We start from the raw sequence: 72089 nt of genomic DNA, 5'->3' as shown, positions 1-72089 counted from the left end.
CTGAGCTCTCACTATAAATGTGGATGAACGCATCGCGTGGCAGCCATGTCGCAGTTTGGATACAATGCTCTCATGAAACGCCCCCTAATTAATAAGCTAGTCTAGCTTGTCTACTGCTTTTCAGTTCAGCATCACTAGGGTTTTCAGCACATGGACAACATGTAGGCAGATTTTTGTTTGTTTGTTTGGTCAGAGGGTTACATACACAAATGACAACTAGTCAAATTCTTGATTGGGACTTTGTTATTGTCTGAAGCCTCCAGAGCATGCTCTAGTTCTATCTATCTATTTTCTTTCTTTCTTTCTTTCTTTCGTTCTTTCTTTCTTTATTGGTCTGTGTAATATGTGTGGCATGCATGAATACTTGTGTGTATGGGGATACACATGAGTGTTTAGGTTCATGTGCACATGTGTGTGTGTGTGTGTGTGTGTGTGTGTGTGTGTGTGTGTGTGTGCATGTGGAAACCTGAGGCAGATGTCAAGTGTCTTTCTTGATCATTCTCTACCTTTACTGTCAGTGTTTCTATCAGCATCTTGCTTTTCATCTTCTCGCCATGATCCCCAACCAAGTTCTGATTACCACCATCTAGGCATTCTCCTAGCTGTCACTACATCCTCCTCCTCTTCCTCCTCCTCCTTCTCTTCCTCTTCCTTCTCCTCCTCCTTCTTCTTCATCACAATCTCATTTTGTGGCCTAGACTCACCTTGAGCTTGCAATTAGTTTGTCTCAGTCACCCTAATGCTGGAATTACAAGCATTTGGTTCATTTTCTTATTCTTGACTCTAGTTCAATTTAAAAGAAATAAAAGCCTTTTGTCTACACTTTCCCAGCCACCATAGAATAATAGCACCAACTTGAATTATATTCTTTCTTCATCTTAAATTGAATCTCTGCCAGTCTGGCTCTTAAATGGCCCACAGTGACCAGATGTACCTCCTGATATTCACATCCAATTGAGTTAGTCTGGTTGGCTTCATTCTAGTGGTTAGACAATGGCAGAAGTGGTAGGATGCCACTTTCAGATTAGTATATATGATTGGCTTTGCTCCTCCATAGCCTCTCTAGGTAAGCCTGCTGTAGCTTGCAGAGAGGGCTCTGTGGTTCAGTACTGAGGTTGTGACCATGCAGGCTAGCCAGGCCACCACTCTGACCAAGAGTTCCACTGTATCTTCACAGACAGCCAAGGGCCAGCGGATCCTGCCGGGTCTTGGCTTGATTTCTGGCTCATAGAAATGAAAGGATAACAAGTGTCTGTTTGCTCAGTGTTGAACAACTGGTTCTGCATCAATGATTAGTGTTCTGTTACTCGCCAGCCATGTGTCACTGTGATGGAATAGCTGGCCCCGACTGATGGCAAAGCAAAGTGAATATGTTTCAGGCCACGGTTCTGGAGTTTCAAGTTCAAGACTAGGTAATTCTGGTGAAGACTGTATGTCTAAACCACACACCAAGATGATCTCTCTGTGCCAGTCAGTCAATCGACACAACCTAAGATCATTCGAGAAGAGAGTTTAATGAGGAATTATCTCAATCAGGCTTGCCTCTGGGGGATTGTCTTGATGTCTAATTGATTTAAGAAGAACCAGCCCTTAGCTGGGTGATTGTGGCTCATGCCTATAATCCCAGCACTTGGCAGGCAGAGGCAGGCAGATCTCTGTGAGTTTGAGGTTAGCCTGGTCTACAAAAAGAGATCTAGGACAGCCAGGGCTGATTCATAGAGAAATCCTGTTTCAAAAAACAAAGAAACAAACAAGCAAAGACCCAGCCCACTGTGAGTTGGACCAATCCCTAAACAGTGGAGGCTAGAACAGCGTAAGAGAGAAGAAAGCCAACTGAGAGCAAGCAAGCATCCGTACACGCATTTATTCTCTCTCTGCTCTTGACCACGGACATTAAGCTTTGTATTCTTGTCTTTAATTTCCCCCCAATAGTGGATATATGTATCAAATAACCTTTTTCTTTCCTAAATTGCTTTTGTCACAGTGTTTTATCATAGTAACAGATATCATCAAACCAGGGCACTCTCTATTCCATTATCCTCAGTTACACTTGCGAAGTCCCTTTAGCACATGGACCAGTGCATTCCTTGAATTCAGGATTAGCATGTGGACATCCCTGAGAACCATCATTATGCCTATTCCAGGGCAGATTCTTGGAACTCAGCACCATAAGCCATGGGTCTTATGGGTGGCTTCCCCGCTGATCATGTTGCGACCCTGACTCACACTGAACACCAGTTAGGCTCTAATTTTCATCTATAAAATAGAGAAGGCCTGAAAATGACCCTGCTTTTCCTCCCTCAGGTTGAAATGTCATGATAAAATGTCTGTGGAAGCTCTGTTAGGTAAAGTTCCCCCCTAAATGTAAATAAGTAATGTAGGGCAGGGCAGTAGATAACTGCTGTGAATTCCCACTGTGTAGAAGTGACCCCACTATTAGAATGAGATAGGTCAAGGGACCCGAAGTGGTTTCTGGAAGCCAGAGCTTGGCAACAGGTTGGAGGAAGCACAGGGCTCTGTTGATGTCCTAGGGTGTTGTGAATAAATCTGTTTGTCTCAGATGGAGTATCAATGCCAGACCAAAGAAATGATTGTGCCCAAGCTTGGTGTAGTGAACCAGTGAGTTTATTGGGGTTACTTATAGGAGCTCAGCTGACTCAAAGGCATCATCAAAAAGCCCACCCATTAAAACACACATGAAAGCTGCAACCCTGAAGCTTCCCATCCAATTAGCTTGGAGAGTCTCTTCTCAGAAGTTGTCACTCTTCATATAATCCAGTGGGCAGGGCCTGGGAATTTACTTAAGGAGTCTTAAGGAGTTGCACTAAGGGAAGTAATCTTTCAATTCAGAGGAGAGTGCGATGCCACATGCAGCCTCTGAGACTGCCTTTCTACTGTCTGGTTATTCCCTGACATCTGTGAATGGGAGCTGAGGAAGGCAGAGGAAAGAGGATGCTTCTATTAAGACAGAGTGACAACATGCAGTCTTTTACTTCCATGTTCCTGTAGAAATAGCTCTCATGTCTAACTGAACTCATCATTTTATCCTTGATGAAGACATGGACCTAACTCGGCCATAGAAGAGATCATAACCTTTTGCAAACAATCTGCTCAAGTGCAGCCTCTGCTTGTCTTCTGGGGGTGCTCTGAATTTCTCTCCGCTTATTCCTGTCAATCTTCCAAGAAGAGCCATTCCAAGAGGATGCTTTGGTTGAGCAGCTTTCCATTTCGACTGAAACCACAGCCCGGCAATCAAGTCTTACGCAACTGGGCGAGGCAGAAGGCAAATAAAGATGGCCGCCATATCTCAACCTCTGGAACCTAGAAATGCGCTCCTAACTTCACACGGTTAAGGGCCTTTGCAGCTGTGCCTGAACAGAGAACCTTGGGATGAGGAGGTGATCTTGGATTAGCAGGGAGGCTGGGCCCGAATGCCAAAGTCCACGGCAAAGGAAAACATTCCTAGTGGAGATCAGAGGGAGACTGGGCCATGAAGAATGGTCAGTGAGATGTGAGCTTGCTGAGTTTGTGGACAACACGAGAGGCCTTGGCTGAAAGCACTGTCAGCAGCCTCTAGAATGTGAGGAACCGATAATGAAATGGAGTCTTCCCTGAGCCATTCCAGACACACCTCCGGATCCTGGATTTTAGTCCAGAGATACTTTGTTGGATGTTAAACCTACAATGTTGTTAGACAGTTAAGTGCTAGTCATTTTAACTCCAGGCTGAATTCAGCTTTACTCTCAGCATTCAGTAATCCTGTTTCTACTTTTCAAATTCATAATTGACACAAAATAATTGTGTACATTTATGAGGTATGAAGAAAAGTTTTAACTCTTCCATATGATGTTTGATAATCAAACCAAGATATTAACATATTCATCACTGAAAGTACTTATTTCTTTGTGGTGATCAGCTCAAGATCCTCTTGAAATACATGCTTATGAGGTGGGCAGCCTACTATGAACTAGAACACCTAACTTAGTGCTCTCCTCTCACGGTGACTTTGAACTTGCCATCCAACCTCTCACATCTTCTCTTTGCCCTGATCTCAGCAGATTCTTGTAACCAGTACCAACTCCTCACAGGAACGGCACTGTTTCTTTAGCTTCTACAAATGAGTGACAGCCTGTACCATTTGTCCTCTGAGGCTTAGCTTGCCAACTGACTGTAACATCCCTTGGGTCGGTCCATGTTGTTGCTGGCGACAAGAATACCTTGGTCTTCTCCAGCCAAACAGCTGTCCCTTCTATGCAGATAGCACATTTCCTTGCTCCCTCATCCACTGTGGACTCCAGGTTTACTTTTCCTCTTACCTACTGTGTCATGATGATGCGACATGTATGGCTCTGTGATGAGATTGCTTCATGTTTCTGCCGCTGCCCACCCCAATTCTTTTTCTGTGTTCTCTGTACTAAATGTATTCTCCGTCTCTCTGCCATCTAGAGTTTGTCTAACACATGGACACTAAAATTATAAGGCATATGTGGCAGTGTGGGGCTAGATGGGGTTTCTGCTCCAACACAAATGAGGACAAGACCTCATGGGATAGATCTTGTGTGTAGGCAAAAATCATTTAGACTAGCATACGTAGACACAGATGCCAGAGAACGCAACCAGAGCAATAGCCGCATGCTGCTCTGAATTGGTGGGTGGGTGGTAGTGCTTCCTTGCTTGAGGGTGACTCCAAGGAAGGTTTTGTTCATCTACAAGCCCCTGTTGCCAGCTCCAGGCTGTCTCCTGTGGCCACATGCAGGTTTCCAGGCCACCGGTGACAACCATTGTCATTACGTACAATCTCCTGCAGCCAAATGAGGTGCCCCTCCATGGTCCCACCTCTTATGTGTTCCTCTGTGTGGTTTTCAGCCATTTCTCCTAGTTCTTGACACACAGTCAGGATCTCACAGTCTCATCCTGGGTTTCTAACCCTTGGACAATTTCAGTTCACATCTATGTCCTTTCTACTCTTTCCTGAAAACCATAAGTGTGATTCAAAGTTTCAACTTTCATCCTTCTTGCTTTAAGCTACACTGTCTTCTGAGGCTGAGTTGAACTATTTCTGAATCCATAATTACCTGTAGAGGAATTGGAGTCTTAGATACACCAGACAAGGTTATCTTCATGCAGATCTGGGAGCCATATGCGTGTCTGGTGACTGTAGAGGCTAGAATTGATCATCCATCCTCTGGAACTGGAGTTATAGGCAACTGAGAACTGCTATGTGGATGCTGAGAACCAAACCTATGTTCTCTGAAAGAGTAGCCAGTGCTTTTAGTGTCTGAGCCATCTCTCCAGCCCCATTTTCATTATTTTTAGTTGTGTGTGTGGTTGGGTAGGATGGGCTATGTGAATGTAGGTGCAGTGCCTGCAGAGGCCAGAAGAGGGTGCTGGATGCTCTGGGGCTTTAGTTGCAGGCAATTGTGAGGCACCTGACACAGTTGCTATGAATAGAAATCAGGTCCTCTCCAAGGGCATTACTCAACCCTCACCCCTAAGCCATCTCTGTAGCCTCTTAGCTGAGATCTTATAGTGAGAAACACACAACCCTGGGGCAGCCGGGGAAAAGCAGAAACTCTCTTAGCTCGTAGCTCGTCATCCTCCATCATTCCTCTGACAAGGTAATGAAGTAGTAGTTGCAACTAAATAAAATAAAGCTGAAAGTCTCGTGAGAAGCCTCTGCAAGAAAGAATGATCCGAGATATTACTCATGTCAAATCATAAAATGACCGAATTATTTTTTAAATTGAATATAAGCTACAAGATATGACAACCTTTTGCTAGAGACAAATAGACACCCAGAACCTACCTAGTGATGGCTCAGTGCCCGGGAGAAGGGGCTTTATTACTGTTCTATCTAGTTTGTTGCTTGACGGGTGTGCTGGTCTCAATTGTTCTATGTCAGCCTATGTAGAGTTGTGGTCTCATAACTAAAAAAGCAAATGACAGCTAATACCTTTAACAGACACATGTGACTTCCAACAGGCAGCTCAACAACCTGGATAAAATTGTCGGCAATTATTGTTTCAGGGCACGAATTTGTGTTGCTGAAGAATGGAAAAGCAAGCATGAGATTTCTATGGAAACTATACGTTCTCAAACTGTGTCAGATTTCCTATTAGAATTTAGCCCTGATTACTTCCTTGGAGAAAAAAAAAAAACTAAAATCAATTCACTTGGCTTCAACGATGAAATGGGATGAAGGAGGGAGTTCATGCTGAAAAGAGAAAGCTGGGTGTTTTGATTGGAGTTACTGTGAGAGATGGATGGCCCAGTGGCTGTGAGCACTTGCTGCTTTTGCAGAGGACACATTCCAGTTCCCAGCAATTACATGGCTGCTCACAAACAGCCAGAACTCCAGTTCCAGGGAATTTGGCACCCTTTCTTGACCTCCATGAGCACTGAGTTAGGCATGCACATGGTGTACATAAATACATGAAAGAAAAAGCACTTGTGCACACAAAATAAACTAATCGAAAAGAACAATAGAAAGATTTAGATCTCTGGGGCCCTGGTTTTCCCCTCTAAAAGTAAGAAAATGTTTAACTTGTTTTTTTATTTTACAGGAGTCCACAGTTAAAAGACTTTAAACTTTCGAAGAGATTTTGGAGTTTTACAAAGACTTTGGATTTTAGAAGAAAGTTTGGCTATTTTAAAGAGACTTTGAACCTTTGAATTTTTAAAGACTGGAACTTTAAAAATTTGGACTCTTTATATTGTGTTGTTCATATTAATGTGAGGTCTTGGGGATGAATAAGAGAAGAAAATGTGTCTTGATAGTGCTGTGCTCCTGTGTCTAGCTGACAAAGGGTCGGTTGTTCTAGTTACTTTTATGTCAATTTGACATAAGCTAGAGTCACTGGAGAGGAGGGAGGCTCAACTGAGAAGATGCCTATACAAGACCGAGGCACAGGCAAGCCTGTGGGGCGTTTTCTCTATTAGTGACTGATGTGGATGGGTAGACCTGAGTTCTATAAGAAAGCAGACTGAGCAAACCAGGATGAGCAAGCCAGTCAGCAGCACCCCTCCATGGCCTCTGCATCAGGTCCTGCCTCCAGGATCCTGTCCTGACTTACTTTGATGTGGAAGCATAAGCCAAATAAACCCTTTCCTCCCCAAGTTGCTTTGGTCATGGCGTTTCATCACAGTGATAGTAATCCTAAGTAGGTCCTATGCTCACCCTACTAGGCCTGAGTTTTTAAGTGGGTTCTGGGAACTGAACTCAGGTCTTCATGCTTTCAAGGAAAATGCTTTACCCAGCAATCCATCTTCACAGCGCCTCCCTTTGCTCCAGATACTTTTTGTCCTTAAATAAGCACAGAGGTAAGTGAAGTGTCCCTCTTACATCCATTACTTCTCCTGGAATCAGCTGCCTACTAAAGGACCCTTTCCTGTCACTTCTTATTGCTACCTCTTTGCCGCCTGCCCCTTCACCTAGAGAAGAAAACCATTCTCTGTCTGATGCTGAGCTGTGGCACATTTCTGGGACTGGTGTGCTCTCCCTCTCACAGCCTTTCTTCCTGGTTGAAACCCTCCTCGGAGAAGCCCAGCTTGCTTTTCCTTGATACTTCTGACAAGTTTGAAAAGTTTTCTGTTACTATTTCATCTAGTATTGCATCTCCATACCTTTCTTTCTTCTTTAGTCTTGGAACCCCCATTCATATTAAGCATTTTTGTATCACACCAAAGGTACCCTGAGATGTGTTCAACTCTCTTTTGTAGCATTTTCCCTTCTTTTGCACTGGTCAGAAATGTCATAGTGTCCACATTGCCTGACTCCTCCTATCTCCCCTCTACTGCTGTAGAGGTCATCCCATGGAGGGAGGAGCGAGATAGTCTGGGAATTTCTTTCTGTTGCTTCTTGAGATTCCTTTCCTTGTGATTTTTTTTTTTAGCTTTCTGTTCCTCTCAGAAGTGTCTTTTCTTCTGTTTCCTAGTGGTTTCTTCTGAGTTGAAAGGTCTCTTCTGCGTGGAGGGAGAAGCTTGAGAGATCCAGGTCTGGGACAGCTGGAATTTACAATGTTTACCAGGGCTCCCCAAGATTATCCAGGTAGCCAGTAAGCGGCTAGGGAGGAGACTCAGACCAGTTGAGGCCCTGAGAGGAGATGATCAGACCTATGGAGTGGAGTGGCCTGTACATTGTGCAGAGAGCCAGGCTGTCAGCCTTTGAGTCATCCCTGTTCCTGTAAAAGACCCCTCACTCATATGTTAGTAAGTGATCCCAGTCAACTCTGTGGTTCACCACATTAGCCCTTTCTTGGATCTGTCATGGGTTTACTATGTGGGGTGAGTAGACATGTATGTGTGTTATGTTCATGGATGTGTGTCATAGTGTCATACTTTCTCTCTCTCTCTCTTTTTGTTTTTGTTTCTGTTTTTTTGTTTGTTTTGTTTTTCGAAACAGGGTTTCTTTGTGTAGCCTTGGCTGTCCTAGACTCACTTTGTAGACCAGGCTGGCCTTGAACTCACAGCGATCATACGTTCTCTTAGAGTGTGACTGTAACAGTTGCCTTAGACTTCACCTTCAGGTATTCATAGGGCTCTCTGCTAAGTCCCCTCCCCCCCTTTCTCTCTCTCTCTCATTGTCACCTGCACCTGATGCTGCATCCCACCACGCAGCTCATTCTTCGGACTCCGGCAAGACCACGACCCCATATACATAGCATGAGGCCTGTATCTTCATGCCCCTTCTCTGTGACTCCCCAACACTTTCCTGTTCCCCATAGGCTTTCTTCCTCTGCCTTTCCCCAGAGGGTCACCCCTCTCTCTCTTCTTTTTTTACACAGTCGCTGTGCCTGTCTGCCTGTCAGGCTAAGGTAAGAGGAAACTCTGGAGAGAGTAAAAAGAGCCACTAGGTTTGGCCCACACCCTTGGGTTTGCAATGCTCTCCTTATGGGGAAAATTATCTTCCCTATAGAGGTCTAAGAAGATCCTGCCTGCCATCGCTGGGCTGGGCAGCCAGAGCCATGGTGCTACCTGGTGCTTGGGCTGGAGAGACATGATAGGGAGAGCACTGGAGATGTCTCCCTTCACCATTGCTTGTCCCTTCTCTTGGTTCTTAGACTTAAAGCTCCAGCCCAAGCTGGAGCTCCTCCCAGAGACCATCCACTCATAGCCAGGATGCAGCCACAGCGGCCTTACAGTCATATTCAAGTGACTCCATCACAGAAGGAGGCTATAGGCTCACCTGGTGATGCTTAAGCCTCCTCCATGCCCTCTGCGACCTGCTCACACTTTCCTCTGGGGGTTTGAGAGCCACCCTGTGTGTTCTCTTTGTCCAGAATTAATTAATTGTTGAGCTTGGCCGGACAAACAGGACAAAGCAACCCCTCTGTCTTCACTAGAACTGACTGCCAGATTTCATTCTTGAGGAAGTATCTGGTCTAGTCTTTGCATGTATTTCCAGTGGCTATGGCTCAATCCTTTTTTTAGTCGCTTGAGAACTGCTCCATAATTACACCGCCCACCTCTAGCTCCAGATTTAACCATGTACATTAACTTTTCATTCTCCCCTGAATTCATAGTTTTTCAAACAGATTGACATCAAAGAGTGTTCTTCCCTGCTTTTAGTAGAAATTCTCTCAATGCTCTCTTAAACGCAAAAGAGAAAATTAGCTATCCTTTAATACTGAAATGGAAAAGCAAGAATTTCCTTAGGATGCTTGAAATAAGGGCACCAGGATGCGCAGCTGGCATGTTCTTACACTTAGGCACTGTCTCTGAGTTGCTTTGTGTATGTGTCCAGGAGCACTGTTTGTGCAGGTGAGTGTGCATGTATGATCATGTGTGTATGAAGGCCAGGTGTCTATCATGGATGTTATTTCTCATGTACTGCCCATCTCCTTTTTTCAGCAGAGTCTCTCCTTAGCCTAGAACTCACTGATTCTATGTTGACTGGCCAGTGAACCCTAGGCATCTGCCTATCTTCACATCCCTCGCAATGGGGTTGTAAGCACACACCACCCCCTTAGCTTTTTGAATGTGCATTCTATGGGACTGAACTCGGGTCCTCATGGATGCAAGAAAAATATATTATAGATTGGATCGTTACCTCAACAATCATAATGTAAATGTGGATCTTTTGATTCAGAGAAGTCTTGTGTGCTTGTATCAAACTAAAGGGTATTTAAAAACATTGTGAAATCAAAGATTAACATCCCCACATGCTTTTGTAGCCTTAGGCAGATACCTAGGCTAATGGGGAGAGCTGCCTTTTCAAGATAGCTTGAAAAACCTCACCTAGGAGAGGCCTGACCTTCAGCTGGACCACAGCGTAAACTACAGAGTCTATATGGGTTCTTACCTCCATTTTTGGCATTTAATAATGAGTTCATCTGTTATTCTTGGGTTGTTTTAGACATATTGACAAATGGACACATTGCTTATCCGCAATCTTCTCTGGCAGACTCAGTGACAGCTTTCCTATACTATTGTTCCAGGGAAATGATTCAGAAATTGATGCAGCTTCTTTATTTTCTTACTTGAAGGACAGTAGGACATTAAAAGTATCATTTTCATTTGAGTAAAAAAGTCATGAAAAACTTTTTTATCCTCAGAATTGCTAGGGCTCGAGTTTGTTAACTGTGAATCTATCCGGATATTAAACAGGTTGCCAGGGGTGTTTGTAATATCCAGTGTTCCTATGTATAAATACATACTCCTTATAGCCATAATGATGACATAATTACAGTTCATTAATGGTGGTGATGTCAATACTAGGCTAGATACTTAAAAGTATTTTAATCCAAGACACAACTGTGAACGCTTTCCTTCCTAATCTGCTTAACGTGGACATAGCAATTATGGTGGATGATAGAATTCTCCACCTGGCAGTCATGGTTGCCATGGTGATGGCCATGTGGGCCAGAAGACCTATGAGTCACTGCGTTTTTCTCTGCTTGACTTCATTGTCTCCAAAGGGGAGAAATGTGCATCTGGCCGTGCACTGCCTCTCCGGCCCTGCTGTTATCTTCTGAGCTGCCAAGGAGGAGGGAGACATGGAGAAGGCCCAGCTGCCTTATTAAAATCCGTCTCTCCACATGAAAGGGTGGGTAATCTGTTTTTCGGAATCACACTCTGCAGCAAAACAAGGACAATCTGATTTTGTGTCGTGGACATGATGCTGTGGTTAGTGAGGTACAGCTCCTGGGGCATAATTAATACCCTGTTTTCGATGATAAAATCAAACCCAATGTGCACGACTTGGCTTCTGGGCCGTGTGTCAACCATGACAGTAATTGCAAAGTGAGAGAAAAATAACATGTTTTTGATCAATTTTCTGACCACCGTGCGTGATTCTCTAGCTGTGAGTTATAGATACTTAAAACATCGTTATCAGTTCAGAGAAGAGGTGGGGATAATTTGGAGGATTCACATCAGGAGCCAGGAGGAAGCTTGACCCCTCCGTCTGCCGGCACTCGGGTCTTCAGACTGTTGCTTAGTTGTAATGTTGCTCTGTGTTGTGTGGGGAGAGAACTGTGCAATGGTAAGACTGGGATGAGGCATGGCCCCGAAAACATGCTTACGTGGACTGATCTGCCTCCCTAGAGTCACACCTGTAGTGGGTGGTCACACCCAACAGGAATTCCAAATGCGCTTACAAACCTGTGATAGAACTCAGTAAGTCAAAGTTAGAAAGGAGACTCCGTGCATAAAGCTGAGATGTAACAACTGCAATGCCACACTGTAATAAGGATGGGCTAAAGCCTGTAACTTATTTCTGAAGCATTCTTCCTTTTTTCTTTTTCCTTTTCTTTTTTTTTTTTTTTTTTTTTGGAGACAGGGTTTTATTGTTTTTAAATTACATGTATTATCTGTAGGCCCGGCTAGTGATCAATTAAGACATAGACACTTGCTATATTTTAAAATAGCCTTAGTTAACCTGAGGCAGGGCAGATATCAAGTCTTTAAACTGCCTCCCATAGTGGGGGAGGCATGGGATCCCCGTCTCAAGCCCATGCCATCTGCTTCTAATAACTTCTACCAAGCTACCTCCCATCCATAATCCCAAACACTTGCTAATGTTCTTCATCTGGGCCTGATTCTCCATCCACGCCGGCCATGTGTTTCTCCTCCATCTAACCCATGGCAGCCTACCTCTCTTTACTTCAGGTCCCTCTCTTTTTTCCTCATGGTGGTCCTTTCTTTTATCTACAATTCCTCTCTCTCCTAGTCCTATCTATCTCTTTTGCCCTGCCCAGGTAGGATGGCTTTTTATTAAATAGAAGGTAAGTCACAGAGACAGTAAACAGTAATTAATATCAAAATACATCAGACCATCCCTCAACAGGGTTTCTCTATGTAACAGAGCTCTGGCTGTCCTGGACTAACTGTGTATACCTGGCTGGTCTGGTACTCACTGAGATCCATGTGCCTGTGTCTCCTGAGTTCTGGGATTAAAGGGGTGTGCCACCACGCCTGGCTTGAAACTTTCAATTTAATATTTTTGGACTCTAGTTTACCAGAGTAGCTGGAAGTTTTGAGAACAGTAGCATATGTGGTGTGTGTGTGTGTGTGTGTGTGTGTGTGTGTGTGTGTGTGTGTGTGTGCTTGTGGGTACCTGTGCCTGTCCAGATGTGTATATTTGCCTTAATTGTCTTCTTTGGTTGTCTCTTCACCTTATGTTTTGACATCTGATGCTTTGTACAATCTATATGCTATTATGCTATTTGGTGCCACGGGAGCCTTCTGCCTCCTTTCTTTATGCACTCAGCATTAGTCATTCAGATCATGTTCTGTGCTGCCCAGGACACATGTGCACACATGTGTGTACACACACACACACACACACACACACACACACACACACACACACACACTCAAATGTGTACACATTCATGAAGAAGAAAGAGGCAGAGAAGGAGGTGAGGAGGAAAAGGAAGGGCTATAGTCGGTGGATCATTCACAAATGAAAGGGGCCCAGACTTGACTGTGCAGAGCCGACTGCTGGTGGCCTCTGCTCCTTCTTGGCTCACCCAGGACTGAGAAGCTGAGGTCAGTGGAACCCTCAAGAAAACATGCTTGGGTGAGGCTTCCTTCAGGGCTGTGGAAGGGTCTGGAGGGACTGCGGTGGCCTCATGCTCAGGCCACCTGTGTAGACTGTGGGATGGAGGGATTTCTGTTGCTGAGGCAGCCAGAGGCACTTTGTGCATCTTTTTAAAAAGTAACTAATTAACATATATGCATGCATATGGAGGACTCCAGGCCTTGATGTGCATGTGGAAGTCAGAGAACAACATATTAGAGGGTCTTTCATACAGCAAACTTTTTAAAATGTTGATAAATTTTCATATTGAGGTTTGGTCCTTCTATGGATTGTAGGTATATAGAAACCAAGCCTAAGAACCCTTTGACTCTAATTCCTGAAGATCAAACCCACGTTTGTAATTTCTGAATGTTAACTTTTATGCTTTATACGTAAGTACACTGTTCATTTAGAGTGCTCCATTTGTGTCAGGTGTAAAGTTTGGGTGAATGTTTCTTGCTGTCATTTTTTTGGATCTTCAGTTTCTCCACACTATAGAAAAAGCTAGAAAGAATATATTTTAAAATTGCATGAAGGGGCCAGTCCTACAGATCTGAAACCACAGGATCTCCATGACACAGGGCAGCAACAGGATGTCTGAGAGGAGTGCCAGTGAGGAGCAGAAGCCAGGGGCTTCGACCTAGACCGAGAGCCATTGTGATGAACGTTTGCAGGCAAAGAAATGTGGACAAAGGGTGTACTGTAAGACACATTGTCACACACTCAGTTTCCAGAAAGAGATTTTTTTTCTGCTGGAGGGAAAGATTACAAAGGTGGAGAGTGGGTATGGGGCAGGGGGAGATGAGTGGGATTGGGGTACATGATGTGAAAAATCACAAAGAACCAATAAAAAGTAAAAACAAAACAAAAACATCTTGAGATTTGAGTATAAGTTCATGGCCAGAGACTTATTTTAAGTTTAAAGACACAGAGGAAGAAAGTCAAAAGACCCCAAAAGTTTATACAACAGAGCATAAAATTGCTACAGTCATGTTATAAGTGCAACAGATGCCATTTTGCAACAAAGAATATTACAGGACATTAATAGACATTAATTTACAAGGGAATCATAAAAAGACCTCAGTGTTCTAATAGAACCAAAAAAAAAGAAAGGAAATTTGTACTCTAGAGTGGCAATTTTAACGTCCTTTTTAATGGGCTGTAATTAAGAGGATTAAATTGAAAGCATAGTATAGTAAGTAAGTGGCTCTGTTGAGCATGTGTGATGGTTATTGTTGCAAACTTGAGATAAAATTGACTCCCATGAGAAATGGACCTCTTGGCTTGTGTGTGTGGGCATCTGGATTATGTTACTTGAGGTGGGAAGGTCTGCCCACTGTGGGTGGCACCATTCCCTTATAAAGGGATTCTAATTGTTTAAGAGTAGAAAGCAGACTGAAGACTGTCATGTGTTGGTTCTCTGTTGGCTCTGTTTCTTAACAATTAAACTTTATTATACAACCCAACTAGCTTACACAAGAGGGAAAAAAGGTTAAAGGGAAAAAAGAGTGAACCTTCCGGTATCCGTTCCACAGGATGGGTCCTTAGGTGTCTCTCTGGCCTGCGTGCTGGTCCAGCCTGTTCGCTGCTCCACGTGCGCTCAAGCCCAGTCTGAACCTGTTGTTCTCTCCTCCCCACCTGCCTGAGTCACGTGGGAAAGGCGGTCTCCTTCTCCTGGTGAGGGTCAATTAGAAAACAATAGTCCAGGTGGGGTTTGCAGGTCTGTTTCCTGAATTCCAGGCCCAGGATGGCTCTACTCAGTCTGTTACAAGGTATTCATGGGGTGCCCAAAGGTAAAGCCCGCCAAGACTGCTTCCACCTGTGACAAAGCTTAGTCTTTCCCACAGTTCTCTGTTCTCAGGGCTTACCTGTGGGTGTAGTGCAACCAGCTGCTTCAAGTTCTTGCTGCCTTGACTGTCTTGTGCTGATCACATATAATCTGGAATGGTAAGCCAAATAGGCCTTTTCTCACTTAGATTACTTTAAAGACTTTATGGAATGCTTTATCCAAGTGATTAGAATATACTTTATGAATAGACATGAGTTACATGCACCAGATAAGGCTATAACCTTATAAGAGCCTGTTGATACTGATTGACTATAGTACAGAAAAGTTCTTTGGCCATAAACATCAATAATAGAGGTGGAGGAGATTGTTTGGTTGTTAAAGTACCAGCTGTGCAAATGTGAGCCTGAGTTTGATCCATAGCACCCCAAACAGACACACACACTGGTGGGTATGCCAATACTGCTAACCCCCAGCACTGTGATAAGGCAAAGACAGAAGGAATCTTAGAACTGACAACCCAGCCAGTCTAGCTAAATCAAGAGACCCTGTTTCAAAATATAAGGTGAAGTTGAAGAAAGCAAGCTATCAAGACATTCTAATATTAGCTTCAGGCTCCCATGCATGTGTATACACATGCATATACCCACAAAAATACATACTGATACGCACACAAATAAAATACACAAAAAATTAATGGTACTGAGACATTCCCAAGATACTTGGCAATTAGCATGCTTGTCAGGAAAGAATCAGTCAAATAAATTATATAGATCCAAGTTTTAAGATCTATTAAGTTGAACAGCAGAGGGCACAAAGATTAAAAGTCTTTGAGATACAACCAAATAAAAAATTAGGAAGACATAAGAATTGTAAGTTTTATGAACCTAAAGTAACATTATATTTTCTTCCTGATAAATCCTATGGATTTGTCTATAATTTTTCTTTAATAAACTATTTCAAGAAACAAGAGCTGACATGTAACAAAGAGGCACACATTTGACCTCATTTGAGAGATGCACAAAGTTGCTGGATAGATCCCTCCCACTGGTCCTTCAGGGACCTAGCCTCTTCCCTTTCTCCATCCATTTCTCCATGTGCTCTCCCAGTCTGAATTGATTCTATACCACCACCCAACTGGAATAGAAAAGGTCAGGACATTCTTTTCTGGAAAGCTTAAGGTGGACAACAGAAAGGAGTACAACCGTCAAGTCACAGTTTGTCAAAGTGCAGCCCTGTGGCTACAGGACTGTAAAGGAATAACAAAATCACAGCCGGATGCCGGAGATAGGCAGCAGCTAGCTGGGTCTTAAAGGAGCAAGGAGACTCTTCTTGTTATTTTTTTCCTTTTATTGCTTTTCTTCCCTTGTTAGCTGAATGCTTATCATTTATTCCCAAATATATTGAAAGTCCAGGCATTACATGTGCAGGACATTGTCACAAGCTGTGTTGCTGGTGTCAGAGTTCAAAAGAACGACTTCTTAAAAATTTTGGTTTACACATTTTATCTATTTATTGGGGGAGGGGCCTATGCTGCATTGCCAGGTGTGTATAGTGATCAGAGGACAGCATGCAGGAGTCAGCTCTCTCTGTGTCTGTCTTGGCAGGTGAGTACTGAGGATTGAACCCAGGCTGTCCAGCTTGGCAGCAAACACCTTTACTCTGTAAGCCATCTATTTCTATGATCGTGAGGGCCCCAGCAAACTTTGTAAAAGGAACAAAACACCCACGGATTCACACAGAGTCTAAATGAGCAATGTCTGCAGACTCCAAAAATAAGGTGTTCTACACGCTTGACTTCTGGGTGGAGTGTTATTACAGAAAGAGTGATACATCCTAGCTAGTGTCCCAGTGAGCTCCTTGGGGGCCCTTTGCTGCTTTGTCACAACACATCCTCAGGTTGCGATCTCTTCTTAATTCATTTCATTAAAAGGTCCCTTAATTCTGAGTATCTGGAGTCACGCTGTTCTCTGTGGCCAGCTGCGGCCACCACAGCTGAGGCCGGAACAGCAGAGGCCTTCAAGACATAGGCAGATTCAGAATTTTCAAAGCTTTCTATTTGACTTCTCAGGACCCAAGTCATTTCATTTCTTAAGCTTACAAGACAAGTATTTTTCTCTATATGTATTTTTAAATTCAGAGGTTTAAAAAAAAAAAAAAGGTCAAAGCAAACTTCCTTTTAGAAGACTTCAGAAGAAGCTGACCAAGACTAGTGGGGGCTCTGGTGAAAGCCCAAGTTTGCCCTCGAGCCTAGTCTCCCCAGAGTGCCTGTCTCTGTTGACCACCTAGAACATCAAGTTTCACTCTTATGCTTTGAGATGGATCAAGCCACATTGTCTCAACAGGAGAGCTGTGACATCACCCACTAACGTCAGTACACCTCCTCCACCCACCAGTGTAGACCATGCCCATGAGAGTGCAGAATATTCTCCATACCACTAGCTCACCGTGAAAACACCATCTTACCACACTCACATCCCAGTCTGCAGCAGAAGGAAACTCGATGGTCTCTGAAAGCCAAGGAGACAAAACCAGGATGTTATGGAGACCCTGTCTTTCTGTGAGTAGTATGGACATTTCCAGAAAGAAAGTCATTCCTACAATGAAGTTCCTGCTAGGCTGGTTAGAAGTTAATGATTGTGGAGCGCTGGGACACTATATAGATCCAGAGTTTACGCTGTCTCACCAGTCCCCAGAACAGTCACCATGTATTCTCACTCAGCCTGTATCTGACCTGATATCCTTTCTGGCCAGCAAGTAACACTTTTGGGTGTATTCTTAGAACAGCAGTGGTTTCTACCATCCCACAGGTAAGATTGTTGTCAGATAAAACGGCAAATCTATTGCAGCTTCCTGGACTTGGCTGTAGCCACCAGCCTGCTGTCCCCACCCATATATTTGGGGGATGCCCTTATTCATGACTTTGTTTTGTTCTTTGGCTGCTTTCATGTTGGCTTGTGCTATTTGGGGTGACTAGAATCCATGATTCTGGGCCATGGTCTTTCTTATGAGGCTCAGAATAAATCATCACTTATTCCCTTGGAGATGAGAGCTGTTTTCTGATTGACAATTTGGTGCCCAGCGTGGGTCCTTTAGGAAAATTAATGTTCAATGGAGAGTTCTCTAGTTGAGCATCTGTTGGTGAGACCTTCCTGAGGTCCGGCCTCTCCCTTTGGTTTGTTCTGAGCTCAGGGTTGGGTACCTTCTCGGTAGCCTTCAGAGCGTTTGTTTACCAGCGTTCTTCCTTTTTCCTTTCCTGTCTCTAACTGTCTTCTTTTCTGTCCCTATTGCAACATTGCCCCCCGGTAGTTTAGAAACTTTATGGTGCCTGATTACAAAGATACCGAATGAGTAAACAAATAAGTTTTAAAACAGGCAGCTCTGGAAAGGGGTTGGAGAAATGGCTCAGTGGCTAAGGGAACTTGCTGCCTTTGCCGAAGACACCAGTTTGGTGCTCAGTGTCCACATCGAGTGTTTCACAACTGCCTGTAACTGAAACTGGAGTTTTTCTACTTTGTGAAATTTTTTTTCTTCCACCCTTCTCCACCCTTTCCTTCTTCCCTTTCAACTCCCTAACCCTAGATGGGAAAGAAAAAAGAATACAGGGGAAAGGGAGCATCATTACCATTAGACTACTTCCTGCTGATTAGGGGCGTGGAGTTCCTTGGTGGTAAATTTAATCTTTGTCATTAGACTATCTAATTTCTTCTTGTTGTTTCTTTGCACACAAGTACTTGACAAATTGCAACCAACAACATCCAACCACTAACCAGCCACATACCTACTGGGGCTCTAGCATTTATATACCCTCTGAAAAGTCCCCAGAACTCCAAACATCACACACTCACAAAAATTATCTGCAGTTAGCAAATCACACCCCTAGTAGAGCATGAGGCAAATCATAGCTGCTGCAAAGCGGTGCCATATCCCTGCACCTAGGATGAAAACAAAAACATATTCCCATAATATTTCTGTGTGTTTTAAGAAACCAAAATTACATAGTTCTTACCACATGTGCAATTTCAAGGTATCTGACCCCCTTTGTGGCCTTTGTAGGTACCTGGCACATATATGCACATATACAGGAATAAAAATAAAATGTATCTTGAAAATAAACACTGAATATAAATATAATTTTTCCCTCCTGCCCACCAGAGTGACGGTATGGGGCAACTCTCCCAGACATGAAATGTCTGTATAAGGAAACATGATGGTGCAGTCCATCATTGTGTAGGAAGGAAACACTGACCCAGTGGGAAGACAAGGATGATCACAGTGTATCATGAACACCTTCCTGTCCCCGTAAACATGTAGAACAAACCCTGGACCTTGCAGGGCCAGCCACCCTAAAGTGAGACCTGATGGAGTTGCTCCCAGGAGCAATACAGTGTGCTTATGCAGAATACAAGCCACTTAAGAAATGGTCCTGAAAAATGACATTAAAATGGGCAACAGAAACTGAAAAAATTAAAAAGTATTTACAGCAAAATGATATTAGACACTCCAGCTGTTTTTATAAATTATAAATATGAAAACTCAACTTGTAAGTTTTCATTAATGAGGAACATTTGATAGTCTCTGTTTTAAAACAATTTGTGTGTGTGTGTGTGTGTGTGTGTGTGTGTGTGTGTGTGTGTGTGTGTGTGTACCAAGCTCAATGTCCTGGATGATGATACATGACAGTTCTCTTAAATAGACTTGACAACATTTAAGAGAAGATACGATGCAATTACTAATTTATGAGAAATCAATAGACATTTGGGAAATGCATCAATTTTTGAAAAGAGAGAGATTAAAGAGCTGGACATCAATAACAAATTTTTAAAGATTGTGTTGAAACTAAAAATAAACTCTGAGTAATCTAGCTTCTCAATCTCAGTGTGGTAAAGAAACACGAGGACAAAGCTGAATCCTCAAACTGTGCCATAAGAAAGTTTGTAAAAGACAAACCTGAAAGATAACATATATGCAGTCTAGTTTTCTATAATTAAAGTAAAAATAAAAAGCATTGATATAAAACCAAACTTTAATTTTGTACTTAAGACAATAAAGTTCTGTACTTAATTTAAAAAGTGAACTTAAGAGAACAGAGCTTTTGTCTGTGTGGAGGCCCTGCGGCCCTCAGAGAGGCAGCAAAGTCTTATGTCATCACCTGCCACTGCCACTTTAATTATTCAAAATTGTCTTATTTTTTTATCTATGTAGATGTATCTTTGTATATATTCATGCGTATGCAGTGCTTCAGGGGACCAGAAGAGGGCATCGGATCTTCTGGATCAGGAGTTATAATGGTTATAAACTCTCTGTGAGTGCTGGGATTTGAACCTGGGTCGTCTGGAAGGGCAGCAAGTGCTCTTAACCACTGAGCCATCTCTCCAACCCCATAAATTTATGTTTTATCCCTTTGGAGAAACTGAATGATGCTTATCTTCAGCCACTCCTCAGATTTGCTACTTTTCTTGAATCAAGCCTTCATTTCCTTCATTAAAAAACTTCTATCATTCAGTATAACTTGAATTTAAAAAATTTGACAGGGTTTAAATTGATAGAGACGTACCTAAAACCTTGCCAAAAGAGTGCATTTGGGGGTGCCTTTGTTTCGGGTCCAAACTCTTGTGTCCAAAAGCAGTTAAACTTCTTGTAGAGAAAAGAAGAGATTTAACCGAGGCCACACGGTTAGATTTCTATTGCTGCCACAAATGCTGAACTACAGCTCATCTCCAGGCACAGTGCTCCATCTGTGGCAACACTGTGGCCTGCACTTCTTGCCATGACATAACCTGACTTGATCGAGGAGGAAGGTGTAACCAGGAGGCAATGCTGCAAAACCCCAAGTTATCTGTCTTAATCACTCTTCTAGTGCTGTGATGAGACACCATGGCAAGGCAACTTAAAAGAACACTTAATTGGGGGTTTGCTTACAGATCAGAAGGGTGAGTCCATGGTTATCGTGGTGGGGAACTTTGTGGGCAGGCAGCACGACACTGGGACAGTCGCTGAGACCTTACATCCTGATTTACAGGCAGGAGAGAGAGAGGAGAGATGAGAGGACTATCCCAAACTGATATCTGGTGTATTACCAAAATAGCAGGACAAATAAAATTATAAGTTACAGATACAACATTTTGAATATTAAAGACCACTATTTCCTTTAAATTAGAACTGAGCACTCTACGTGAGTCGAAGGCTATACAATCAAACGGGTCAAAAGAAAGCCTAAAATTAAAACAAGAATAAATTAATTCAAACACACTAAATAACAGATATACTTCATAAGGCATGGGGGAAAACATACAGTCAATTAAACAACATGTGGCCCCCATGTTGGTTAGTTAACAATGTGTTTCCCTTTCTCTTTGCTGGTCATTTTGCAGCAGGTCAGAAGGCTCACTGTAGGCAGCTGGGGGCTAAAAGTCATTAGTGGTACCATACAGCCACAGACCCTACAAGCTACAATACCAACCCGCCAAGCAAGAAGCACGCACAGTGCAGTAGTGGCAGCTCTATTAAAAAGGTCATTAACCAACCTCTCTGTGGTTGGATTTGAGGCCTGATTGACAGAGGGGAATTCATGTCTGGCACTATGAACCAGATCAAAAGCCCCATGGCTCAGGTCCTCTCAGGCTCTGTAGCAAGGTAGAGTCAGGGACCTACTATTGTTGTTTTCCTGAGTGATCATGGTGTCAAAATGTCTTCTTAAATATGTATGATTATAAACATAAATCAGTGCTGTCCTCCACCTTGACGCTTCTTAGCCCCCGCTCCCTCCCCACAGTGGGCAGCAGAGATTCATAACTGGTCAGAGTACTAAGAATAGTACCTTTGAGTGTTCAGTCCTAAGTGGGACATCTATACAAATGCCTCCCGAGGGTCCAGAAACATCTTGGAGTAGGAGCTGAAGACAGTGTAAGAGCTGGAGGGCGGGGAGGAGTGCTGTGAAATGCTGTCTTCTGGGCATCACCTGAAATGACAGCAGCAGAACTCTCCTGCATAAGATCTGCAGGGATCAGTCAACCTTCTAGAGTGGATGGAGGCCTGCAGGGGATCAGTCAACCTTCTAGAATGTCTGGAGGCCTGCAGGGGATCAGTCAACATTCTAGAGTGGATGGAAGCCTGCAGGGGATCAGTCAACATTCTAGAGTGGGTGGAGGCCTGCAGGGGATCAGTCAACCTTCTAGACTGTCTGGAGGCCTGCAGGGATCAGTCAACATTCTAGAGTGGGTGGAGGCCTGCAGGGGATCAGTCAACCTTCTAGAATGTCTGGAGGCCTGCAGAGGGGAATCAATGACATCTGTATGGATGAGAGAGTGGCCCATGAGGCTGTACCCCTATCTAAGGAGCTTTGGGGCATCAACGGTTGCTAAAGGAGAGTCATTTTATTTTGGGGTGTTACTGCTGGCACATTGCCTAGGTGGATGCCTCAACCCTGTGCTCATGGGGGCAGCACTAATTGAACTCAATGAATTATTAAAAATTACATGATAAAGGTGGGGAAAGGAAGCATTAAGAGGTGTCTGGGGTGTTAGGGAGGGGGGTCTAGATAGAATATGATTAAGATACATTGTATATATGAAGGTAATTATCAAAGGATAAGTATATTTTTAAGATGCCTGTTTCTCTTTCTGTTCTTGAGAATAACCTTTCCTGGACAATTTCAACTTTATGTATAGTACTTTTATTATTCAACAATGAAAGTGTATGTCAAGTAGAAGGAAGGAGGAAAAACCCAAGAGCATGATATGCTGATGGTGTTACTGTGTTCCAGGGCATCTTCCGCCCATAAACAGCTGTTTCTGCCTTGAAACTGCTTTCTGCCTTCTTGGCCCCAATTCTTAGATCCTAGGAATGAGCCTCCCTAGTGCCATGCATGATGCATGGACAACAGGGGGCGCTGTGAGCAGACATTGACAGGGGTGGAACCACAGCCCTGGTAAGGAGTCTATAGTTTGACTGACTAGAATTTTATGTTGTGGAGAACTGGAATGTTACAGATCCAGAGATTAAAATGGAGTGTTACAGATCCAGAGAGTGAAATCACCTTGGGTCATCTTAGTTCCCTTGGCAGCTATTTAACGCCCAGCTTCTGGGTCTGGACTGGCATCCCTTTTCACCAGCAGGTAAAACCTTTGGAATGCATTACTGAAGATCCCTAGCTTCCACCAACCCAAAAGCTACAATGTCATCAGGTAGCATCCAAGGCCTCTATCGAAGATCTCCCTGCGTTGCTGGCCTACTGCTGTCCCCACCCGCATGTTTACCAAGTGCTGTGATCATGAACGCTCCTGCTAACCACATCCATGTTGAAACTTGTTTGGGGCAACCTGAATCTGTGTTCCAGGCCTAGTCACTGCTGTTTGTCCCAGAATAAACCAGTTCATATTCCCTGTGAGAGGAGAGCTGTTCTCTGTTTGGACACCAATATCCAGTATTTTCCTGAGGAAGTAGGGAGGGTTTGGATATGCCGATGGCATTGGGGGAGGTGGCTTCACATACAGAATTGGTTTTAAATGCCCTTCTTCATCTTCCATGAGAAATGACGGACTATTATTAGTTGAAAATAAGGCACCAACGTCAGGGTATCTTTATCAGCAAAGGAACGTTGTGATAAAGACAGACCAAGACATTATGAAGGAAAAAGAAACAGGTCTGGTGTCCCCAGGCCAGACGATCAGGCCTGTCTCATGACAAGCACATCATATTCAGATACAGGTGGGCATCTGGGAATGGAAAGGGAAAAATAAAGATATTTACTGAGCTCAGGAACAAAGCCTTAAAATGAGGGTTTCCTCATTAATGGGGACAGATACTGTAATTGATATGGAATTCATCTTGACTATACAATATTTTTTAAAAATTGTAAAGTGCCCCCATGATCTGAAGGCATGAACTTCTTTACCAGGCTCTTGGCAGCCCATGGCTGCCAGCATCCTTAGCTTGTCTGTCTGCCCTAAAGGGAATTCCTGCAGTGCAGCAGCTGAGCTCAGAGTGGAAATGAGAGGATGTAAAACCATCCGTGAAAACTCTACAAAAAAGAATGTTGACATGCAGGGCCTCCTTCATCTTCCCTAAATCCCCTCTTCAAAGTCATTGCTGAGCTCTGGTTCCAAGAACCAGACTGGACTCTGTTGTGTCTTCAAATAGATGGTGGCAGGGCGGGGAGAGAAAACCCCCCACAGAGCTGCCACTGCTAATTAGTGTCTATGAGCACCACTTCCTGCCCACAGCACTGCCCATACCCTGCCAAGCCCGGCAGGGACACTGAGACAAACAGTGTTTACAAGCCAGCATGGCCCTGTACGCTCCTTGGCTCTGCTCAGTAGGCGCACAATTCATTTTCTATGCAGAGAGAATGTCACCTAAGCTTATCTTGGAATGATGGATGAATTATCTGCTGGATGTAAAAATTCTACCATAAAACATAACAAAACAAAACAAAACAACAACAACAGCAAAAACCCACAACAACTCTGTGAGGTGAATTATCAAGCAGCATAAATTAAAAACAGCAAAAGCATTTCTGTTGGTTTCTTTGAGGTTCTGTTTTAATTCAGTGTCAATACACATGCTCTGTTATTCTGACTTTTCTCTTTCTCAAGTGCTGGCTGGCTTCTGGGGGTAAGAGGACCACCTGAGAGAACAGCTATAGCAATCTTTTCAGGCTTTGAAGGTAACTATCTAATTTATGGTTACAATTATTGAGATTCTTTTGGTAGAAGATTATAAATTCAGTCATGTACTAGTATGCTGTGTGTTGGCTATATTTTTTTTTGAAGAAGTCTTTCAGGTCTTTTTAAAGAGGTAATTTATTTTTATTTTTTAAAATATTTTATTAATTTATTCATATTACAGCTCAATTATTATCCCTCCCTTGTATCCTCCCATTCCTCCCTCCCTCTCTCTTTCCCCCTACTCCCCTCCCCTATGACTGTGACTGAGGGGGACCTCCTCCCCCTGTATATGCTCATAGGGTATCAAGTCTCTTTTTGGTAGCCTGCTCTCTTTCCTCTGAGTACCATCAGGCCTCCTCATCCAGGGGGTGTGGTCAAATATGGGGCACCAGAGTTCATGTGAAAGTCAGTCCCCACCCTTCACTCAACTGTGGAGAATGTCCTGTCCATTGGCTAGATCTGTATATGGGTTCAAAGTTTACTGCACGTATTATCCTTGGCTGGTGCCATAGTTTGAGCAGGACCCCTGGGCCCAGATCCACTCATCATAATGTTCTTGTAGGTTTCTAGGACCCTCTGGATCCCTCTATTTCCCCATCCTCCCATGCTTCTCTCACCTAGAGTCCCAATAGGATGTCCTCCCTTCTGTCCCACTTTCCTGGTAAGGGACGACTTTCATGGGACATGCCCCTTGGGCTAGTGTCCAGATTTAAGTGAGTATATACCATTTGACTCTTTCTGCTTCTGGGTTAACTCACTCATTATGACCATTTCTAGTTCAATCCATCTGTCCATAAATTTCAGGAATTCCTTTGTAATTTATTTTTAATTACATGTGTAAGTGTGTCTGTGAGGGCGGGGGGATGTGAATGTATAAGTTTACCTGTCCATGCTGGCCAGAAGAGGGTGTTGGACTTCCTGGATCTGGATTAAATGTAGTTGTGAACCACTTGACAGGACAGGAACCCACTGCCTTGTCCACTTGGAAGGTAGACATTGCCTGGGCTCTGGAAAAGGACTGCCTCTAACAAGACTTTTTTTGTTTAATGGAGAGGCAGTATTTAGAAACATGTATGGTGCACCATATAACACATGTACACAGTAGGTCATATCAGAGAAAGAAGCAATCCCATGTCTGTGAACATTGGTCATGTCTAAGATGCAGGCACTTCTGACACTTCTTTATATTGAGTTTTCATGTTTCCTTCATAGACAAGCATTGCTCTGCTCTGTAGAGGAAGTTCAAAATGGTTCCTTCCCCACCTCTGATGACCACTATTCTCCCCCATTCTTCTATGAAGCCAACTGTTCAGTGTCCACTAACCAGTGAGGACATGTGACATGTGTCTTCCTGAGCTTGGCTGTTGCCAGTTGACAGACTAGCCCCCAGTTCCGTTCGTGTGGTAACACGTGACACATCATCTTTGCTTATGGCTGAGAAATTGGCTGTCATTTATATAGAACACATTTTTCTTACTATTTAGTTTTGTCTTCTTAGAGAAGATGAGTTTTATTGAGGTTACTTACCGGAATAGAAATGACTCAAAGACAGCTACATGACCAAAGCTCGCCCTAGCGTGGCTGACAGCTCACAGACAGTTGGTCTGGTCTCAGAGTCTGTTCTCAAAGTCTTAGCAACTCAACTTCCCTTCTTCTGAGACGGAATCTCAGATTTCATTTACTCTGCAGGGAGAAGCCTAGTGAATCTGGTCAGTTTCAGGGTGTTCTTGCAGATACTGTTTTTTAAATTTTATTCATTTATTTATTTTACATATACATTTTTTCTTATTATACATAAATACAATAAACTACATACAGCGTAAAGAACCACGAAACAATCAGGAATTGTAAAAAATGTTATATAATGTTCTCGCTATTTGAATTTGGCAACCTTAAAGAAAACATCTTTCTTATCTTGGTGAGTCTAAAATTCTGAATGTAAATCAATATTTATCATATCTCATCTCTGTCAACTTAAAACATATATCTAGATCTAAAAACATCTTAACCCCTAAACAACTAAGCTTAATTGTAAAACTAAACTATGTGGTCTTCAGCTCCATGAGAGACTTGAGAAAGAATAAAAATTAATTGCCTGAGTAAACCAGAAGTGCAAGTTAGCAGCTCCCAAAATGAAAATAAAAATAACAGAGACAATTTGCTGCCTGAACAGTCACCCAAAACTCTCTATAATGTTGGAGCATCATCTTGAGACTTCTGGCCCAATATATCTGACAGACATAATTTTGAGGCAGGAACTATTGAGGACTTGCTTACCCTGTCTTGGCAGTTTGGCTGTTGACTCTGCCTGCATCCAACCTTTCCCATCTTTAGGCAGAATTCTGTGGCCAAAAAGAAGACATTTTTCCCCAGTGGCTGGGAGTCTTTGATGCTCATCATCTTCTTTGAGATAGGCTGGGTATTGCCAGGGGTTAACCTATCTTATTGTCAAATAATCTTAAAAATAATTAAAACATCTTTAAAGGCCATGTTCTGTACGTCTCTGAGGTTTCTGAAGAACTTATCTAACCATTTTACCTTATATTTCAATATAATCATATCTATATCCTATAAAACCTAGGATATGTATTCTTGTGATAAAAATAGACTAATAATTGACATGACCATGATTTGATCAACTAATGATTAGCTTGTATACGTAATTCTCCTAAACAGTCTGCAATAGCACTTTCAAAGTATTGAAAGTAAACCCTGAATTATAATTGAGTTGTATAGGTACAATAACACATATTAGAGTAGAAATATATACAATGTGTGTGAAGAATGATCTTAAATTTGAATTCTATAGCAATGTATCAAAATTAAACTTATTTTGCATCAATATACAAAATTCTGTACCAATGAATTCAAAATAAACTTATTTGTGAGTAACAATTAAGGCTCTAAGTGGGGGAGTAGCATCAATAATCTACTTTTTGTCCTATCAACCCTATATATTTCTATATTCCTCCTTCTTTCTTTCCAACCCCTATTTTCATACCTACTATTTAATTTTTTAAATGTGTGCCTAAGTGGATGTGTGTAGACCATATGTCTGGTACCCACAGAGGGCGGAAGAGAACATTAGGCCCCCCAGAACTGGAGTTACAGATGGCTGTGGCTATTATGTGGGTGCCTGGAAACAAACCCCAGCCCTCTGCAAGAACTTCCGAGCCATTGTTTTTATAGCCACAATATTGGCTTACAGTTTGAGGGTATAGTCTGTTCCCAGTCATGGCACCAGGAGCATGGGGAAGCTGGCCACACTACATCTGCAGTCAGGAAGCAGAGAGTGATGAAAGCTGCACTCAGCTAGCATTTCCCTCTGTATTGAGCTTAGGATTCTAGCTCATAGAGTTGTGTCCCCCACACTTCAGAGTGGTTCTTCCTACCTCAATTAACTAATGAATGTTGGTGTTTATCTCACTTTTTGTCTCTGTTCGGCCTAGGACCTAGATGAACCTGTCAACTTGACAATCACCCTTAACCATAATTGGGGCCCGTAAACCAAGTAAAAGGGGAAACTAGTAAGTATCTCTTTGTAAGATAGGTTTATGGTTTCCCATGTACCCAGCGTCACTGGCTGTTGGCTTAAACAATTGACTCTCCAAATAGCAAATAGGAACTGACCCACTCTCTGACCAGTGTCCTTTACCTCCTACCCACAAGTCCCCTGCTCCTACCTCCAGAAATGTGGCATGGGAGGCCTTTAGCTGACCGTTAGTTCTTCGTGCAATGGCTCAAAATTTTCCTTTGGAAATGTTTGGTACCATGTTCGAAGTCTATGGCAGATATTAGCTTTGTCATGTGCTTAGCCCGGTGGCTGGCTGTGTGGATGTAACAAATCTCTACAAACTTCCTGGGCTTGCGCTTCTCTGACACTATGTGGAAACACTGTAGGGTTGTTGAAGGATTTGAGCCTGACCTCAGTAAACAGGAACTGGTTGGTGCCTGGCAACAGGTCAGCAAGAGGCTTAGGCCTGCTTTTTGTTCTAGTAACTGAGCATAACGTAGAGCAAGGACCTACAGAACTCACAGTGAAGAGCGTGGAGCTGGTGTGTGCACCACAGCCAGTGAGGGCCATAGTGTCACATCCGAGAATGGTGAAGGGATCAGGTGGTGAGAATGAGTGTGGCTCTCTCTTACTTTTCCTATAAAGCCACTTAACGGCATCATGGGGCCTCACCCTTGAGACATGGCTTCATCTGCCCTAACTACCTTCCGAAGGTCTCGCCTCTGAACACCACCAACACCTGACTTTAGAGGTGTAGTTTCTAACATCTGAGGCTGGGGATGCACACAAAACTTGTGTTGTCCGTAGGAATGCCACTCTGCTTCAGTGTAGTGACGCATGGATGTGCAGAGATGGAGAGATAGCAGCTACTCTAGAAGGGATAAGACAGGTGCACTCACTCCCTTTCTAGTTGCTGTGACAAAGCACTTGACCAAAGTCACGTAAGGAAGGGCTCATTTTGCCTCATAGTTCAAGGATGTTCAAGGACAAAGTCCACTGTGGTGGCGAGGTCATGACAGCAGGAGCACCAGGCACTGCTCACACTGCATCCACAGTGAAGAAGTGGGAGCACGGGGCGCTGCTCACACTGCATCCACAGGGAAGAAGCAGGAACACGGGGCGCTGCTCACACTGCATCCACAGTGAAGAAGCGGGAGCACCAGGCACTGCTCACACTGCATCCACAGTGAAGAAGCGGGAGCACCAGGCACTGCTCACACTGCATCCACAGTGAAGAAGCGGGAGCACCAGGCACTGCTCACACTGCATCCACAGTGAAGAAGTGGGAGCACGGGGCGCTGCTCACACTGCATCCACAGGGAAGAAGCGGGAGCACCAGGCACTGCTCACACTGCATCCACAGTGAAGAAGCGGGAGCACCAGGCACTGCTCACACTGCATCCACAGTGAAGAAGTGGGAGCACGGGGCGCTGCTCACACTGCATCCACAGGGAAGAAGCAGGAACACGGGGCGCTGCTCACACTGCATCCACAGTGAAGAAGCGGGAGCACCAGGCACTGCTCACACTGCATCCACAGTGAAGAAGCGGGAGCACCAGGCACTGCTCACACTGCATCCACAGTGAAGAAGCGGGAGCACCAGGCACTGCTCACACTGCATCCACAGTGAAGAAGTGGGAGCACGGGGCGCTGCTCACACTGCATCCACAGGGAAGAAGCGGGAGCACCAGGCACTGCTCACACTGCATCCACAGTGAAGAAGCGGGAGCACCAGGCACTGCTCACACTGCATCCACAGTGAAGAAGTGGGAGCACGGGGCGCTGCTCACACTGCATCCACAGGGAAGAAGCAGGAACACGGGGCGCTGCTCACACTGCATCCACAGTGAAGAAGTGGGAGCACCAGGCACTGCTCACACTGCATCCACAGTGAAGAAGTGGGAGCACGGGGCGCTGCTCACACTGCATCCACAGGGAAGAAGTGGGAGCACAGGGCGCTGCTCACACTGCATCCACAGGGAAGAAGCAGGAACACGGGGCGCTGCTCACACTGCATCCACAGTGAAGAAGCGGGAGCACCAGGCACTGCTCACACTGCATCCACAGTGAAGAAGCAGGAGCACGGGGCACTGTTCACACAGCATCCACAGTGAAGAAGCGGGAGCACGGGGCACTGCTCACACTGCATCCACAGTAAAGAAGCAGAGGTGTATGTTGGTGCTCAGCTCAATTTCTCCTTTTTATTCAGTCTGAGACCCCAGCGCATGAGAAAGGGCTACCTGCATCTGGGGTATGTCTTCACACTTCAGCTAACCCATCTAGAAATCCCCTGACTTGCCCAGAGCCTGTCCCTTAGGTGAGTCTACATGCAGTCTGAGTGACTGTATCCATGACACACCAGGCATGATTCCTGTGCTATAAATAGCTGAGTCTTCCACACAAACTAATTTTAATGATTGGGAGACAAAAAAAAAAAAAAAAAAATCCTCTAAGGCCTCACAGAACTTTGCATATTTTCTATTTTACTCATTTGTTTTGCTGCTGAGTTTGCTTTATGTTATAAGAGAAAGAACTTTAAGAGTCAAGGCTTTCTCTACACCCAAATCCTGGCAGCGGGCCCAAGAAGAGGTTTTAAACTTCTTTGAGTCTCCGTTTTCTCACCTACTGAAGGGAGCTAATAACTCCTTCCGAGGTTTCCTTGTACAGCTGTGATTGAGAGTCCAGACAACAGCTCGCAGAGGCACAGGCTTGTTCTGATTCCTGGTTCCAGAGATTTCCAACTATAGCTCTTGGTTCCTTCCATCCAGGTACCTGTACGGCAGCATATGGATGCAGGAGCATATGGCACGTGTCACCTCATGGAGGACAGGAAGCAGAGTGGAGGAGGAAGGGCCAAAGATCAAGAATTACCTTGGAGAACACCCCTCCTGGTGCTCTTCCTCCAGCTCTGGTTTCTGTGCTGCCATACTTGAGCACGTGGTGAGCGTTTCACACTCAGAGCAATGTGTAGCTCTCTGAGGCATCAGCAAAATTGCATGGGCTGAGGTGCCCTGTGCTATGAAGTGATTACTGATGACTTCCTTTGGATGTTGGGGTGCCACAGAGAGAAGACAACTGTCTGGAAGGGGAGGCTGATGGGTGGTGCCGTGAGAACTGGTTTAGATTCTAGAAGGCTCCCTGAAGGTGACAGAGTCAAAAGAAATAGTTCTGTTCTATGAAAATGTACCACCTCCTTGTCCACTAAAGAGGCTCTCTGGGCAGATTAAAGCCGTCGCATTATCACGGCGAGTTGAATACAATATACCAAAAGCCTAGTTCAGAGTGAATGGCCATTGACATATAAACGAATGTGCTTTTGAAAGATCGTTGTTCTAGTTTATGACTGCTGGTGTGATAAATACCCTGACTTGTGGAAGAAAGGGTTTACTTAGCTCACATATTCCACCTAAGAAGGAAATCAGGGAAGGAACTCAGTCAGGAGCAGAGGCAGGAACCACAGAAGAACGCTGCTTCTTGGCTTGCTTCCCTGGCTTTTTCATCTACCTTGCTTTCACAGCCCAGGACACCACCAGCCCAGGGAGGTCCCTGCCCGCAGTAGGCCAGGCCTTCTCACATCAATAATAATCACTCAAGAAGACGTGCCCCAGGCACTCCCACAGGTCAATCTGACGGAGGCTGCTCCCCAACCAAAGTTCTCTCTTCCTAACTATGTCTAAGTTTATCCAGGAGTAAGCATAATTGTAAGACTCCTCTCTCCCAATGATGCATGTGGAGAGAGATAAAGCTCACCCAATTGCTTAAGACCAGAGACAAGATATTTTTACTCTGCTGGCAAACTGTCAGGAAAGCATCAGCTCTTCTTTTAGAAAAAGCCTTTGCATGCTAATTGGTGAATTTCAACCTTAAGGCTTCAAATTGTGTACTTTGTGCTTTGTTGTTCCGATCTTGCCTTTTCTATCTTTGTCATAGTTAATTATTTGAAGAAACATCCCGCTGAGAAGTATTCCAAGGCCAGTGCAGGTGAGAGGGGCTTTGCAAGTAAAAGTGCTTGCCTCAAGCCTGCATCTCACACGGTGGTAGAGAGAGCAAATTCCTGCAAGTTGTTCTCTGACCAAGAGATGTGTGCCATGGCACAAATCATGCGTGTGCACGTGTACACACACACACACACACACACACACACACACACTCACATGCACACAATAAATAAACAAATATACCTTAAAAAGGAACTATTTCAAATCCATAGGTATAAATATTTAACTCACATGTGTTAGAAGTATTGACTTGGGTTTCTCAGTAAAATTATTCTGCTGTAATGAAATTAACCTTCAGAAGATTTATTGAGAAATTCAATTCACACTTAAGGTTTTGACAGTGCATAATTTCAAGCTGCATATATTGTTAGCATCCAAAAGTAGCACAAAAGCTGAGAAAAAGATAAATTATGAATGTGTTTCTTTTTCATTCTAAATGAATGCATGCAAGCCTTAGGAAACGGAGCCATTACACCAGGCACTGCTTCTTCTTGTTACTCCTAGTCTCTCTCTGCCTTTGACATTTTCATCTTTTTAAAACGTTTGTGGGAACAGTAGAGAAAAACAACCCTGTTTTATAATCCAGAGTGAAAAAGGCTCCTGAAAAGAAAAGCCTTGGTGTAATGGGTATTCATCCACAGAGAGTAAACAGAAGCATGCACACATAACTATTGAACTAAGACAGTGAGTACAGTTGGGGCTGGGCACTCAGCTCACAGTCATGTTAAGGTAGAGAAAAACAAATGTACACATATTATTAAAGTTCAAAATTACAGTCACCAGTGCTTCTGTGTGTGTATCCATGTGTGTGCATGTGTGTATGTGTGTATGTATGCATGCCTCTGTGTGTGTTTGTGTGTGTGTGTGTGTGTGTGTGTATGAGAGAGAGAGAGAGAGAGAGAGAGAGAGAGAGAGAGAGAGAGAGAGAGAGAGAGAGAGTAAACTAGAAGTGTGATCATGAGAAGGAAAAGAGATCTCAAGTTTTGGGACGGGGGCGAGTAGAATACATGTGACATGAAAGTAAAGGGGGCTTTGGAAACAGGAAGGGGACCACCAAGAGAAACATTGGACAGTGGGAAAGGTGATTGGGGAGGGAAGTGAGAAGAACAGAGTGTGTTTGAAATGGACATAATGAGAACTAGACAGGTGGCTCAGTGGTTAAGACTACTCACTGCTTTTACAGAGGACATGGGTCAGGATCCAGACCCCAAATGGTGGCTTATCACCATCTGTAACTCTAGTTCCGGGAGGCTGAAGCCCACTTCCTGGTCTCCCCGGACACTGGGAATACATGTGGTGCACATACATGTTTGCAAGCAGAAACACAAACATGTATAAAATGAAATAATAAATAAATATTTAAAAAGAAACTGCCATAGTGAAACACATTACTTTGCATGCTAAGTGAGGACAGAAAACCTAAAACAAAACAAAACAGCATAACAAAAGAAAAAAAAACCCAAAAAGTAGTCACAGCAAAAACCACAAACACAGACCCACAACCAGAAGCACTAATTATTGGCAAAGATGCAGAGAAACTGGAACAACAGTAAATAGAAAAATAAGTTGAGGCAAGTCTGTGCCACACAACATGTCAGAGATCCTTATCCTTTGGTACAAAATGTTGCAGTGTTGAACCTGGGAGCAGCCATATGGAATCTTATTGTAGGGGTTTTCTCTCAACTTTTATAAATCTTTAGAATTTTTAAAGAAAAAAAATGTAAAAACAAGAGATCACCGGAAACCCCTCCTACATGTTTCCGTTAAGTTGCTTACTATGCATGTAAAAATGCACTTGCTAATTCTTTTTAAAAAAGACTGAATGGGGCAGGCAAGATGGCTCACTGGGTGAAATGCACTTGCTGTGCAAGCCTCGTGGTCCGAGTTCAGTCCCCAGAGCTCACATGGGAAGAGCAGACCACAAAAAGAGCTGTGAATTATATTACCTGACACACGTGTTTTGTTAGGCGACACACCTACTTAACCTTACATTAACGTGAGGCTGTCTGCTGAGACGCCGCGGGGCTCTGCTTATCTGTGGTGAGTCACGGTGCTGTGTGGAATCATCCTTTTCCTGGCCACGGTCCTTGAAGACTTTGCTTCTGCATAGGCAAATGTGCAAATGTGCCCTTCATTTAAATACTGTGAACTTTAATGAAATTTGGTGATATGCAAAACAGTGGACCAAATTCAGTTATTGAAACTTTTCCTATCTGTGATGTGTTATTTAACGTATTACAGATATTACAGGACATGGGAAGCTGAGGTGGTTTTTGAAAATTTTATTGTATTTTCTACTATTCGTATCTTTACTCTTATCAGTACACTTTGGCTGGAGACATTTTAAAATGTTAATTGTGTGAATGTTATTAGTTCACGGACATATGTAGAGGTTTAAAGAACAAACTGGCACGACTAGTCTCACCCCTGACATGGCCAGTGTGCTGCCTCCTGGGATGGGCTGGTGGGAGGATGCAGCGTAATGCTTGATTCTTTCAGAACCTTCTCTTCAGAAATGCTGTTTAAAAATGTTAAAGCATTTTTGTTAAGATGGTGGTGTGGTTTGAATGTGATATGTCCCCAACAGGCTTATGTGTTACAGGCTTATGTATTTGAAGTCTTTTTAAAAATAAAATGTATTTATGTATTCACTTTATATCCTGAATGGACCTGCTCCCTTCTCTCCTCTCACCCTCTTCTCCATTTCCCCCCTCGCCTTCTCCTCAGAAAAGGGGAGCTCCCCCCCAAGCCCCTTACAAACCCACCCAGGCACATCAAGACACATCAGGACTAAGCGCATTCTCTTCCACAGAGGCCAAACAAAGCAGCCCAGCTAAGGGCAAGTGATTTAAAAGCACCCCTGCCCCACTTGCTGGGGGATCCACACGAAGACCAAGCTGCCCATCAGTTACATGTCTGTCGAGGGAAGACATTTTCTAGGGAGATGCTAGCAATATCAGACTATTGAAAATAACACACCCCAAAGAATTAAACTTCTCCCAGGAATTCCATGCTGGGGACTGCAGCCAAGACATGGTGGGTGGAACCAAGACTGTTAAGTTTAAAGTTAAAGTTTAAAGCCAAACCTCAGGACAGGACCGTAAAGATGGGCATGGGACGCGCTGGACCCAGTCACCTAGATGACGCACTTCGTGAGGTTTCTATCCAGTTTCTTCCTGGTAGCTGGAGCTTACTACTTTGTGGGTTCTTCTTCCTTTCACCTTTCTTCACCCCTTTTCTTCCACCCTCTCAACCCCCTAACAGTAGATAAGAAGGAAGAAAGGATAGAGAGGAAAGGAAAGAGATCCCTGAATAAAGTCGGGCATCAGAAAGGCGGTGATGTCATCCTTAGACTACTTCCTGCCAGTTAGGGACAAGGAATTCCCTGGGGCGAGTTTGATCTTCACCATCAGGATATCTGATTTCTTCTTGTTTCTTCTTTGCACGTGACTACTGAACAAACTGCGACTAACATGAATCGACAACCACCCCTCACCCAAAGAGCAATAACTACCCACCCCTGCCTCTTTCAGGGTCCTAGCAATTATATATATCCTCTGAAGAGTCCACAGAATTCCAAATGTCACACAATTGCAGAAACCATCTGTAGCTGGCAAAATCTCACCTCTGCTAGAGCACGAGGCAAATCATAGTCAGCTGCTGTGAAACAGCCCCGTATCCCCACACTTGGGATTAAAACGAAACCACATCCTTATAACATTTCTGCTGTATTTTTTTCTAAAGAAAACAAAATTCCAGGATTCTGACTACACTTCCCTATGTGATCATGTACTGTTTTTCGATTTTAGGACTTTTGTTTTAAGCAATAGACTCATTGCAAAGCCAAAATAAGTTATGAAGTGGAAAGAGGTAACTTGCATTCTCTCTGAGAGCAGAAGGAGAAAATGGAAACGGATGTGAAGAGGAGATAGCACAGATGGAGAGCAGGCAGGGCCCACACAGATCACAGTTGTTATTGCCATGAGTCCCTCAGAGGAAAGGGGGTGAATTCAGCATAGCATGAAGGTGTTCCTGGCCTGAGGAGCGGAGTCTGTAGTTCTACAGGGAAAAACACAACCTCCTTGGATTAATTAAAAAAACTCCAAGGGCACAGGTTTTTAAGTTAAAGAAATTAAAAAATATTAGTTAGGTTTAAAAAATTTGTTTAAATTAGTGTGTCTGTGTGTGTGTGTGCGTCTGTGTGTGAGTGTGCGCATATGCATGTGTGCAAATGTGTGTGTATGTTTGTGCATGTGTGTCACAGCAAATGTGCTTGCCTTAGGATTCACAAGGTATGTGCTCAAACCCCAGCCTCCCATACACCAACGGTGATGGCACACTGACTGTAGTCCTAGCACTTGAGAGGTGGAGGCAGGAGGATTAGATGTTTACCAGCTCAAGGTTTTCTTCAATCACTACATAAAGAGTGAGAAACTCTGACTCAAAACAAAACAAAACCAGACAAAAGATAACTCTCAACCTCCTTCCCATCCCCACACAAAACAAACAACAAAGGAGTCCACAGCACAAAGGGAAGGAGCAAAAAGGACACAGAAGCTTGGATTCCATCTCGCTAAGAAAAAAAAAAAAATCCGGTTATATGCTATAGTTACTTGCTATAGTAGCTGCAGGAAAATTGCCAAGATGCCAGGCATCAAGTGCAGGGAAGCTTCCATCTGAAGAGAAGTCAGAAGAGAGCATCTAACGTGGGGGTTGGTTCTAGTAGTTCAAATATACTGGCTTGACTGCTCAAGGCAAAGGCAGGTGCCCTCTGGCCCTACTCTTGATGTTTGTTGGAGGTGGAAGGAACTGGGGAGCCCTCCCTCTGGACTCACTTTTATTTTGTAAAGTACTAATCCTGTTCATGAGGCCTCGCCTCACTCTCTCAATCCAATAAGCCCCAAATCCCAACTTCCCAAAGCATCACCACAGAGAATTCCAATTCCTGAATGTTTACAGTGGGGACCGCAACCTTGACCACAGCTATAACCATTGTGTGTGGTTTGCAGAAAGAAGCTTAAATCTAGGATCCAGGGACAAAGGCATTCTCCATACAGAGGAAGCAACAGAGAAGTGTTTAGAAATAAAACTCAGGCAAAATCCCTGAGAGAAGCTTGGCTCCAAAAAGGACATTTTATAAACCCAAAGAAGTAAAATTCACACAAAAGAAGGAAGAGTCAGGCAGAAGGCAGGAAATGTGACTGTCAGCTTGCCTCAGTAAGTCAAAAGAGAAGCCTAGAGGAGGGATGTGGCTTAATTGGTCCAGTGCTTGCTTAACACACAGGAAGCCCAGGCTTTGATCCCCAACACTGGACAAACCAGGACTGATGAATCTTAGGGATCTGGAGGTGGAGGCAGAGGTATCAAGAGTTCAAAGTCAACCGTGGCTAAATAAGGGGTTTGAATCAGCCTGGGATACACGAGATTCTGACCTAGAGAGGAGGAGAATGGAAGGAGGGATGCAGGAGAAGGAGAGGGAGAGAATGGGAATAGAGCAGCCTTTTGAGTAGTTTTTTGGAGCTCAGAGGGAACCACTAGACCTAAAAATAAGGACCCGACTGAGAGAAGCCGGGGGTGGTGGGAGAGAGGGAGGAAGTGGAAGAGGGGTAATTTTCTCTTAGTCATAATGGAGCCAACAGATGCTCTGTGAGAGTGCTAGATTCAGAAAGAATTATAAAAAGAATGACTACAAAAGCAAAATCCATGACTCTCAACTACCCTACTGGGGAACCACGGCTCACAGGGCCCCACAACGCCAAACTGAAATAGCACACCCAGGTGGGCCGAACAGCAGAAGACAGAAAATAGTGGAGGCTTAAGATGAGGTGATATGCCAAGGCAACATATGTACTCCATTTGCTGTCCAGAATAGGATCATCTCATCTATTAAAAAAATACATTATAAAGGCAAATGAGAGCGAAGAGCTGAACCAAAGCCTGATGGGAAAAATGAAGTCAGTAAAAATGCAAAGGTAAGAATTATATAAGATTTCCTTGAATAAGGGGAAGGAGAGCAGACAAAGGGATTGGGAGCATCACAAATGATGTTTTGATATACATTTTTTTATTAATTTATTCTTGTTACATCTCAATGGTTATCCCATCCCTTGTATCCTCCCATTCTTCCCTCCCTCCCATTTTCCCCTTATACCCCTTCCCTATGACTGTTCCTGAGGGGGATTAGCTCCCCCTGTATATGCTCATTTGATATACATTTTAAAACGTTGACACATGGGGCTGGAGAAATGGCTCAGTGGTTAAGAGCAATGGGTCTTTTCCCAGAGGAACCAGGTTCAATTCCCAACACCTACATGGTGGCTCACAACCATCGGTAACTCCAGCCTCAGGAAACTCCAGGTAACTCCACCCTCTTTTGGCCTATATGGGCACTGCATTCATATGGTGCACAGCTATGCATGCATGCAAAATACCCATAGATCTAAAATAAAATGATTTTTAAAAATGAACCCATCTGATATAAAATGAAATAAATATGTGGGGTAGAAATGTTTAAGGGCAGATGGGGGCAGAAAGATGGAGGTGAGGAGGAAGCAGGGAGGTCAACCAAAACCGTGTAAGTTAATCTAAGTACCCAATACTATGGACGTTAAAATGAAACCGCAAAGGCATAAAAAGAAAAACTTTGTGCAAAGAAGCGATTTATAAGAAAAAACATTAAAGTCTCTGTAGGATCCAAAAAAGACAGTTTCCATAGACTGAAAAAGAGAGAAAAGGAGCTTTCCTTAGCCAAAACCTGCAACCGTGGAGCTTGTCACCCACTCATCTAATTAGCCTTCTACAGACAAGAAGCGTGAGAGAAAGGAGGCTTCTGTTGGATTTGTTTTTCATTTTTCGTGTGTGTGTGTGTGTGTGTGTGTGTGTGTGTGTGGCCTGTGAACAGTCTCATTCAGATGTACTATGTTGACAGATATACAAGTGAAATTTAAATTATCAGTGTGATAACTATTTGGTTTTGGCTGTGGCAGCAGGTGGGTGGTTCAAGAGGACAGGAAGACAGATTACTGATGGGGGGGGGGGGATTTTTAGCCCTAAAAAGACAGACAAGGAGGCAACAGTATGATGGGAGCTCAAACGAGATTTGGGGCTCCAGCACCAGAAACTGACAGCATTGGTGGGAGGAGCCCAGGTGCTAGAAGTGGGCTTTCTTCTTATGTCTCTTGAAGACTGGTGGTGAGGGCAGGCTTCACAGTGAGTCTCCAGCCAGGCTAAGCAGATAGGAGTCAGGGAAGGGAGTGGGGAGCAGAAAATGCCTGGTGCCAATACCTTACCAGAAATACCTTCTGATGTTTATTCATGTCCCAGGTGAGAAATCCTGTCTGCAGTGCCTGTCATCAGCATCTGTGGGAGGGGAGGGCTGCTATAGTGCCTCCCATCAGCAGCATCTGTGGGAGGGAAGGGCTGCTGCAGTGCCTGTCATCAGCAGCATCTGTGGGAGGGGAGGGCTGTTGCAGTGCCTCTCATCAGCAGCATCTGTGGGGGGGGGAGTGTTGCAGTGCCTCCCATCAGCAGCATCTGTGGGAGGGGAGGGCTGCTGCAGTGCCTGTCATCAGCAGCATCTGTAGGAGGGGAGGGCTGCTGCAGTGCCTGTCATCAGCAGCATCTGTAGGAGGGGAGGGCTGCTGACAGCAGTGACTAGATTCTGAGGTCCTGTCCTATTCTCATGATTAGTCAGTAGGAGAGCAGCATTTTCTCAGACTAATTCTTTGAACCTTGAAACACCTCTCTCATATGGGTTTAGCTGGACCTGACTGTCACCATCTTGAGCTGTAACCACTGTGATCTCCCCCCCCCACCCCCAGTGGCCTTGATTGCTTTGTGGTTTTCCAGCAAACTGTCACTAAAGGCAACCATTAGCCCATGAGCCCATCAGCCTATTAGCATGGCACATAGTGTTTTAGGGACAGACTCCAATGTTCTCAGTCCAGGGGTATATCCAAAGTCTTTGTTATAGAGGAATTTTAATCCAGCAACATGGCTGCTCTGGCAAGTGACCACATGCAAAGATGTCCTAGGGCAACGTGATCCATCTGGAATGCAGACACACTGTGGATTAGAGTAGGATCTGGCTGGAATACAGACATGCCCTGTACACACCTTTGATCTCAAACAGTGAAGGCAAAGTTAGTTTATAGAAGGAAGCAGCCATGTTTAAAAGTGAAAGCTAATTGAGGAACAGACAAATCAGAGAAAGGTGTAACAGAACGAGTCAGAGAGAGGACATGCCCAACTCTCACAAGAACAGGACAGGGAAGAGAGGGTGCTACAAGGAAAAGAAGTGGAGATTCAGAGACAGACACTGGAGGGAAAAGACAGATGGAACAGGAGCCACAGGGTGCCTTGTAGGCTAGAATAGTTGGGTTAAGTTTAAATGGTGGCTGGGAGACTGCCCCAGTGAAAGGCCTATGCTATAAACTATACAAAAGTCTCTGCGTCATTATTTGCTGCTGGCAGATCTGTGAAAAGCTCCTGCTAGATTTTAATATTGGCTTAACATAAACCAGGTACCTTCCAGCTCCAATGAGGTCACTTTTGTCTGTCTCTGTACTTACCCTCTCCTTCTGACGCAAATTACCGGCATCCCACTGGCCTTGCCACTCTCTAGTCCATGCTTCTGCCTGCATCTTAACAATAAATTACACCCTGCACTGTCCCAGATCTATCTGCCTCCTTCAGCCTCGTGGATGGAATGTTGTCAGGCTGATCTTCTGTAGATCTTGTGCCACCGGCAATGGCTGCTGTGAGTTCATAAGTGCAATGGCCTTGTCATGCCCAGATGGCACTGTCACATAGCCCGCTTCTCTGACCTCTGGCTCTTACTAGTGTTCCACATTTTTCTCTGCTATGGTCCTGGAGCCTTATGGAGAATGAGTGACACAAGTTTCATTTTGGTTTGAAGACTTGGCAGTCACATATTCTCTGGAAGGCATATTTTGGTTTTTTTTGTTGTTGTTGTTGTTTTTGTTTTTGTTTTACTAACTTCATTTCTGAGTTGCAATCATTCTTCAAATATCCAAGAATATAATAGTTTAAAATAATCCCAAATTCAATACATTTTATGATTTTTTTTCTATCAGGACTTTTGGCAATACCTTGCTTGGTAGTTCATTTGGTTCATGTGGTATAGAGAGGTGGGGCATCTTTATTTACCATATTGCTGGTGTCCATTTTAGGGGACGTCTGAGTCTGTTCTGTGTTGATACAAAAAAAAATAATAATCCGAGACTGGATGCTTTTATGAAGGGAAGTAGTTACTGAGTTCAAGCTCCAGGTATTAAAGGTCCAAATTCAGGTCTTCCCATCAGTTTGGTCATGGATGAGGACTCTTCTGACAATGTTACCACCACAGTGTCTTATCCTATGTCAGAAAGATGCTGAAGAAGCAATGTGTGGTGTGGTGGCTGGTACTGGCTGTCCACTTGAAGGATCTAGAATCACTCAGGAGACAAATCTGTGTATGCCTGTGAGGTAGTTTCTAAAAGATCAGGCTGAGGTATATTCAGGTGGTACCATCCCATGGGCCTGGATCCTGGACTGAATAAAAGGAGGGAGAGAGAGAGAGAGAGAGAGAGAGAGAGAGAGAGAGAGAGAGAGAGAGAGAGAGAGAGAGAGAGAGAGAAAGAGAGAGAAAGAAGAAGAAGAAGAAGAAGAAGAAGAAGAAGAAGAAGAAGAAGAAGAAGAAGAAGAAAAAGAAGAAGAAGAAGAAGCACTGTTCATCTCTTCTTGCTTCTTGACTGCAGACACATGCCACCATGCCTTCCTCTACAGGATGGACTGTACCCTTCAACTGTGAGCCAAAATAAACCCATCCTCCTGTAAGTTGCTTTGTCAGGTATTTTGTCACATTGACAAAAATGTAAAAACTAAACAATACTCATGGTAAGAGAAGGAGCAAGAGAATGAGTGACAGAAGCCTATGTTGCTTTAAATCCTTCTTTATAACCAACATGCTCCCAAGGGACCTGATCCAACCCCACAAGATGGGCGTTAATCTCCTCCGAGAGTGATGCTCCCAATAATTTAACCATTTCCCATTAGTCCTCCTCCTGTCGCTGCTACACAGGGGACCAAGCACCCAACAAATGGCACTTTGAGGGACACACTCAACAAACCTTGGTAGTGACACTTGCTGGCAGCTCTTTAAACAATATGCATGCACCCTGTCCATCTATCACTGAGTCCCAGGATACAGGCAGCGTTCAATCTCCCCCCAGCACCCAGGCATCCTTCGGTGTTTCTCTGCTTTAAAAGACTTCACTTTCTGCTGGCCTTCTGAGGAAAAACCAATGTCAATCTCCACCATCACAGGTCAGTCTGTAGGATTATATTCATACACCATGTGTCCTCACCTTAAATTCTCCCCAAGTTCTCAAAGCAAGCACCAGCATCTCCTGGATCTCTATTGGCTGCTCTCAAGGACTATCTCCGATACTACAGGCTTCCCATGCTGGACTCAACCACAACTTTGAGAACCCACCAGGCAAAGAAACATACTCTTCTTCTTGAGTAGGAAGAAGGCATCTTCTCAGGTTCCTCTACCATCTCTGTCCTGTCTCAGTCTCTCATTCATAGATAGAAGGATAGACCCACTATTACTAGCTCAGGCTAGACCTATTGATTCTCACACCTCAAGTTTTCATTATAACAGTGCCTTTGCAGTCTTTCTTCCTCAGCCAAAGCAGAGATAAGATTTTCACTCAGTTTTGAAAAAGTATGTATACAGTTGTTTCAATAAACTATCATTAATAAGAGAAACAAGCATTTTTATAGCCATGCAGACTTTAGGGGCACTGGCTTTAAAAACATTTACAAAATGTTCATAACCTCCTTTGCTTACACTTCGCATGTTCCGTGGATGGTACAGTCTCCGTATTCCATAAATACACAGAGTCAACGGAGTTTAAGGTGCAGCCTGTAGAGCATGGCATTCTTAGTTAGGTTAGATCATTGCAGCCAACACCTCTGGCTTTGTGGTCCTGGCTCTTGCAAGGTATATTTCTCAGCTGACTTCTCTCATATGTCAAATTGGAAAAACTTCAAACATCTCCTAATAGTTAAATAATGCCGGTATGGGAAGTCTACTTTGTGATTAATGGTTCACTGCTTCATCTACACAGGACAATGATCATAAAAAGCGATGGTATCTGCTGAAATTCTCATATGTGACCAGCTAAAGACAACTTTGAAAGCTGTGCTCTGAGACTTAGCCAGTGCTGCACCATACTGGTGTGCGAGGCAGAACTTAAGGCTTCTCCACTTGTATGTTTTGGCTCCACCATTTTCACTGTGACTTTCTACAGCGACCGAAGATGCATTCCCCATTCCAATGGGTCTGTGATGCTGAGGGGCATCTGCAGTGCCCCAATCACCGTCTAAATTCCATCAATTTCCAACCTACCCCCAACTGTCCACCCCATAAAACCTTGTTGTCAGCTGCTTTACCACTTTACAGAGTCAGCTGGCTGTTTCCTGTTGCATGGCCCAATCTGTCTGTAAGACGTCTTCATTTTCCTCAGCTGTGTCTCCTCATGGCGCTTAAGAAGAACCTATTTGTTGAGTGAGGTGGTAAGGTCTTGAATATTGAAAGGTCACCTTAGCAAAACTACTTAAATCATTTGATTTCATCAAACGTTTCAGCCTCACAGGTCCTCAACCATCGATCACCCCCCCCCAAACAAAGTACAAGAAGTAGTGAAATTTGAGTTGGAATCCTATCCCTTGCCCCCAGTTTCAGGCTTTGGAGGTGCAGGCTTTCCATCCCAGCCACTTGGAAAGCTAAAGCAGAAGGATTGCAAGTTTAAGGCTGGACTGAGCTACATAGTGAGTTCGAGAGCAGCATGAGCAACTTAGTGAGACCTTGTCTCAGTATAAAAAAAGCGACCATGCTGGGCTGCATCCAAGTGCCTGTCACTCCGGCTCCGGGGTATCTAAAGCCCTCTTCTGGCCTTTGTGTGAACCTACGCTTATGTGTACATATGCCTTCAACACACACGCATAATTAAAAATAAATCTTAAAAAGAAGGAAAGAAAATAGAAAGCAGGATGTGGGTACAGCTTGGTGACTGAATGCTTGCCTAGCATGCACAAGGCTTTCCCAGTGCTGAAAAAAAAAAATCAAAATCTGCAGCAATTCAACCACCGGTGTCCCCAGCATATGAGGTCACCTCGTGGTGTGTGCACCTGCGCATGTGGGAGCCAGAGGTTGACATCAGCTTGTCTTCCTCAGTCACTCTCCACCTTATTTCTTGAGGCAGTGTTTCTTCTAACCAAGAGCTCTCTAACCCAGCCAGGACTTTCAGGGCTGAGATTACAATGTATGTTACTGGACGTGGCTTTTATGTGGGTTTCGGAGAGTCAGATCTGGTTCTTGTGTTTGTATATTAGGCTTTTACCCACTGAGCCAGCTGCCTCACCTCTATTGTCTCTCACTTACCTGTCTGTCCAAGCATCCAGCGGGAGCTGGGCTGCAGCAAGCCCTGTGGAAAGGGTTTGGGTTTGAAGTAGACTAGACTTCACTGTGTCCTCACTGTGTAGCCACAGCAGCCTCTGCTTCCACTCTCGGCCTCAGCCTCCTTCTGTGTAAACAGGTGTTCTAAGTTCTCCTGGAATTGGTAAGAGGATCAGGTGGGTCTCTGGCTCTCATTGCAGGTCCTGAGACCCTAAAAGAAGTTGGAAACGGAGGGAGAACTTTGGTAATGGTCAGGGGCTGTAGACGCCCCTCGACATCAGAGACCCTTTGGTATGTAGAACGCACTTCTATCCACCTTGGAAAAACAACTGCATCTGAGAGTGCCGTGGAAAGTCCCAGTGGAAATGGTGGAGCCAAACCGCACCACTGTGGCGGTCTTGCATTCTGCCTCACACATCCGTATGACACTTTGACACAGTTATGTCTCGAATTATCTAGAAGTAAATTTACCGTAGGAAGGTAGACAGCTGGATGTGGCTGTGCTCACCCGTGACTTCAGTGCTTGGGAAGACGAAGCAGAAGACACTACGTTTGAGAACAGCCTGGGGCTATCTAAAAAAGTGCTGTCTCAGAGAAAAGGGAGGGGCCAGCTCTGCCTCTGTTTAAAACTTTATGAAGAGTTGTTCATTATCTGAGAAACGTTCTGCAAGCCAAGAGTGTTAGCACAGCCATTAGTGTCATCAATATGATAGGTGCTGTCAGTTTGCCTCTGTACGGCTTGTTCGCATTACCCTACATACATAAATATGTAAATCTATCCCATATTTTAAAAAATGTAATCAGTAAGACTGGAGAGACAGCTCAGCAGTTAAGACATGAGCATCACTGCCCTTGCAGAGGACCCAGCTTATTTCCCAGCACCTGCATCAGATATCTCAAATTCATCTGTGTCTATAGCATTGGGGGATCTGGCCCCCTTGTCTGTCCTCAAAGGGCACGTGTGTGTATGTGAGCATCACACACACACACACACACACACACACACACATCACACACACACACAGAGTTTTTTTAAAGTAAATATTTTTGAAAGCCAATGAATGAAGGAGAAAGTGCCAAATAATATTGTTAAATCTTTAGCATTGATTTTTGTCCTTGTATTTACAACTATAAATAAGAACATTCTAAAAATGACAAGTAGATGAATATCTATTTCCCTTCTAAGATGTGAAGAAATGATCTGAGAGATATGACTGTGTGGTTGGCACATTAGAGGTAATTTTTGGATGTGAAGGAAGATGATTTCGGCACTTCTAAGAAAAATCAATAGGGACTGATATAAAGCACACCAAGCTGAGCAGGACTGACTGCAGCACACATTCTCCAACTAGCTGTGTCAGTGGTAATAACACAAGATAGGAAGAATGAAAAAACAATATTTTTTTCTCTTCATCAATACTCATGTTTGAGCCAAATTCCAAGGCAGACAAGACCATAACCAGAACCATGAGTTTAAATAATGTCTCACAGGTGGCTGCTAAACTGGCACAGAATAAAAAAGCCAAAGACTTAATGCTATTTTGAAAATCATAGACAATGGGTACCCAGAGGTTCCCTTTTCCTGAAACACTCTGTAAAGCTGAGCATGAGTGCTGAGGTGAGGAACTATGCAAATGGTATTCCTGCAGCTGCCACCCTGGTGCCGAGCAGTGCCCAGGAATATGAGCAGGGAAAGGCCTCACAAGGAAGGGGCTGTGCCACTCTCAGCACTGTCTCACTAATACAGAGTGGCATGGGCTATGCTCTTATGGGTGCCACTAAGTGACCCCAAAGGAGCACAATGGTCCAGAAAAGCAGAAGAAATGTCTCTTTTCAGAAAAGTCTTGTTTGTATTTTTTTATGTACCATAGTTTGTTTCTGTTGCTGTGATAATATACTCAGACAAAAGCAATGAGAGAGAGGGAGAGGGAGAGAGAGAGAGACTTTAGCTCACAGTCGTAGGTGAGAGCCCATCATTGCAGATAAGTCACAGCAGCAGGCTTGAGAGAACTGGTCACTTTATACCCGTGGCCAAGACAGAGAATATGACCTAGTGCATGCACAGTAGCACATAGCCCCTCCTCTACTTACACAGTCCAGGACCCTGTCCTGAAGAATGATGCCACTCACAGAGGGCAACCCTCTTCCATTTAATGTAACTAAGACAGTCCCTCACAGACATTCTCAGAGGCCCTTCTTCTAGGTGACTCTAGATAGACAATTAAAACTAACCAGCACATAATGATATTAAATAATTTCTGAATTTATTTATTGAAAATTGTATAATAAAACAAATATTAATGTATGCACATACATTTTCAGACATGCTTACAATGCTAAGTTTCATGCACAAGTTATAAGAAAGTGAGCTGCTCCAAAGGAGATTATCAACAAATATGTTACATAAGATCCTACTGAGAATAACACAGAGATACAAGAAACATTCTATTGTGGAAATATTTGTACACGATCAGATAGGATTTGAAAACCATAAAGAGCAGGTGGTGGTGGTGCACGCCTTTAATCCCAGCATTCAGGATGCAGAGGCAGGCAGATCAATGTGAGTTCAAGGCCAGCCCTGGTCTATAAAGTGAGTCCAGGACAGCCAAGGGTAACACAGAGAAACCTTGTCTCCAAAAACAAAAACAAAAAAAGAAAGAAAGCTGTAAAGAATGGATTTAAGGAGGTGGAGAACTAGCTCAGCAGTTAACAGTGCCTCCTGTGCTGGGCAAGGGCTGGAGCTTTGTTCCTATACACCCCAGTCAGGCAGCTCACAACACCTGTAGCTCCAGATCCAAGATCTCACATCTCTGTGGCTTCCCCAGGTACCAGCATACAAGTGACATGTGCACACATGCATGAGTGCACATACACTTCAAATAAAAAATAAAAAAAAAATTAAAGACCTCTATCAGGACTCCATTTCCTGGTCCTCAGCTCTGCCTGCATTCCTGGAGGCCTGTTGGCACCAAAGACCACCAGGTGAGACCCCTACACCCCAACGCCCTGCTTGCTGGGTCCCCTCAGGCAGGCTCAGCAGTAGTGAGCTCTGTCCTATCCCCTGTGCACTTCATTTCCTGGCACACAACTGTACCTGCATTTCCAAAGGCCATCAGAGACTACCAGGTGAAACCCCTCCCTCAAAATTCCCTGCCCGTCTGTTCAAAAGCACTCCCAACAGTCAAAAACTACACCTCCACCCTTGGGCTCTATTTTCTGGCTCACAACTCTGACTACATTTCCTGAGTCCTGCCAATACCAGGGACAACCATATGGCATAAGAACACATAAACAAGAGCCAAGGCAGTATGGCACCTCCAGAACTCAGCTATTTTACTAGAGCAAGCCCTGGATAGCCTAACACAGCTGAAGCACAAGAAAATGACTTTAAATCCAATCTAATGAAGATGATAGAGGCCTTTAAAGAGGAAATGAATAAATCCCTTAAAGAAATACAGGAAATACAAGCAAATGAAGGAAATGAAGAAATTGTACTTTACCTAAAATGGAAATAGAAGCAATAAATAAAACACAAACTGAGGCAATCCTGGATATGGAAAACCTAGATAAGCAAACAGAAACCACAGATGCAAACATAACCAACAGAATATAAAAGATGGAAAAGAGACTCTCAGGTGTATAAAATATGACAGAAGAAATAATACATTGGTCAAAGAAAAATGTTAATTTTTAAAAGTTCATAACATAAAACATCCATGAAATTTGGGACACTGTGAAAAGACCAAACCTAAGAATAATAGGAATAGAAGAAGGAAAAGAGTACACCTTAAAGGCCCAGAAAATATCTTCAACAAAATCATAGGGAAAAAAGTCCCTAAGCTAAATAAAGAGATGCCTATAAATCTACATGAAGCTTACAGAACACCAAATAGATTAGACCAAAAAAGAAAATTCTCCTGCCACATAATAATCAAAACACTAAATATACAGAACAAAGAAAGAATATTAAAAACTGCAAGGGGAAGGCCAAGTGACATATAAATGCAGATCTATTGGAATTGCACCAGACTTCTCAAAAGAGGCCTAAAAAGCCAGAAGGGCCTGAGCAGATGTCTTGCAGTTTCTGAGAGACCACAGATACCAGCTTAGACTACTATACCCAGCAAAACTTTCAATCACCATAGATGGAAAAAAAACAAGATATTTGATAAAAAAAAACACAAATTAAACAATATAATTTCCATGAATCAAGCCCTACAGTGGATACTAGAAGAAAAACTCTAAAACAAGGAGGTTAACTACACCCAAGAAAACATGGGAAATAAATAATTTTACACAATCAAAACCAAAAGAAGGGAAACACACACACACACACACACACACACACACACACACACACAACCACCAACAATATCAAAATAACAAGAGTTAACAATTGTTTGTCATTAATATCTCTCAATATCAATGGACTCAATTCTCTAATAAAACCACACAGAGTAACAGAATGGATGTGGAAACAGGAGCCATCATTTGCTGCATATAAGAAACACATTTCAGCAACAAAGATAACATTACCTTAGAGTAAAGGGCTAGAAAAAGATTTTTCAAGCAAACAGACACAGGATGCAAGCTGGAGTAGTCATTCTAATATCTAATAAAATAAACTTTCAAGCAAAGTTAATCAAAAATTTATAAGGACACTTTATACTCAGCAAATGAAAAATCTAACAAAATAATGTCTCAATTCTGAATGTCTATGCCCCAAATGCAAGGGCACCTACATTTGTAAAAAGAAATATTACTACAACTTAAATCACACATCGTGCCATACACAGAAATAGTGGGAGACTTCAGCACTCCACTCACCAATGAGCAGGTCATCTAGAAAGAAACTAAACAAAGAAATAATGAAACTAACAGATGTTGAATCAAATGGACCTAAAAGATATTTAAAGAACATTTCACCCAAACACAAAAGGATATACCTTCTTCTCAGAACCTCATGAAACCTTCTCCAAAATTGACAATGTACTTGACCTCAAAGCAAAATCTCAACAGATACAAGAAAATTGAAATAACTCTCTGTATATTAATAGACCATCATGGATTAAAGCTGGACTCCAACAACAACAGAAAGCCTACAAACTCATAGAAACTGAACAACTCCATACTCAGTGACCACTGCATCAAGGAAGAAATAAAGACTTTTCTAGAATTCAATGAAAGTGAATAGGCAATATACCCAGACTTATGGGACACAATGAAAGCAGCGAGAAACACTAAATGACTTCATAAAGACCTTGGAGAAATCCCATACTAGCAACTTAACAGAACACCCAACAGCTCTGGAACAAAAAGAAGCAAACACAACCAAGAAGAGTAGATGGCAGAAATTATTAAGCACAAAGACAAAAATCAATAAATTAGAAACAAAGAAACAATACAAATAATCAGTGAGACCAAGAGTTGATTCTTCAAGAAAATAAAAAAGATAGACAAACCCTTAGCCAAACTACTAAAAGGCAGAGAGACAATATCAAATTAGCAAAATCAAAAATGAAAAGGGGAACATAACCATAGACACTGAGGAACTCCAAAGAATCATTAGGTCATACTTCAAAATCTCTATACCACAAACTGGAAAATCTAACTGAAATGGATGGTTTTCTTGATAGATACCACTTACCAATGTTAAATCAAGATGAGGTAAGCAATTTCAATAGACCTATAAACCCTAAGGAAATAGAAGCAGTCGTTAAAATTCTCTCAACCAAAATATCCCAGGATCACATAGTTTTAGCACAGAATTATCCCAGACCTTCAAAGAAGAGCTAATACCAGTACTCCTCAAATTATTCCATAAAATAGAAATAGAAAGAACATTGCCAAACTCATACTATGAGGCCACAGTCACTCTGATACCTAAGTTACACAAAGACTCAACAAAGAAAGAGAATTTTAGACCAATTTCCCTTATTAAAATTGATGCAAAAAGTACTTAATAATATCTTGCCCTTTCTGAGCAACCACCAAGATGGCTGACGTGGAGCAGAAGAAGCAGACCTTCTGTAAATTCGCCTACCGTCTCATGGACCCAGACCAACTTCTGGACATGTCCTATAAGCTGACGCAGTTGTGCAGCATCTGCCAGAGGTGGCCTCTGAACCATGGCCTGCAAAGCATCACTCATTACACAAGTGCCTGAGGAAGGCCAAGAAGAATGCATTACCCATGGAGAAGCCCAACGTGGTGAGGACCCACATGAGGGACATGATCAACCTACACCAGATGCTGCTCACACCCAGCTCTGCTTACTCTCAACCTATAGCCAGAGATGGCCAGCCACTACCTGGGCGAGTTCTCCATCACCTACGAGTCCGTGAAGCATGGCTGGCCTGGTAGCGGTGCCACTCATTCCTCCTGCTTTATCCCCTTCAAATAGTTGCAGCCAATAAAGACTCATGTTTAGTCCCTGGGAAGAAAAATACTCACAAACTTAATCCAAGAATACATCAAAAAACATTATCCACCATGATCGAGTAAGCTTCATGTCATGGATGCAGGGATGGTTCAACATTTGAAAATCCATCAATGTAATACACCATATAAACAAACTGAAAGAAAAAAACATGATTATCTCATTCGATGTTGAAAAAGCCTTTGACAAAATCCAACACTCTTTCATGATAAAATTCTTAGAGAGATTGGAGATACAAGGCCCATACCTAAACAATTAAAACATATATAACAAGCCAATATCTAACATCAAATTAAATGGAGAGAAACTCAAAGTAATTCCACTAAAATCTGGGAGAAGACAAAGCTTCCCACTACCTTCAATTCTATTCTATATGGTACTTGAAGTTTTAGCCAGAGCAATAAGACAATTAAAGGAGCTCAAAGGGATACAGACTGGAAATAAAGAAGTCAAAACATTGCTATCTGCAGATGCTATGATAGTGAAAACACAAGTGACCCCAAAAATTCTACCAGAGAACTCCCACAGCTGATAAACACTTTCAATAAAGTGGCTGGATACAAAATTAACAAAAACCAATCAGTAGCCCTCCTTTATACAAATGAAAAATGGCATGAGAAAGAAATTGGGCAAACAATGCTCTTCATAATAGCCACAGATAATATAAAATATCTTGGTATAACTCATATAAAATACCTTGGTATAACACTAATCAAGCAAGTGAAAGACATATGACAAGAACCTCAAGTCTCTAAAGAAAGAAACTGAAGCTATCAGAAAATGAAACGATCTCCCATGCTCATGGATTGGTAGGATTAACATAGTAAAACTGGGCATCTTACCAAAAATGATCTTCAAGATTCAATGTAATGCCCTCCAAAATTACAACACAATTCTTTACAGACCTTGAAAGATCAATTCTCAACTTCATATGGAAAAACAAAAAACCCAGAATAGCTAAAACAATCCTGTACAATATAAGAATTTCTGGAGGTATTTCCTTGATTTCAAGCTGTACTACAGAACAACAGAAATAAAAAACCTCATGATACTGGCATAGAAACAGACTGGTTAATCAATGGAATTGAATTGAAGACTCAGAAATAAACCCACACACCTATGGATAATTGATTTTTGACAAAGAAGCCAAAACCATATAATGGAAAAAAGATAGAATGTTTAACAAATGGTGCTGGTCTAACTGTATGTCTGCAGGTAGGAGACCGCTAATAGATCCGTATCTATCACCCTACATATAACTCAAATCCAAGTGGACAAAATTGCATATGTTAAATCTAATAGTAGAAAAGGTGTGAGATAGTCTTGAATGTATTGGCACAGGATATAACTTCCTGAACAAACACCAACAGCTCAGGCACTAAGATAAACAAGTAATAAATGGGAGCTCCTGAAAAATGGAAAAACTTCTGTAAGGCTAAGGACACTGTCAAAAGGACAAAACAGCAGCCTACAGAATGGGAAAAGATCTTCTTTTCCCTACATCTGACAGAAGGCTGATATCCTATAATTTTTTTCAAGAAATTAGACAGCAACAAACCAAACAGCCAGATTAAAAAATGGAGTACAGAGCTAAACAGAGAATCCTCAACAGAGGAGTCTTTAATGGCTGAGATGCACTTAAAGAAATGTTCAACATCCTTAGATATCATGGAAATGAAAATCAAACCAACTCTGAGATTCCGTCTTACACCTGTCAGAATGGCTAAGTTCAAAAACTCAAGTGACAGCACATGCTGGCTAAGATATGGAGATTAGGGGAACACTTCTCAATTGCTGGTAGGAGTGCAAACTTGTACAACCACTTTGGAAATCAATCTGGCAATTTCTCAGAAAATTGGAAATAGTGCTACCTCAAGACCCAGCCATAGCACTCCTGGATATATACCCAAAAGATGCTACACCATACAACAAGGACACTTGTTCCACTATGTTCATAATGACTGTATTCATAATAGCCAGAAATTGGAAACAACCTAGATGTCTCCCAACCGAATAATGAATAAATAATTATATGGTACATTTACACAATGGAATATTATTCAGCTACCAAAAAAACAATGACATCACGAAATTTGTGGGCAAATAGATGGAACTAGAAAACATCATCCTGAGTGAGGTAATCCAGACCCAGAAAGACACACATGGTATGTACTCACTTATAAGTGGATTTTATCCATAAAGAACAGGATAACCATGCTGCACTCCACAGAATCAAAGAAGCTAAGTAACAAGGCTCAAGGGAAAATGCTTGAATCACACTGAAAAGGGGAAATAAAATAGACATCTGGGGTAGATGGATGAAAGGAACTGGGTGGGAAAGGGAATAGGAGGGATCAAGTGCAGGGAAGCTGGAGAGATCAGTGGGGGGTGGGCATCTCTGGGACAAGCTAGAAATCTAAGACAATGGAAACTCCCAGGAATCTGTGAGGGTGACCCTAGCTAAGACTCCTAGCAATAGGGGATATGGAACCTGAAATAGTCACCCCCTGTAACCAGGCAAGCCTTCCAATGCAGAGATGGGCATACCAACCCAGCCATAAAGCATTCAACCCACAGATTTTCCTGCCTTTAGGAGGTGTAGAGATAAAGAGGGAGCAGAAAGTGAGGGAATGGCCAACCAATGACTTGCCCAATTTGAGTCCCATGCCATGAGAAAGCTCCTGACCCTGGCACTACTAATAGTATTCTGCTATTCTTACAGTCAGGAGGCTAGCACAACTGTCATCTGAGGGGCTTCACTAGAAGCCAAAGAAAACAGATGCAGAGACCCACAGGCAGACATTAGGCAAGCGGCAGAGCTGGGGAATCTTGTGGAAGAGGAGGGGAGAGGAGTGAAAGAGCAAGTGAGGTCAAGGACACCACAAGAAAACCAACAAAATCAACTAACCTGGCCCAGTGGGGCTCACAGAGACTCAGCCCCCGACCCCAGCATGCACGGGATGGGCCCAGGCCCGCTACACATATGTAACAGATGCACAGCTTGGTTCTAAGTGGGACCTTTAACAGCAGGAGCAGGGGCTGTCTGTGACTCTGTTGCCTGCCTTTGCATCCCTTTCTCCTAACTGGACGGCCTTGCCTAGCATCAATAGAAGAAGATGCACCCGGTCCTCCTACAACTTGACATGCATAGGCGGCTTGATATGCATGGGAGGTCTTCCCTTCTCTGAGGAGAAAGGAAGGGGACACAGAGGGAGGTGAAGTGAGAGGAAGAGATTGGGAGAGAGAGAGGAGGGAGGCTCTGATTGGAGTGTAAAGTAAATAAGTAAATTAATAAGAAACTCTTATCAGTTTAATAAAGTATTAATGCATCAATAAGTGCCGAAGAAACGTTGTTAATTATTTGTAGCACACCTCACAGTTTTAAATACAAGAGATGCCAGGTTAAAATGTCTTGGATTACTATAGTGAAAGAAGATTTTTGTATTTAGGGTTTCCACACCCACTCACTTGGAAGGAAACTGTTACTTATTTAGAAGACTTTATCTCTGCATTGCGCTAAAGATGGTGGAAGTGTGGGAGGTGGTTACTAAAAGCAGGAATAGAAACTACTGGAGCAGGAGAAGGAAGTTTGAGATTCTTTTTTACCAGATGGGAATAAAATACCAACTTACTAGAAATACACAGGGTGTGGGGATCTTGTGGACAGACATCAGCAGTGAGTTGCTTCAAAAGCGCCATGGCCCATCATCTGAGTCTCAGCTGTAACACACACTTGCAGCTGAATCGAGTGAGAGGCTGTGTCTGTTAGGTAGTCCTCACTCACCTGGGCACCTAAGCTTTCCACCCACATACTTTGCCTGAACTGTGTGTCTGCCTCCATCACCCGCCACACATGCAGAGATAGGCTCCTCAAAGGTGAACGCAAAGCGGGATGAGTAAGGAGAACGCTTCAGTAAGTACAGAAAGCCTACGCCAAATGAGACCTCATAAGAAAGACAGTAACTGCCGGCTAGAGAAACAAAGACACGAATTACAGCACACGGCTCGGCCAACATCACTACAGCCAGGACAGGGTAGATGGAGCAATTTTGCCATTTCTCCTTAAAGTTCTATGATTCAATATCCACAAAACCATGTCTTCTACAAGTAAATGGATGCTCACCATCATCAAGATGATAGAAGAGAGATTCCCAGCATGGCTGCTTCACAGAAATGACAAATTTCCAGATGAGTGCTTTGGGAGAAGTAAGTCAAAACACTTTAGAAGAGAGCTGAGCATGAACCAGGAATCGTGGGGAAGGCTGTCCTGTCTCCGCTCCGTCTGCGTGATGCTGTCTCACACTGACAAGAGCTCTCTGAAAGACTGCTTTATTGATTGAGAGGAGGCAATACTGAGGTAAGTACATACCTTTCCTGAGTCCCGGGATAGTACTTAAAAGAAGCATTCGTCTGTCACCTCATATGAGACCTGGGGAAATGGCACGGCCAAACTACTACCCAGGATCACCAGGGAACACAGTGAAAGGGATGAGACACACCGTGCCTGGTGTGCCCACAGTGAGAGTAGCTCTGTGCCACCATTGGTAGCCTCAACCAAGCAGGGCCTGTCTAGAGGCCTTGCTAGAATTGGAGGCCAGCCAAGCGAGTGAATTCTAGGCCTATAGATGCTCCTTACATAACGTGGGGTATCTCAGAAATGGAGCATCTAGTTACAGTATCTCAGAGTCAGCGAGGGCCTACAGACCTTTCAATCATCAGAATACATTTAAAGGGAAGTGAATTGAACACCCCGATGCAAACATGATGACTATAAAACTCAAACACTGTTGTAAAATTCTAAGACCAAAGTCATAAGGCCACGGAAGCACACTACATTCACTTCCTGACTGGTAAAGGCCAGTGTCCATAACCCAGAGAAGAACAAAGCTTCCCAGGTCTGTGCTCTCATTGTTCCTTTTGCTCATTATTATTATTAAGAGGAAGATCTTTGGTATGGGTTGAATGTGTCATAGCCTACACCGAGAAGGAGAGTCCTTGATGCGTGTCCTGGCTAGAAGTAATGGGACTTTAGATGACCTGGGAGATTGTCAACACAGAGAAACCAGTTGCCTCACACTCTGCTGCAGGAGCTGAGCCAACCATAGTTGTTTTATAGCATGGATTTGGGAGAAGCCATGAAAAGGTCTTGAAAATGATAGTGGGTTTTGGCTAGCTGCAATTGGTCCGTGGCTCCTGTGACCTCATCAGGAGCCATTGTGAGGAATGATGGTCTCCACTGGGCCTGGATCTCTTCCTTTCTCTCTACCGGAGAATGCTGTTTGGGGAGGTCACAAAACCCTATGGCTGTGGAATTCAGCAGGAGGCATTGGGTAGCTGGATGCAGGAAGAGTCTGCCAAAGCCACGGAGTTACTTGCTTCAGGACCATCTCCCCAAGTCACGGCCCCTCCCACCACCATGTCTTCCTGTCTTCTGAAAGCCTGAGAGAAGAGCTGGCCTTTGTCCCTTGCTGGAGCTTTGCTCATGGCCACGACGAAAGTAACTCAGTTCCTGGTGCTTCATCGTCTAGGTTAGGAATGATGCTCTTGTGTCTTGTTGGTGAGCCAGTGTGAGGAGCATCAGTTCTCAGTGTTCTTTCTGGTCCATAAGCAAGATCCATCGTGCAATCAGTCGGTCCTGGGCTGTCCCTGTAGGGAGAGATTGTATTACTCGCTCCTTCTTGTCCTTGTATTGATCTCTTTACATGTTTTGTAACAGACTGAATTTATCACCACTCCCAGGGTTGCAGCAGCAGGAAGGCAGCAGCTGTTCCATGTTTGATAACCTCTTAGGTCAATCTGATGTCTGTTTTGTGAATCTAGCAATCACTTTCAGGATTGTCAGTTCTCTGGAATACAAATTTACGTCATCTACACTAGGGTTTTGGTCAGCCCTACTTGTTTCTTCCTTGTCTTCCATTTTATTAATTTGTATCTTCTCTCTGGATGATTTAGGCCAAAGGTTTCTTGGATTTTTTATCCTTTCAAGCACCCTGCTCTTTGTTTCTTTGGACTTTGCTTCGTCCTCTTCATGTCCACTTATTTCTAGCTCTGATCTTATGCTTTGTCAGAACTGCTTTGGGGTTTGGGTTGGTCTTTGTATCTCTGACTCCCAAGATTCATCATTAGGATGATTGACATAGCTGTGATTTTCATGGTGCAGGACCCGATCACCTTAAACTTGACTCCTGGACCTGATTTTGTGTTTTTACTTCTAGCACCATGTGGAGCTGTCATTCCCCTCCTGAGGAGGTGGGGCACATGGAGGAGGAATACCCATTCATGGATATCTGGAATGCAGGTTTGCCACCAGAATACATTGAAACAGGCTCCATCCTGTCCGTCTCCACCACTGAGGACAATATGTGTTCCTTGGGCAACATGGCAGAAAAAAGCTTGCATATTGTAGGGACTAATGGGCCAATTTCTCCTATTGCTGAGGCAAACACCACTGTCCTCAACAGGAGAAAGGGCGGCCGGTTACGTACCACCAGAAAGACAGCATGTTTTTAAGATTCTTTCACTCACAGGCCCTGCATGGCTTCCCACCCTCCCTTCCCCATTAAGGAGGTCAGAGAGTGAACCTGTCCTGCCCACGTTCCCACCATCTGATGATGGCAAAGGGCAGGAGGTAAATGAAGAAAGAGGCAACAAAGCCTCCTTTGGGTCCAGCACACCTGATTTATACCAGCTCCCCGATGTCAGCTGGTCTAGAAACTTAACCTCACAGGACGATGGTGTGGAAGTTAAGATAAAGGTGAGCGGCAGCACCATCATGTTCAGCTGCACATCTCTCAACATACTATAGTTCCTGGAGGACTCCAATTGCAAAGGGATCCTAGGACCCCAGGGCGATGCCAAGGCTACGAAGAGCAACAACACAACTCGAGGCATGCATGACGCTGGGCTGTGAACACCATCGACTCTCCACAGCGTGGAAACACCAAAAATGAAAACGGCAGGAGCGTGTACTGTGAAGAGACATCAACCCACCCCACATCCAACAAGGACCAGCCCCAGAGACCACATAGATCCTATTACAACAACAGAAGGGGCTGGAAGACGGTGAGGAAGCAGATTAGCCACTTATTTGGCAGTTTATACTGTTGCCTCCTCACCCCAAAGAAAGAAGACACACCCTCCAGGCAAGAGACAACAAGCACGAAAATGGAGTCTTCAGGGAAACACAGGCGGGGTGGCCACCAACGTGTCTGTTTCTAAAGGCAGTTTGCTGCTGGCACACGGCACCTGTGTATAGGACATGAACTCAAAGATGTTCGTGTCCCACGCATCCCCGTTATGTGGATTCTGAGGAAGTTGGGCTAAAAGCAGACAGCAGATTGTGGGAAGGAAGGCCGGAGGGCTTGGTGAAAGCAGCCAGCACTCAGACAGGAGGCATCACATGGGCTGCTCGGCTGACAGGGAGGGTCTAATCTGTGTGCATCACTCAGATGAAGTAGTCAAGATCCCTATGAGTCTCTTGGTGGTGGACGATGAGTTTCTGGTGCCTGATCTTGATGTAACACACCAGTGAAACTGAGCTCTTCCCCCTGAAAGGTGCTGGCCTTGGTGGTTGAGGACATGGGCCTCAGTGGCAGCTTACCAATTTGTCTGAAGTACACTTCTACAACTGTAGCCAAGACTGAGTCTCCATGGCAATCTCCAATGATCGGCCCTAGTGACAGTGACAATGAACTGAGTCATCAGTGTTATCATCCTCAGAACTTGACTCTTGTGTCCCTGAAACATTTCCAGCTGCCCTAGAGCCTGTGAGACAGGAACTTGGTGCAGTCAGACACAAAACGTCTCTTTTTCCAGGATCCACTTACTGAACTGGCCCACCCCTACACTCTTACTCTAATATGCTGACATGAGAGAACACTGTGACCATGGCACCATATGAGAGAAAGCATGTAATAATGTCGGGGTTCATAGTTCCAAAGGGTTAGAGAAAATGATCATCAATGATGGGGAATCTAGAAACAGGAAGATAGGGATGGGCTTGTACAGGAAGATCATAGCTGGCTCTTGATTCTCAAGCACGAGGAAGAGAGAGGGAGCTGTTAACTATTGTAGACACAGTACGTGAATGTGAGCATAACTCATGGCCCAGGGCAAGGGACTGTGGTATTTAAGGAGTGTCCTGTCAGTGAACTCCTTGGGTTGGGAAAGCCTTCTGAGCATCAAGGAAAGATGTCTCCATCCTGGCTCATGAGACACTTGAAGTAGAGATGGCAAACTCTAGGCAACTGTAACCTCATGAACTGTTTCCTGTCATGGTAAAATAGCAGCGAGGGCCAGGATATTCAGTCTGAGGACTCTGGAATCATGGAACCTGAGGCAATGTGAGGAAAATGTGTTCCTGTGAGAAAAGGTTACAGATCCATTAGGGAACACTATCCGATAGGCCAGGCCACTTCTTCCAACAGCTCTAAGGTACCAAGCCCCATCTGCCTTGGGAACTTTGCTCAGTAAAGGACATGAGCAATTGTGTGTCCCTTTGAGCCAGCACAGCCACACTGCATAACTTAACACAAGTCAGTATAAAACATTTTTTTGCTAGCCTTCACGCTCCCTCTGGCTTCTCACTATGGCAGAAAATTGACAACAATGTATGGCCTTAGTTCATGGGGTCTCATGAGTCCTACACACTCCACACTCCAGGGAACACACTCCAACCACCAGCTTGAGGTGGTGCCTCCTACAGAGCTGCAATGGGGGAGAGGGTTGACCACCAAGTAGCATCTTTGATGCTCATGCTCTGTGGATCAAAGCTAGAATCTAGACATCAAAACTTTCCCTGTGGCATGGATGCTAGCTCACTAGACCATGTGATTGTTCTGCAAGCATTGAGGAAATAAACTCGGATTTAGCAAGCTTAGAAAAGCCTTGCTGAGCACTGTGAACCTATAGTCTCCCCTCTGTGGAGGTAAAGGGAGCTCATTTTCACCTTGTACAGATAAATGACAAGAATAATTTCCAACCTTCAGCTTCAAGATGATTCTCAGAAAGCAAGGTAAATATGACACTTGAGACCCCTTACTAGTCACACATGACAGAACACATGCAAGTGCTCCAGAAAACACATGTGAACTCATGTACATGTACACACACACACACACACACACACACACACACACACACAGTGTGAGACATGAAAAGTAATTAGAAAAACTATTGATTTTTTTTTTAGAAAACTGTTGATTAATGCTTCATCTTTAATTAATGATTGTTCACATGTGTGGGATTTATTTCTTACCCTGTAATAACTGTGATTTTTATCCTGTAGCATTCAGGTGACTGCCTCATGCATAACTGTGTTTGAATTTGATTTTTTTGTGTGTCATCAGAAGTGTCTGCTGAACATCAAGGGCTTGGCTAGAATCAGTGAAGAAGAGTGGGGGCCAGGTGGAATTCTTTGGTTGCCCCACCCAGGAGTGCCACCAAACAGCAGCTCTTAGCTTCATTTGGGGCCCTTTCCCACAATGCCTCAGTGCACTGGACCATGTGCGTTCATTTCTACCCTGATGTTAATACTTTAGACTCTTAGTAAAACTGGATCAATATCAATGGCTTCATATTTGAAACAAGATTTCTCAGGCCTACGTGGAAATTCCTTTATTTTATTAAATGCTCATTTGGTTTTCATCCTGACTCATCTCTTCTCCTTGAAAGAAACTTCTTACATTGACTCCCTAGTGAGTAGAAGTACTGTGACAGCTTATAAATGTGTCTGGAGTCCACTTCTTTGGCCACATCTTGTACCTGTAGCCATGACCCAAGTCCATGTGGCAGTCAGCCACTGCCCAGCCCTAGTAATAAGCATAGCACACAGGGTCATCGTAATGAGCACTTAGTTCCCTGTTGGCTGTCACTACACAGGAATGACTTGTGCCATACACTGATGTCATCTGGTTTGGTGTGTATATGTGTGTGTGTGTATGTGTGTGTGTGCGTGCGTGCGTGTGTGTGTGTGTGTGTGTGTGTGTGTGTGTGTGTATGAGTGACAGTAATGTGTGTTTGCATGCATGTATGAACAGGGCTCATGCATACCAACTTGTGTGCTCCCATCACCATTACAGAATCACTAATGAGTCCCATATCTCCATTTTCTTTTCCTAAGAAAATGTTGTCTGTTTCTGGTGAGATGGCTCAGTGGTTACAATCACCTACTACTCTTGTAGAAGATCCAGGCTTGTGTCCCCAAACCCAAACTCTGACTCGTTAATCATTTGTAAGCCCAGTTCTAGGCCATCCAATGTCCTCTTCTGATCTCCGCACGTATACATGAAATTTGAAGTATGAATAATTTTTTAAAAGATTATCCTCAGTAGCCTGGGCCTGTCACCTTAGTGGTGGTGAGATGGGCAGTGGAGATGCCCATGCCTGAGGCGGTGTGCCTGTGTGTGTACACTGTGCAGGTACACTCTCATGCTTTCACACAGCCCACCGCGGAATCTTCAGTGCTGGTCTTTTGCATCAGTTTCCAAGGACTAATGTCCTTTCATGCTGTGTGAAGCAGTTCCCTCCGAGTTAATGAGATTCTATCTCATTCTCGCCAGAGATGGGTTTGCTTTGCTGTGGGGATTCTGTTGTGAAGATATCAATTATCTCAGCGTTGGGCTGCCAGGCTGTGTTCTCTACCAGTTAGCTTTCCTTTTTTGTTTCAGTTAAGTTGTTTTTATTTCTTCACTATCGTTTTCCTTTATGATTTCATTTCTAGCTGTCCTCTCTTCTCTGCTGTCACTTATTCTGTCTCATTAATAGAATATTAATTTCATTGGAATCTGTCTCATTAATAGAATATTAATTTCATTGAATTTTCTAATCTCCACTGTATTTTTAGCTCATATACCACCCCACAATTAGCCTCATTTATAATGTAAGCTCCTTATTCATGTAGCTTCAGCAGGGAATAAATTATCATTTTTCATCTCCTTGCTCAGAACTTCTTCTCTGTGAATAAAATTTGAAATATTAACAATAAAAAACCCCTATGCTCAGAGCATAAACCTATATGCTGCCTTTGCTGGTCAGTTTCCTTTTCTACCTTTTGTCTATTCGACATTCATATCCCCTTTTCATTTCATTCCGGGTATCCTAGGCAGCCCACACAAGCCTTCATATTTTAGCTTAAAATACCAGATTGTTTCTTAGGTACGCCTGGATACTTCCATATGACAGTCTCTAAAGTGCCCCCCTTCCATCAGACTCCCCATCAGCACACTCCTTGTATACAGGTTCCTGTTTGCTTCCTGGAAAGTCATCAGTGACCAGGTCTGTATTCACAGACTGTAGTGCAGACAGAGGGAGAACGGTTCAGATAGGAACCTGATCCAGCTGGGCGGTCCCAACCCCACCCTCTCTTCCTTGGCTACGTTATGTTGTCTGAGTACCTCCTATACACAGACAGCATGGTGTGTGCCCACTACAGGTCCCATTGTCCTGGATTGGTCACACTGCTCCAACCATTATGACTCAACTTCTTGATCTCTGTTGCCAACATTGCCCTGAGAATGATGTTTCCTCTAAGCAGAGAAAAGGTTTTCATGTTTGGATTAAATGACAGGACAGGTGAGGCACACGGAGTATATTTAAGTATAAGTGAACGGGGGAAAATAAGCAACATATGAAATTATAGGTTTCAGAGGTTAAAAGAGGGGCTAGAGAGATGGCCGAGCAGTGAGGAACACTGGTGCTCTTGCAGGGGGACACAGAGTGCTCCTCAGGCAATAGTCCAAATAGTCTCTGAGAGGAACCTTCTGCGGTCTGAGGCTCCCCTGGCTCTGGGCCACCAAGCTGGTAAGGTATCAGTGGTGAAGTCACTATTGACTATTCATAAGGGCATGGCCTCCAGTAGCCGAGCCTTTTCAGACACAGCAGCAGTGTGGAAGGGTTGTCGCTGGGCGATGGGCCCAAATCCCAGAGAGCACTAAAAGGTTGCTATGTCAGCTCCCCTGTCACTGTGGGAGGCAAAGCTGTCTGACAGCAGTTCCCTCCTCTTCACATGGGCCTGCAATTGTCATGATGTGACTCTCAGCCAGCCAGCTGTCCAGGTGACTGTAGCCGGAACCTCAGCTAGAGTTTGTAGCTCAGCTAGAATTTGTGCTACAAAGGCCTGGAGCTGAGTGATGCCTTCAGTGCACTGGAGTAGCCCTTGTCTGGGAGGGCAATCTCCTTAGACACATGCACATCCAGACATGGTACAGAACACATATCCCAGCAGCCTAGAGCTCAGATGTGGATGGTCAAAGGTCTCCACCTGGTCCACCAGAGGTTCTGTGCCTTCCGGAACTGCCTAGATCCATTGCAGCCCTTGTGGAAGGGCAAATGGGCCCATTTAAAGGACACTAGCTGTTTAACAAACAGATCCCTGTCAAGAAAGATGGAGAGAGCTGATCTTTATCTCCACACACTAGTTTAACATTTAGAATGATAACATTATTGTAATTTCAGACAATAAAAGCCTGGTAGTAACTATTGGTCTAATAGTAAGAGCAGCAGAGGCTATTCATAAACAAAGAAAAAGGCCGATACTCAAGCATCTTAGCTGTCCACCTCATGTAGGAGTGGGGGTCACGTGCAGACATCAGGCACAGGAAAACCTAAGCCAGCACTTGGATCACAAGGGAATCATTTAAATGCACGTGACTTCTACCCCAGGGCTCACAGCTAAGGTTCCAGAGCTACCTCTGTGATTTCCTCCCAGAAAATCCTTATGATACCCTCTGAAACCTGTTTTTATGAGAAAGATCAACTGTCTAAAAATAAAGTTTGAAATATAGACTTGCTCAAAGCGATCACCGTTCAAGGTATTTATTTCCCAGGGAATAAATCCATGGCAAGCTAAGCCCTGGACCATCTGCCCCCGCAGCTATGTTTCCAGGGCATCAGATAACCAAGGGCTTAAGGCTGCTGCCCCATCCACTGAATTGCAAAGGAAGTTTTAATTGGAAATGGGCTTCCAAGCAGCTGTCATATATTAAGCCAATGTGATTAGAAGCCTGGCTGGTAAGAGAAACGTCAGAGAAATTCACAGGATGCTGACCTCAAGCACCATGTCATATCCTGAGCAGCAGCACAGCCCTGAACAATGGACACATGTCACATTTCCACCAGTAGCACAGCCTTGCACAGCTGACATGCCATGTCACACCCTGAACAGCAGCACAGCTGCATACACAATGGACACACATACCACATGCCAAACAGCAGCACAACCTGCACAGTGGACACAACATGTCACATCCCCACTGGTGACACAGGGTTCTGGCTTATTTCTATGTTCATCTGGAGGTTTAATTTTGTTAACATTTTTAAAGGAAAAGCCAGGAAGCCTCTGGACTGGAGCTGAAAAACAACTGCAAGGGAACCAGAAAGGGATGTGGAAGAGAAGCCTGGGGCGACAGCTTAGGAATACATAAGAACTTGTTGTTCAGACCAATGCAAAGCCCTTTACACATTGTCTTCTAGTTCTATAGTCAAAAGTTTTATGTGTAAATCCTCCATTTATCTGAAGTTGATGTTTGCTCCTGGCGGGGAATGTGGGTCCAACTTCATCCTTCATCCTATGGAAGCCCGGGGTTCCTCTTACACCATGTATTTAAAAGGCTGGTGAGATGGAGATTTCTGAAGCCTATATGGTAAAGGGAAGGGAACCAACTCCAGTAAGTTGCTCCCATGTCTATGCCATAGTACATGCGTGCCCATGTATGCACAGACACACGGACATACCAGTAAATATTAACGCACTAAAAATATGAAACTAAGTAAAGGACTCTACCCTTACCCAACATGTGTTCTTGAAACTCCTGCTGATGGCCAGCTGACATACACACTGACATCTGGACTTATTAACATGTTACACTGGCCTGCAGGTCTGTGCTTCGTTTCTACAGCTTTATTACAGAGTTTGACGTTAGAAAATGAGAGACCTCCATCTCTGTTCCTTCTTTCTCGAGATTGACTCTGGATCTTTTGCAGGTCAACAGGAGTGAGAGGAGTGATAGAAAATCAATTGAGAACTGTGACAGAAAGACATTCACCACTCATATTCTTAAAGAATTCTAGCTACCCCCTAGGAAATAGAATGCAGAGGGGCAAATTTGGCTGCAAGAAGATGGTGTAGAGTTCACGGATGGCTCAGTGTTTAAGAGTGCCTGCTCTGTAAGCACAAACACCTGAACTCGATTCCCAGGACCAATGGATAAAAGCAAGCATAGTGGGATACACCTGCACCCCCTACACTGGGGGAGAGAAAGCAAGAGATGCCAGGAGCTCATTGGCTAGCTATCCTGGCCAAATTGGCAAGTTCCAGGCCTGTCCCAAAATCATAAGGTGGGTGGTGTCAGGGCTCAGTGCTCTCACTGCTCTGATTGGTACCCTGGAGTCACCTCCTCTGTTACTCCTCTCCTTCCTCCTCTCTCTCCTCACCTCCCCACTTCCTCCCTGCCTCCTTCTTTTCCTTCCTCTCCAGTCTCTCCCCAGGTCCAACAATTTCATACCTGGGTCCCTAGCAATGCTGCAAAGCTGAGTCCCAGTGTTTGTATTTCTGGTCCGTGCTGCTTCAGTAGTTTCCCTGGATGATGCATTTCATCTTCTCTTTCTGACTTATCTACTACACTGCAATCATTATTGTATTGATTTAATTTAAAAAGAGATAAAACACAGCAACCTTGCAAGGACAGACCAGTGGGTACATGGCATTCCTTAAAAATATATATATTTTAATCAATGGAATAATTTTTTAAAGGATAAGTTTTATAACTGATACCATTTTTTGATCTCCTTCTTGCCGTATCGGATACTGCAGTGCCCAGCCAATCCTATTGTCTATATCTCTGATGTGTGTGTACTCACAACCTATCCTTCCTCTCCTGCCTGTGACCCAGAGCCAGTGATGAAAAAGAGGTGATTTTCATGTGCTCTCTCTGCCTAACACCACTCTCTTTCTCTTTAGCTGTTTGAACAACTGCTTCTACTCTTAAAGATGGACATGAAATGATAGATGCTTGCCCTCTTCAGTGCCAGAAAATGATTGGTTCTCCTGTCTTGTTGCTCTGGCAGTGCCTATTCTGCCCATAGGCACCTAAGTAGCTGGTCCTGTTCGTGTCTATCCACCGTACACTGTCCTCAATAAGTGGTAGTGATTTTGTGCCACCACCTCTCCTATCCATTGCCCTCCTTTCATTTTTGATGCCACAATAAATACCCTGGCAAGAAGCCACACAGGAGAGGCATGGTTTATTTGGTTTACACTTGCAACTGCCATGCATCATTTGGGGGAAGTTGAGAAAGGACTTATGCAGCTAGTCACATCACACCCACAGGCGAGAGCACAGAGAGAACGTGTGCATCCTCACCGGCTTGCTCCGAGATACCTTTCTCCTCTCATAGTGTTCTGGAGCTTCTGCCTAGGGAATGGTGCCCCTCACAGTGGCCAGGCCTTCCTATGTCAAGAAGCAACCCCCTACACACATGCCCACAGGCCAATTTGATCTGCATTAGTCCTCATTAAGGTTGTAATCAGTGATTCTAGGTTGTGTCAGGTTGACAGTTAACACTAATCAACAAAGGGGCTGGAGAGATGGCTCAGCAGTTTGGGAGTACTTGCTGCTCTTGCATGGGGATAAAGTGATTCTAACAGCCATGTTAGTGACAACTCACAACTGCCTTTGACTCCAGCTACAGGGGATGCAACACCTGTAGGCTTAGATTTTTCACCAACCTACTTTATTTAGGGTTCTTAAATGCCTTTACCCCCTTCCAACCCCCAACCCTAGGTAGGAGAGAAAGAATGTTAGAAGGAGGGAAACAGGGGAACTAGACTTCTTCTTCTGGATGGGTAGGGGCTTCGGGTCCTTTGGGGGTCAGTGTCAATCTCACTTGTCAGCAGCAACGGCAACAGGGAGTCTTCTGTCAGTCTCCTCCAAACTGCTGCCATTCTCTGGTTAGGCTCTCTTTTTTATACCCCTCAGAGTCCTCAGAATTCAACTAACTCCAACTGGCAAAGACCACACCCCTGCACAAGGCAATTATCAGCTATGGACAAACTAAAACCCCAAACTTAGGATTAAAACAAAAACATATTTATATAACATTACTGAGTTTACAAAGAAACCAAAACTTCCATTATAAACAGCCTCTTCCAATCTCCATGTGCACACACAGACATGACATATACACACATAAACACAAAAGTAAAATAAATATTAAAAACAAAACTAATCAATATATCCAGTTATGGCACAAACTGTCAATACATTTGATGGCAGCAGAGAGTTCATCCCGTCAACTATTGAACAGTAAGAAAGTGCAATTCTAGCATGTTCTAATGACTGACCTTTCAGAAAGGAAAATCAGGATGCTGTTTCCATAAACAGAAAATTAAATGCAGAAACAAAAATAGTATGTGCATGTGCTTGTGAGCGTGCATGTGCACGTGCGTGTGTACTGCTACTGCCTCAGCAATATCACCTGTCTTCCTTCCCTGTAGTTTCTAGCTGAGTAGGGTTCCTTACTTTCATACTTTGCTGGAATAATTGGCAGATTTGTGGGTATATTAATTGCTTTTAAAAAATATGGCCAAATACCTTACAAATGTAACAAGGAAGCAAGAGTTTATTTTGGCTCACTGTTTAAGAAAGCATACACTGCACACTGGCACAGACATCATGGCAGTAGGAGTGTGAGGTGCTGGTCACACTGTGTTCAAAGAGGAAGGGTAAGCAGGCTACCAGGATGAGACCTGATGGGCTGTGATTATACGGTAGGAGAGGAGGTCCACTTCTATCATAGGCCTAGGGGAGGGGAATATGGTGAAAGAGGGAGGGAGGGGGAACAGAAAGATATAAGTGAGGGGATAACAATTGAGATGTAACCTGAATAAATTATTTAAAATTTAAAAACCTCCAAAAAACAAACCAACAACAACAATCCCCCCAAAAACCCAGAAAACCCCACAAAGTCAGGAAGCAGAGCAAGGCAAAGGCTGCTACTTGCCTGGCTTTCTCCTTACTCAGTCCCAGAGCTCAGCTCACAGGGTGGTGCTTTCAGCTTTCCAGCTCAGGTCTTTGCCACTTGGTGAAGCCTTTTGTAAAATGCCTAACAGACGTGTCAGGAGGCGTGTTTTCTGGGCAACTCTAAATCCCACAAAGCTGACACTGGAGATGCACCAGGAGTAATCGCCTTTTACAACTTTGTGATTTCCTCCAGGAGATCTCTGAGATGACAAAGGTATATGCTGTTATGTCCAGAAACCTTGGGCTACACAAGGAGTGATTTGGCTGGGGAAGATGAGGTGGGGAATGAATGCAAGCTCTCTGTCTTCATTGCCGCTTGGCTTGGATTTAGATGGACTGTGTCCTCCAGGATCAGTGTTTGGGAGCCTTGATTCCCAGGTTCTTGGTGTTCTCCATGGATGGGTGGCAGAGCATTGGTTCCCACGGTGGTGGTACTGGTGGGTGATGGGAACATGGGAAATAGCACCTAGCAGGGCAGACTTAGGCTCCAGGTAGGGTCTCCCCTATGGAACGGAGGACTTAGGTTCTAATAAGAGAGTGGGGACTGTGAAACGTGTAAATACACACCTAAGAGTTTGGTGAGTGCTGTGACGTCAAATGGAAAAGGACTGCAGTAGCAGTACAGAGCTACAGGCAGCTCTCTAGTTATTGCCGAGTCTTTGCAAGAACCAAATAAACTTTTCTTCTTATTGGAAAGAATAAAAACCGAGTAAGATAGGATATCAGGTTTTCAGCACTGTTTTCTCACAAATGAATAGAATCTCTGAAATCTGTGGCCAGGTCCCTGACAAGTGCTGGAATGACAAAAGGTGATGATGCCCATATGAGTGGCCTGATGGTGTCATGAGAAACAACAGTCAGTGGACATACTAAAATAAATGGAATGGATTCGAGAGAAGGAATGACATTTCGGGAAAGCCAAAGCAAGCATGAGCAAATTTGTGGGGGAAAGCCAGAGCATTCAGACAGGGACTCACTTATGAGGGTGGTATCCGGTTGGTCTTCCTTGGTTTATAATTGCCTTCATGTGGTGGGTGAGCATGCAAGGGAGGAAGGAAAGCAGGAAAGTGGCATTCTTTGAAGGGGACAACGGGAGCATCTGAAGTGATGATGTGTGCCTCAGGGCGAGCGGATGTGTGGGAGAGCAAGAAGCGCTGAGCTGTCCTTGGGGAATCTATCATCCACTGAGAACAGCCAAGTGGGCACAGCTGAGAGAGGAGGAGGCTCAGAACATGTGCATGCTGACCGGAACAGTTCTGGAAGGAGGGAGGGCTGAGCAGTGGCCAAGGCTTAAGACAGCAATGATGGGAAGGTGAGGCCTTTGCCCACAAGGACTCTTGGGGGAGCTGTGGTCCGAACATCTCTGTCACCAAGAACTTAGCTGCTTTGCATTCTGTTCCTCAAAATGATTGTGTGCAGAGGTCCTAGCAGGTGGCCAGGTGATAACAGTGGAGCCTCAAGAATGGGGCTAAACCCCTAGAATAAAATCCGTCCAGCTCACTGGGCTCTTGTGTCCAGTCAGACTCTGCCTTTCCAGAAGTGGGAGGTGGCTCCCTCTTGAGACATGGAATCTATTGGTGCTCGAGACTAAATAACACTCTGAAGTGCTGGGAAAGGTAGCTTCCTTTTATTTATAGACACGTAGCTCAGAGTGATCTTTTTTAAGACTTGTTTTTATTTATTTGTGTATGTGTGTGTGTGTGTGTGTGTGTGTATGTGTGTGTGTGTGTACATGCCGTGAATGTGCAAGTATCCACCAGACTAGAAGAGGGTTTTTCTTAGAGTGCGACTTCTAGGCGGTGGTGAGCTGCCCTGTGGGCACGGGGTACCAAACTCAGGTCTTCTGAAAGAGCAGCAAGTGCTCTTACTGGCTGGGCCATCTCTAGCCCCCTGTTTGATTAGTTTTAGATTGATGTCTTAGCTGACTGTTTTAAATATGGGGGAACTATTGATTATACACAAAGCATCCATCTTTGATTGGCTGAAATTTGAAAGGATGGTTCTCTCTCAGGGTTTTCATGAGCACGAGCAGACTGAATTAGGAACCTGGAACGCAAGTCAGCCAACACGAGCAGCTTGCAGCGGGCAGAATTTTATAATGGTTTCTTCTTTTGTTTGTGTGGACTTTTGTTGTTGGTTTGGTTTCTCAAGGGTGCAATGGCTTCCTTTCTGCTTAACAGTCAGCAGTTGCAGATGCCACAAGAAAACAGTATTCTAAGCCTCGTCTTCTTTTCTTAGGACCATTGTAAATATTCTTCTCTGGCCACTTAGATTCAACTAAATGCTAAAACTATAAACTGAAGGAGTCATCTGACTATCCTCCCCTCTCCCCATTTTAGGAAATATAGTGTGTGCTCAGAATTTTGTTTTAATATTGATTTACAACATATTAACCTTATTTAACAGAAATATTTGGTTTTGTAAAGTCTGTTCTTCAGCGAAGGGATCTTTTTTTTAACTCTTGTCTTTAAATACTTTCCGACTTCCCAGTTGTTTTGTCTGGTGGACCATGATTATCCTGCTGCGGTGTCTGTCATGGTGTTTCGGCGTCTCTCATTCCATTTACTTCTACTTGTTTGAGCTTTTCTTCCCCTTTCACACTTACTCTTCTAGAAGGCTCCCTGTGTGTCACTGAGTTCTCAGAAGTGTTTGTTTTTACCTTTCTCATTATTAATTTTGGTTCCACTTGGGTTCTGAAAGTCCTTGCTCTCTGTTGAATATTATTCTGTCAATTGTTGTCAGCTTTTCCTGAGTTGAAAGAATATCCAGGGTTTCTGTGCACTTATTTCTGTTCCACAGGTTCAGTTTTTCTCCTTCCTCAGGACAAAACATCTCTACATGTCCACACTACCTCCCTTTCTTGCTTCTGAGTCTACACTGGCTTTGCAGAGGGGACTTCTCGGTCCAGAGCACTGAAAGCTCGACTAGTGACTGTGCATTTGACCTTTCTATGTGCTTGAGTCTCAGTGTCAGGCCTAGTCACTTTAAACTCTGAAGAGATATATCAGGGTCATGGGTAGGATGGAGACCACAGACCCAATCTTTCTTCTCCCTTTTAGATATTAAATGTTCAGGAACAAATTTTATTTAAAACCACTTTCCTTTAGGCTTTGGAGACACCTGTGGGTCATTACCTCAAGTGATCATTCCCAGTTGATCCAGGAAAGCACATACCTCAGACCCCTGTATCAGGCTACAGGTACACTCCTCTCAGAACACTTGGATAAATGTCTCCTTTCCTCGACAGTCATCAATCTTAGATTCTATGTGGTCTTAATCTCCTATTCTCCAGATATGAGATTAGAAATGCTGATGTGGCCTGACCTAGTTTGAGGTGTATACACAGCAAAGCAAGGCTGGGTCCCTCAGTATCCTTGTAGGGAGACTCCCCTACTTACCGTATTATGCCAAGGCGTAATAGGGCATGTGCTTGATTAAAATTAGATGCATTATGGGAAGAGAATGAGTGTGTGACCTCATCTATAAAGAGCCACCCAAACTACACCCCTTAGTAACCAACCCCTCCTCCTTTTAGACTAAAAGAGACCCTGGGCTTTATTCTCACTTTTGTCTTGAGCATAACCTGACCTTTCTGTGCGTTTACTTCAAAAGTCTCCTTGCTACTTCTCAATCTCTGTGGGCTTTTATACCAGTTCCCTGACCGAGGCACCAACACCCAGCTCAGACCTTGACCACCAGTAACATGGTGCTCTGAACTCCTTTCTGGAGATATTCAGTTGCACCTCTGTTCCACACTGAGGGGTAAACACGGCCTGGGTTCTGTCTGTGCTTCAAAATGCAACTGGGGTGTAGGAAGGCAGACTCAGGATTAGAGTTGGCAGCAAGCCATGCCAGAATCTTCTTCCACTTGTCCTTTTGGCCACCGCATTGTCACAGTGAATCACACCATGCTTGTCTTGAATCGTTTTGCTTGTTTTTGTTTTTGAAGTTGCTATAACATAACACTGGAGGCTGGATGCATTATAATGAAAATGCATCACATTTGGAGAGACTTCCAGGTCAAGATCAGTCACTGTCATTGGCTTAGCTCAGGGGCATGGTCTTACAATGAATGATGTCATTACATCTTGAGATCACAAGCTAGGAAGCCAAAAAGTCAGAGGCCAGGTGTGTTCATACATAACCACTGTCTTTACAGTAACCAATTTGGGATCCCCA

Source organism: Acomys russatus, chromosome 3 (genome assembly GCF_903995435.1).
Source record: "Acomys russatus chromosome 3, mAcoRus1.1, whole genome shotgun sequence".
In the NCBI taxonomy this organism is placed as follows: domain Eukaryota; kingdom Metazoa; phylum Chordata; class Mammalia; order Rodentia; family Muridae; genus Acomys; species Acomys russatus.
The sequence above is the reverse complement of the archived record's forward strand: the minus strand, read 5'-3'. Positions refer to the sequence as shown.